The following is a 72089-nucleotide window of genomic DNA, read 5'->3' as shown; positions in this document are numbered from 1 at the left end:
ACCTTGCCATTCTAGGCTTTGGCAATGACATTATAAAGAACTCCTGTTTGAAAGTAGAGTACACAGTTGTAGGGTTAAGGTTTCTACGATGCATAGAGAAGCTCCTGTTTCATCAGGCAGTTTCGGCAGACTTGCTGCCAGATTATAGATTTGAAAAAAGTCCAGGATATCACAACTTAATAGCAATGGGAAATTCCCAGGAACTTCACATTGGTGTGAACTTGTTAGATTAATAGAAGTCCTCCAGGAAAATGGGACTAATAATACTAGTCCTGTAAAACTTAATGGTTTAATAACCCGTTTCCCCCCAAGAATGCCCACATACATGCTGTGGTACAGAGCACTTATTTGCAGCTTGAGTTGTATGTGTTCTGAGGTCTGAAAGGTGAGACCCATCACTGCCAGCACCATGATATTTTACCCCATACTTGGCCATCATTTTAAAGGGATATGCCTTGTTCTTTAGTGGTTTGGGGGGGGTGGGGGGGTGGGTTTATTTGGCTTTAAAAAAAAAATTATTAGAGAGAGAAAGACTTAAGTACCCTGGAGCTCCAATGCCACTGTAGTTGTACATCTCAAAGGCAGTGGTTATTTAGGTGAGATGAGGAAAGAGGCAGTTCTTGCTTAGTTCCCAAGTTCCAAACCTTGAATCCTGGTCAGCTAAATCCCACCTAGAAATGCTGTGCTGGGGAAGAGGGGTCTCTGTGGATCTAACCAGTATTTTTTCTTCTCAGATTTTTTTTTTTTTTTACATATGGGAAAAAAGCTAATTCTATAGTGGGTTTTGCCCATGCAGCCCAGAAGAACTGATTTCAGGTGTTATGTACAAGATTAACAATGCTAAATCTCATTTAAACACGCACATACCATATAGGCACTGTCACACATCTCACATATTCACTAAACTCACACCACTTTTACCACCTCTCTTGAAAAAGCTGTGAAATCCAGGCAACTTGCATTATTTTTTTCTTTTTTGTTTTGTTATTCAGCCCATTGTTTTTCTTTTAGAATTAACATGGAAAAATCAATTTTCCTCCCTTGTTAGATCTCTGGAGATTTTTGTTTTGTTTGTTTGGGATTTATTTTTTTATTTTTTTTTAATTAAGAGGTACAGTAAAGGAGATCCTTCACTGCTGTAAGCCAGGATAGTGCCAGCAATGTAGAGCCTTTTGAGACTGACTTAGGATCTGTTGTTTAGGGCATGTTTTCTCTTTCAGTTGGATATAGGATAACACAACTAGATTTCTGCAATTGCTTAACCTCACAGAAAGATAATGGAATAGGCTGAGAAAGAATAGATCTCTCTCTCTCTAAGAAGATCTATATACATATATATGATGTAAATGTTATCTATAGGTAATAATTATATTTGTTTTAAATAAATGTAATAAATAATAGTATAAATACATTATTAATACATCTATGTTTATGTTTGAACTAAGTTATATTAATATTTACATTTATTAGTATCCGTATTCAAAGTATTTACATTAAGAAAGTCGCTTATTTGCTGGGATTTTTAGGACTTAAAAAATAATAATAATAATTTAGGTCAACTTTGTAGTTTTATAGCTGGGAGAAGCTAGCCAGAAGAACACAGATCCAAAAGTGGAAACCCCCATGGGCACAACAGGCTGACCATGAACAACCTTGGACTGCCTTTTGTCAAACTTTCCTTGGGCAAGATCTGTGATCAAGTAATGAAACGGAAAAAAGGTATGTGTTGTCAATGAGAAGTCTTTGCTTAGAGAGAAACAAGTCTTCCGTAATGGCTAACTTGGATCCTTCTTCCTAAGGGAAAAACTGGTGGGGACTCACCCTCCAATGCAACACAGCCCCAGGATCAGGGCCCCTGCAGATGTGTGGCTGGGACAGCCGCTTCTTTGCAAGCAAGAGGAACAAGTTGCCTGAAGCATCCACGGAGAAACTCAGTCCATTTCCCATACGGTTTCTTTGTTCCTATGCTATCTTCAACCTTAGACTGTCACAGACATCTCGCAGTCCCTCCAGGGAGGGTTGAGCTCTCCTCTCAGTTATGCTGGTAAAAATCCAGAGGCTGTTTTGGAAGTATCGTGGGTTTTAATCTTTGTTTGGCTTTGACTACCATGGGAGCTGATCTCGTCAGACTCTGAGTCCTGCTATTAAAATTAAAGGTCTTGGTTGTGATTTTACACGTGCTACTTCTTTACTACTGCAAACCCACTGGTTTCACTGGGGTTGTTCCTGATTTACATGTGCAAGGGACCTTCACACGGCTGGAGTGGCAGCTGAACGAAGTGACCTCGGTGGAGGACTAGGCCTGCTGTTTGTTGATGAGAAACCGATACGGGGATGCAAGTCAGAGCGGCGATTACACCAGTGGCTCGCCTGCTTCAGCTCTGTCCCCTGTGCCAACAACAACAGTATAACGCTCTGGCGGAGTCAAACCTGCTCATGAAAGCTGGGGGTGAAGGAGGCAGCAGTCAATGAGCAGGACTCCTGCCAGCTCCCAGCCAGCGCCGGGGGTTGTTCCTTTTTCATTCATTCAGGAGCCGGATTACACTTGTCTGGTGTTGGGTGCAACTCCGAGGTGCTGCAGGAAACCAGCGGGGATGTTCTGAGAGCTTTGGCACTGTCCCCACTGGCAGCAGAAACCACTAGGTGTTACCTCTGTCCTTTGCTCACCCCCGTGACATTTCCCAGATCCTTCCAGTTCCTAATTTAATTTTACCACTGAATAATGTATTGCAGCTTATTGAACTATGTCTTCACTTTTAACATTGAAATGGTTGAATTTCTTTATCTATATCAATTAATGAACTTGAGACACAGTTATTGTAGGGGGGAAGAGTCAAGAATACAAATAGTACAGACAGTAAAGATAGTATTAAGAATAGTTACCTTTAATATCTAAGTAATTTGTTTTAATATTGAGGGAGAGAGAGACACATATATAAGCTACCTGTAAGCACTGTCTAGAGAGATTAACATTTTAAAATACATAAATGCCTGTTGAGGACCATACAACGCTTAGTTCTTCATCAGTGAAATATGTGATAGAAATGGAAATGAACCTTTGAAAATCATTGGGTAATTTATATGCTATACAGCTCACCGTAAAAGAAGACAGAAATCATTACAGTAACAATGAAAAGGAGTTAAGAGGCCAGCATGCTGGAAAAGCAAAGATGATAAAGGCGGCATCCTCGCCTGCAATAAATCAATATGTCTTTGATTGAATCAACATTGCTGCTTTAATTCCATGCTCTTCCCTTGAAGTAAATAAGTGTTTCTTTGTAAAATTTTTCCAATACATCCAGGAAAAGGTTAGACAGTTTTTTATTTAGGGAACACAAACAAAAAGGTGTAAATTTTAATGCTATCAATTTTAGTAGGACCACTGAAGCAAAAGAAACAGCTGCTTACACCTGCTGTTGATCTAACACAGCTTAACACCTTTCTTAAACATCTTCTAATGTCTCCAAGCACTCACTTGAGGTTTTGTCATTTTGTTTTAATTAGATAAGGGGGGGAAACACTCTAGAAAGAGAAAGGGAAAGGTTTAAAGGAACGGAATGCAAAGATCTGTGGGTTAAGAGGAAAAAAGTAAATTAAATTGAGCTTTAAGCAAGGACAAAAAGGCATATACTAAAATCTAACTTGCGATTATACTAAAACTATTCAGAAATTGCAAAACTCTTTAAGTGTAAAACTCCCTAAATCTTTGAAGTAATCCTGAAAGGGGATAAAAATAAATATATGTGGAGAAATGCATCAGAATTACAACTATTTGTAACATTTTAAGAGAGCATATGATTCTGTAAATGGTATTAATAAGATTTGCTTTACATTTTTGTAAAGGAAAACACTACTCACCATCTCTCATAAATAGAAAACAAAGGCAGATAAATAGCATTTATTATGCTTCAGAGACTATTCAAAACTGAAATTCATGTGCTAATGTTGTGAAAAATGTTTGACCTACATTGAGATAAAAAGCCAAAATGTGACTTTTCCATATATATTTGTCATTTAACTTTCTGACCAAATAGAAATATTTGCAAGCAAATTATTTGGGAACATATTTCTTTTCAGCTTTGCTCAACACAATCTCCCTTCATTCATGATCTCCTTAGGATTCCTAGGAACTGTGTTTTAAAGTCTTCCTGTCATCATTCTTTTGCAGTCTTGGGTTAAACATCCATTTCCTGAGACACACTTTGCTCCTCTGATGTCTGTGACTGACATCTTTTAGACCCTGGGGCTAAACGTGATCCATCATGCAATGAGTTTGGCCTGCACAGGGAACTAGTACTGTGAGATAACCTGAGCTGCAGCTCCCAGGAATATTCTAGAAAAAAAGAGAGAGTCTGGTTAGTGTGAAACTACCCCAAAAGAAATGAATATGCTTCAAAAATATCTCAGCATAACTAATATCAACCCAAAAAGTGTTTCTTACGTTTATGTTTCCCCCCTCCCCCCCCCTCCAGTGCAAAACCAAAAAGTTCAGGGAAAAGTAACGTCCTGCCTAAAAGAAATACAGTAGTTTTCATAGAAACTCAGACAAGTAGTCCAAGGCAGGAGTCCAATTGATACTGCAGTCACGCCTGTATCACTCTGGTAATGAAGAGGAGGTATAACATGAGCAAGAAATTACTTCAGGTTCACCAGGTTTAGTCATTTTCTTTTCAGCTGGATGTAAAGCAATTTTATTCTTAGTGGGTTTTAAACACTTTGACATTACCTTTAGAGGATAAAGAGAGTTTTTGAACTGCCTAAAACCTGATAAAGGGACCATTTTACCTCCCTGCTGGTCACAAAGCAGTTAAAGGATCTGTATACATACTCTGCTTACAAAGCTGGAAGACTTTCATAATCATATCTAGTGGAAGAAAAAGGCCTTTCTGCTTCATGTCTTTCTTCCAACAACACAGACCAAAAGCAAGGACATTTCTCAACAGAACAGCCACCAGCCAGCAAGGGATCACAATGTTTATTAGCCTCCCTGGGGGCTGAAGTGTGCTTTTCTACTCTTGTTATGTTAACCCCTAACAGCAAATGTTAGTCTTGTACTCTTGCCTGCCTTGTGTATGACATTGGCAGGCACAGGGGAGTTAGTTGAAGAAAAAAAATATAATATTTTGGCACTTGACAGCAAAACAACAAAAACAGACTATTTGTGCATACTGTCAGATGCTGTCCTGCAATTGCTAAATATTTTCTGGCTGTGTTGTCTCAGTCATATCCATCCGTAATACAGGAGGTCCAGAACGCAATCTGTGTTTGCAAGGTTGTGGACATTTTGTTTGAATCCTAGCTGTGGAGCATCCCAGAGGAGACTTGTCATTACCATTCTGCTCTTCTACAAGGGGCTGAGGTCAGAACAATCACTGCATAATCCAGCAACCGCCAACTTGACTTTGGTAGAAGTCATTAACAAAATATTCAGGATTTCCAGATTTGTACTGCACTATGCCAGAACAGAGTCATCAAAGGGTGTTAGCAGTTTAATGCAAGCTGGGTGAAAATATATTAATCAAAATATATTTTTTGCAATAAATATATAAAAATAAGGTAAATATTGCAGTAACATGTTGTTCTCATTTATTTTTTCCAATTCTTCAGCTTAAAATACTCACTGATCATTTTTGATTATCTGATCCAGATTGTTCTTACTGATAACTTGGTTTATAAGTGGACTTTGAAAATTGAAACCTTTCAAGTACCAATGTTTCAAACCCAAATAATCTTTTAAGTAGAGATTTGCATGTTTTTTTCTAATCAGACATAAACCTATATTTTTTCCTCTGATAAAATGTTAATAGAATGTTTTGGGGAGTTGTTTTTGGTTTTGTTTTTCTTTTCCCCAAAGAAACAAAACTTGTATATTTTTGTTACAATACAGTGATGTAGTGAACATCTCATTTGAAGTCTTGGAAACATTCAGTACCAGCACCAACTGTTCATAATAATCTGGGACCAGTGGTAAAGGACTCTGTTTTCATGTCAGAGCTAGACTCTGGGTGCATTTTTGAGTGTAGAGGATAACTATTCAATGGTAGCTTTTAATAACTGGCCTGAGTAGGCGGCATCGTGAAATAATTGCAAAAGTAATTGTGCCTCAGGCCATTGCAGAAGGAGCAAAGTAATTTCTTACCACCTTCCTCTGCCTGTTGACATGCTTTTGTAGCTTCAATGTGCACAAAGTACTACATTTGTTTCTTTAAATTCCTCTAACCGCAGTTATTCATGTGATTTTCAGTACTATTTATTTTTCCAACTAACTATTCCCTTCTCTTGCCTTCTGGTTTGCCTCCCACTTCCTACACACTACCACTATACTTTGCTTTTTTCATGTAAACCCCAGAATCAGTCTCATGAAAGGGTAGGTGATGTGTTAAGCACTTGGCTGGAACAACAGAGCGCGTGTTATACACACAATCCCACACGTGCAGAGCACAAGGAGGTGAAATTGTCTATAAATAGGCATCAGTGATAGCAGCCTGCACGCTGAACAGCAGTTGCGATGGTAGACCAGCACTCCAGAAAGAAGACACGTTAGGTCGCACAGTATTGGCATATCCAACTCTCCTCTGTTGAGATGTGAAAAAGAGTTCTGAACTGCAAAACAATGAGGAAAATTTAGCCCAAGGCACCAATTATGTGCAGGCTGAAATTCCTAAGTACAGAGTTGCCCCGTACAGACACCTAGATAGACAGACCGTACAACCCCACAGGCATCTGGGCAGTGAGGATCTCTGTTGGCACACAGTAGTACAACTTCTTAATAAATTCACACTTAAGTGCAAACCCCAATCTCTGAATGGTTTTTGTATTTCCCTTTCACAGGACCAGCTTCACTATCTCCTATTTTCCTGTCTTCCCTCCATCACTCTGTGCATCCCACAGAGCAATACACAAGACTGTGACACAAGCATTAATTGCTAACCAAGCTCCACAACAGTAGGGGGTGTTTCAACAGTGTTAGCCATTTATGTGTGAGCAGGGCCTTGTCTACTGCTTTTTAATAAGTAACCCAAGGATAATTCCACAGAGGTTTTGAATGTTCTTCATTTTATTAAGCTGATTCAGAGTATCATCCCTGGGAAAAACACAGTGGAGCATGGAAATTGCCTTAAAGAACTTGAGACGTGACTGCAAGAGAAATGACATGTGGCATTTCTCTCAGTGCAGCATAAGGCATGCTGCATGGTTATTTTTTTCCAAGTGAAACAATTACAACTTGCTGTAGGTATCACATCACAGGACAAAAGCCTGTGTGTGGGGGTAGGGCTTAGAACTGTGTTGCGTGCTAAGAAATGTGTTGGTTCTAGCTGGGCATTTTTAGGAGGATTTTCTGAAATTTACTGACTTGCTCAGTCAGATCCAAAATCTCTTACCTTTTTAGATACAAGGTTTGTTTCTTTCTTGAGATATTACAAAAAAAAAAAAAAAAGAAGTTTTCCATGGAAAAATGGACAAGGTTGCATGAAATGAGCTAATCACGGAGGATGTGGAGTTTGGTATGGACAAATTTAAACATGTGATTATTTAACATTCTGGGCCTAGCCCAGTATAGTCAAGTATCCATAAAGTAATCATGGATTCCTAGAGTTTTGCTTTACTGGGGGTTGATGTGAGACAAAATATTTGTCTTTATCAGCATGTTCTGACTGCAACACTGACTAGTGCCTTGCTGCAAGAATTAGCTCTAATTTCAGAGGAACTAGCCATGTAAAAAAGTTGTATTTGCTCTCAGGATGAAAATTTCATCTTATTCACCTCATAATGTTTAGGCAGAGACCATGATAATTAAGGGAAAGCCAAGATGCCTACTTAGACCATAAAGAGTGTCATTAAAATTGTCCTTAATACCATTAGATTGCAACTACATACACACATTTCAAGCCATTGTACAACATAATGATTATATTGAAATCAAAGCCTGCAGGGATAGAGCCTGTCTTTAACAAACACTGCTGGCTACTGAGAGAAGCCACCCATACTGGGGTATTACCTTCAGCAGGAACTTCTCAGCAAAGGAGAAAAAGCACTGAATTAAGTACTAAAGCAAAGACGAAAATCAAACACAGCATGTGTGTTAGAGAACATACATGCAATAACCTCATAACAGTTGTAAAGCTCCATAAAGTTTCCTATTGTTACTTGTGTGATGAAGCTTGCATGACTCATGCTTTAGGCTTTGCCAGTCATGGACGATTGTGTGACCATGCCCATCTTGCTGTAATAAACATTCTCTGTTGTCCTTTGCTCAACACATGGTTTCTTCATTTTCCTTCCTTGCAGGACATTAACCTCAGTTGCTATTCTGGTCCTCGTGCTGCTTGATAAAGAAGTGGCTCAGCTACAGAACTGGAACGAGCCACATGACAGACAACCACCACAGGCATGGGTTAAACATTGATGATATTTGGGAACAGAGATTTGCCATGTAGTAGACCATGTAGTAGAACAATATTTGGTATGAACTGCCTTAGAGGCTAGAGAGAAGACTTAGTTATAAATCAGGAACTTAACTAACTTAACGTCAGCCATAGACAGCCTGAAGCAGTATTAACCTCAACCGTCAGTAGTACTATTCAATCAAAAGAACATGCTGGATTTTTCTATTCAGCCTCTTTTTTTCTTCACCTCTCCTCCTCTGATGAGAGATGGGGTCAAAAGCCTAGCAACGCCATGCCATAAAGTCTTCAGACTGGGAACAAATTATAATTTTAAAACCCTTTGTGCCTTTGCTTCTTTCCTTATTCCACTTGATTCCTTACAGGCTGAATTCCTCCTTCCTGTCCTACCAAATAAAAGTGGGGAAGGATGGATTCTGGGCCAAAAAAAAAAATGTCCAGTTACTTAGTCAAAAAAGAGACACATGACAATGAAAAAAAGGGATTCTCTTTCTTTGAATTGAGGTAAAAAAAAGCTCTGAGTGAGCAAAAAACCCTGCTGCCTGTTCACACTGTTCCTAAGGAGTGCTCTTGACTATAAGTGCAGTGCATCCTTGATCCGCTGTCTTCACAGATGTCTCTCAAGCTGCATGCAGACCACCAGCACATACCTTGCCTAAGCTCAGCACTGCACGATGCCTTCAGGCTCTGGTCCTTGGAGCCCCACGTGTTCCAGGGAGTAACCTGTGGCTGCAAGCTTGCTTTCCATGCAGAGAGCCAGTCTGAGTTTGAAAGCAGGCACTGGACTTGTGTGCTCCCACCGCATCCGTGCCACTCGCTCAGTCAGGACTCACCCAATAGTGCACCTTAATGAACTCACATTGGGGTCCTGCTCCTACAGTACATAGAAGACCCTGTCGAAATCACTGCTTACATTTAGTAGTGATAAACTAAGCATTTCTGGGCACTGAGGCCAATGGGCAAGGAGCAGCCCATGTCCATGCTAACAACCTGCCTAAAGAGGGTAGAGGCGCACAGCCTGCCTGCTGGGCACTGGGAACAGGCTGGGAAGGGCTCAGCTGCCAGGCCTGCCTGGCAGCTGCTGGGGACACCAGCATTTGAAACACTCCCAGTTCAAGATGGAGACTTCCTAACAGTTCACTAATTCACAGACAATCACACTGAGGTTAAACGTAATACTATAGACAGATGCATTAAATGTTTTGTCTATAGACCCCGAGAGACTACTTAGGCAGCTAGATGATGTACTGCCTAAGGTTGGGAAATATTTTGTTTTTTTAAGAATGATAGCTTAAGATTGACAGCCTATTTAGCCAGAACTGTTTAAACCCCCTGCCTGTACATCTGCGTTACCTCAAACGGGACCCGCAGTTTCAGGCTGCCTGAAAGCTGAGCCATGCCATGTTTGCTGCCCTGCCCCTCCTCTAGCAGATGTGATTTCCCACTAAGCTTTTAGAGAATTAAAATGTAGAAGCTCAGCCAAATGGGCATCAGCATCCATCAGATAAAAAATGTGAATAAAAATTGCTTTCATACAAATAAAAGTGCCATGTAAGGTCAGAACACACAAATACTAACTACAGGGTATACAAGCTAGTGCTGAGAAATGTCCCACTGACTTCAAAAGCCAACTTCTGCTATTAAACCCACCTCATTGGCTGTATTTTGAATCAATAATTTTTCTGTTCTACAAAACATAATCCCAGAATAAAAAAAAAAGAATCTTAACTAAATTAGTTTATGAAAAAAGTCATTGTCCAATTGTATTCCCATCGTTACCCTAACTTTCATTGTTGCTCGCAAGTGACCGAGCAAGGCTGTGGAGCATTTCTTTTCACAGTGTTTTATTACTTCACTTTCCTTTCTTTGCCTTATTTTCTATTTCTTTCAGTAGCGGAAAATGACAAATGAGGACAGGACCTATATTTGACACCATGACTAGGAATGTAAACACGGAAGTCAGGACATATTTCCCTATGGCTGGAGTATTATCAGATGTATTGCGCGGAACCGTGCCTTTCATTTCAGTGATAGGTTACCTGCTTGAATTTAAAAGACACAGCTGGTGCCATGCTGGAAAACCACCAGCGCTCTGAGGCCCTTCACTTTGGAACTCCTTGACTCGGTGGCAGATTTTTATTTTGTAAAAATTGTGATTGTCTTCTCCTTTTCCTTCATTCCCTTTCAACTTGCTTCAGATATTATAGTTCCACTGGACCTCAAAGATACAGATGCATCAGCTCAGGAGAGAAAAACACTACTGAGGTTTACCTCCCTGCTGGGGAAATGTCGGTGTGTTAGTGAGCAGCTCTGATGTCTGTAGCAGTTGATTCCCCCAGTGATTAAGTCCCTTAGTGTCCCAAACCAAGGCATATGGATATCTAAAATTTCACTGGGGGGTTTTCTTCTGAAGCTAGTCAGATTTAAAAGTACATGACGTTGCAGAAAATATTTGTTATCAAAGATGATGTAAGACATACAGTCATGGAAAAGATGGGCTGAGAGAGATTACCTAGCCCTTCCCTTGCCCCCGTGCAGGATCAATTAAAGCCTTGTGGGTCCTGACAGATTTCTCTACCCTGTTGATGCAGGCTTTCAAGGAAGCAGATATCACAGCAGCCCCAGGCAACCAGTTCTGGAGCTTGGGCTCTCCAGTTTTTCCTAATGCCTAATCTGAACTCGTCTTGCTGCAATTTATCGGTTCTTGTCCCAGTTAGTCAGGATGTGAGCTGGCCTCTTCTATGCAAGAGCTTTTCATGAGCTTGAAGTATTCGATTATAAAACCTCACAAATTCTCTCTTCTTTGGTAAGCAATTCCAATTTTTCATTTTTCATCATATGTTATATTTTAAACTATATTACACATTTAATCATTGCTTCTGTCATTTTCCAGGTCTTCTCTGGCTTGAACTTGGTCAGAACTGGATCCTACATCCCAGCTGATGCCTTACCAGAGTATCTTATGTGTCTGACAGGTGAGGCACCTCTTTATATGTCCCAGTGTGGAGTTCATCTTCCTTGCAAAAGAATGGCTCTGTGATTCCAGATAGCTTCTTCCTCATCTAGGATCATTAAAAAATGAAGGTTCCTCTTCCCAGTTCCAGCATAAGTACTGGAACCAAACTTCTTAGCATTTATGTAAGTAAGAAATGATTTTATTTTTTTTTTAAATAGTCATGCAAAGTCTCTTCAACTAGTTTGGTAATCATAAGAAATGAGTAGCAGATGAAAGTATGCCTATTGTTTACAAGGAAGGTCTTGTTTGTTTCCCAAAATGGTGCCTATCATCAACTAACCTTGTTCTGCTGCAACCGTTCTTCATTATTCCTGCAATAAAGGGTGTATCTGGCAAAACTGGATACCACCAGAAAAAGTCAAACATACATAACTCCAAAATATATGCTAAACTGGTGACATGTCAGTGTAGTAGAGAGATTTGTAATGATCCATAACTCTATTGCCAAAACATATTTGCAAGTGTAAGTCACCTCTTGTATATTACTTATTATATAGCTTTATTTTTATATAGGAGTACAGATCTCTACATTTCACTAAACAGGGAAACTTTGAAATGTAAAATATTTGTAAAACATTTAAAATTTTTTGGCTGAATACTGCTATATTGTGTGTGTGTGAAATATTTCACGAGCAAGTGCTAGTAGTTGTACTCAGAAGGTAAAAAATAGTCTGTTACTGCTTTCATTAATACTCTATTTATAATCCCATTTAATCTCACTTTGCTAATTCTCAGTCAAGACAATAGGTTTACAGGGGGAACTACATAAAAGCTAACTCTGTAAAGTGCATTGCTCTGAAGAACAATGGCTTTCGGGGTGTGACCCTAATTCATGGTTATGGCCCTGCATTTTTTCCATCCTACCTCTTGGCATGTCTGAGGCTCTAGGTACATATTTTTCATCTTTGATCTACCATGTTAAATGTTACGAGCTGTTGTAATTATTTCAGGAATTTATCAGGTTATTTTTTAATGAAAGAGGAAAAGCTGCAGAAGACAACTTTCCAAGAAATGTGTATCAGAACCAATTTTGACCTATTTTGTGATTCTTGTTTGGAATTTCTTCTTAATACTTCTCATTTCTCTAGCCTGGGTGCAAGAATGTAAGGAAAACTCAAATGTGACCGTACACGATGGCTTGAGCTCAGCACTACTGCAAATGTATGGAAGGCCAATGTCAATGATGTTTCAGCAATTCTTTCAGCTCTGAAATAGTACCACTAGTACCCTTAAAATAATATTTAAATAACTTCTGAAATATTTTTTTTTCCAACACCATTCCCAGCAATTAAAGAAAACCATGCCTGAATTCATTTTCATTTTTAACAAAACATTTACAACACATGCCAAGGGAAAAAACATTTACTAGAAATGTTGTCAGATCCTTTATCAAATTTTGGAAATTTGAATAAAAGTGATTTTTTCATTTCAAAGGCGAACAGCCTTGTGAATCGAAGATCTTAGACAGACAAAATGTTCAGAGCTAATCTGCTTCCAGCTCTTCTTTGCCTTCAAAATTATCATCTCATAAATGGAGGACCATACGGATGAAAGCTCTTTCCATCACAGGTAGGTGTGTTTGTGGATGTCTATCAAAACCACCATGGGAACAGCGCGGACTTGCTGAAGTGCACGTGGTGTCCCCACCGACGTTCCCCTTCCAGTATCTGTTCAGGACTTCAACCACAAAGTGGTGCTGTTGCAAAAGTTAACGGTTAATGGGGAACACCAACTCCCTGCTTTGATAGTGACCCAAGGCATGCATTAAACCAAATCAAATTTTCATCTGTTTACTTACTCACTTGCATATCTTCTCTATAAATATTCAATTTTTTAACATCAAACGCAATTACAGTGGCATCTGTTAATATGTAGAGAGAAACACACATCTTCAAAGTATATAAAATGTTACGTATTTTGAAGTCTGATAAAAGTGCCTAATTAATCAGATCAATGCCTAGTAATTATTCAAATTAAAATCCCAAGAATTTAAGGATGCCTTTCTACAGCACGCTTTGAGCAACTTTTAAAATTCTTCAAGACAGAACAGAGACTTGTTAAAAGTTGCAGTTTTATTTTTTTTCCCCCCGATCAGAACCTCAGATCTGAAGGTGGCACATAAAATAAGGTGACCATTTAGGAGCTTTATTGTTCCTCATCAAAAATTCAGAAATATGTTTGAAGTGTAAAATAAATCCACTTGTGCTAAGGGTTAGGATTAAAAATAACAATAATAATAAAATCAAAACCAAACCACCTCCAGAGTAACAGATGAAGATGTAAAAATACCTAGAAAAAAAGAGCTTCACAACAACAGAAATGCCTTTAGAGGAAAGGTTGGAAAACTGCAAGGACCCAACACGTCTCCATTTTCTATAGCTGCAAAAACACCCTGTCTACAATGCTTTTTACAGGGCACACATATTTGGCAAGATTAAGGTGTCCCATCTCAAATTACAAGGCTGATTGCCCACAGACCCAGACACAAGCACACAGCAAAACCCCTCAACTGGTGCAAAGGGCCTGGCTGGGACAGCTTTGCCTTCCATCAGCCAGGCAGCCCCTCTGCCTGGGACGCTTACTTGCAGCCCACATTCTTCCATCTTTTTCTGCTGGGCTAGCTGCAAATGCAAAGTTCCCGGGCTAGGGCTGCCTTCAGATGCTTAACCCTTTTCCTACCTCTGGAAAAGCGTTCACCAACCACAGGAAAATTTTCTATTCCTAGCACTGTTTGTCTACTTCAGGAGATTAAAAGCTGAGTCACATTTTAGGCATTTCTCAGATCTGACTACAGGGCTGGGGCTGCATGGGGGACAGGATTTAATTCCGAATCTCGCCTCAGCTGAAAAAGCTCTAAAAAGGATGGAAACTGCATTTAGCCAAATGGTGAAGACAAAAAGGCTCTAGAGTTATTAAAGGTTTGAGTGGTTTTTTTGATTGGCAGAGCAGCAAGTTTTAGTAGAGAATTCTTAGGAGGCAACGGTGGAAGATGACTTTCCTTCTCCATGTGGACAGTTAGAGGGAATAAGTGACTAAATCAGAATTTATGAGACTGATATGATTTGTAGAGTTCTAGGTTCCCTAAATAAGGTTTTTTTTATGGTTGAAAAAAAGTCGGATAAAGGACAATGACAACAAATGACACCAGCCTTCAATTTCAACTACTATTTCAATTCATGATGGAAAATACTTCAGTAAAACTGTCACAACTATCTAGGTAGATTAAAATGTCCTATAGGAGATGGTACAATGCTTTGACAGCATGAGAGGTCTAATCATCCTCACACAGGGAGGGGAAAGAGGAAAAATTCCTTGGTTAAATAACAAAAGAAAACAACTTCATAAGCTAGAAAAGGAAGTGCTCTTTAAGGAAACAATCTGGCGACTCTTAAGATTCAGAGTGGTGTGTCCTATCTTACATGACCATGTTCTTATGGTTATGACTTTCTCAATCATGCTTGAATCAAATAGAAAAGAAAGATGACTTAAGCATGTAAATTTAGAGGGAGACTTAGAGGCATGCAGCTAAATTTATCAGCCATCTCTGTGAGCAATCACTCTAAATAAAAAGTTTGGAAACTAGTCGCTGCGGGTTGCTGATGAACTTTCCATGTTTTTGGCACTCGCCATCCTTTCCTTAATGGACTAATCTGCAAATCAAAACAGGAGGGATATCTGGACACAAATCCATCCTAAGGTCTGTTCTTAAGCAGTGGATATTTCTCCCAACACTTATTTTTGTGTCATGGAGGGTGATTTGGTTGACAGAAATGCTGGCCGAAGAACTAAATTTGTCTAAGATTTGGAAGGAATAAAAAAAAGGAAAGGGGGAAAAAAAAAAAAAAAAAAGAAAAAAAGGAGCCAGAGCACGAGGGAGCAGAGGCTTATGGCATTCTAGTTCTGTGTCTCTATTTCACCTGTTTTACATGTCCTATAATGACTTCTGAATATGGGTAAGAATAGCAACACATGCTGGCAGTTTGACCAAAGGGTGCGCGTGTGCATGTGTGTGAGTGTGCATGTGGGAGACAGAGAGAGTATGGGGGGAAGGCGGGGGACGGCGGCTGGGGCGGGGGGGGGGTGGGGGGTAGATGGACCATTAGAGTGCAAACACAGAGACATTCCTGCAATAAAATACTTGTCTTCTGAGAATCGCGGTCCGGAAGAGATGGTTATGATTTAACAAAAGAATTCTCTAAAATGTTCCCTGGTGCTAATACTGTTCTTAATAATATGAAAAGATTTTGCCAGGAAGTGGAATAAAACCGTCAATTGGATTAAAAAAACGAAAATAGGCACGTGATGGTTTTTTTTAGAGCACACGGGGGGAAAATGACCTTTATGACAGTTTTGTCGTTTTCAAAAAAATGCCTTGTTCTCTGAAATTCCCCAACGAGGCAAGGTTATTATAAATGGTAGGTAGGGAAAGCAGAGCATGGCAATAAAGGGGTTAATGTGCAGAGCACAGAGCCATCTGGCTGAGCTGGTTTGTTATAATCGAGCAGATTATGTTCACGGGACTCAGAGTTTAAGGCTCCTCTCCCATAGAGCAACTCTGCACAACCCAAGCAGACCAACTTTGGGACTTTGAATGAACATATTTACATCCACCTTTCTCTTCATGTCGACTTTTCTGGAAACATTCACACGGATGCCATGGTTACTCCTACCACGGTAAGGGAAATTTGACGTTTTCTAATAGGGTCCTAAGAGGGCGGGGAGGAGGGGGGGGGGAGAGGGGTCCTTTAAAGAAGTATAATGGGGGGGGGGTGTCTTGTAAGCAGTAGATCTGTCCCAAATGTTGCCTTTCCTATTGTGCCTCCTCCTTCCCCCCCCCCCCCCCCCACTTGCCCTATAGCTTGCTTTAGTCCTGAGGTTCCTCTCTCCTCCTGCTCTGCACACTGTTGTTCAGGTCCCTGGCAAGAAAACAGCGGAGGAGAAATATGAGGTGCTAAAAGAATCTGATTTAAGAGGCAAAAGTAAAAGAGACTCTTGGTTTTATTTTAAGAGCGAAACCAGCAACTTCAGATATAACAAAAGGGGTTGCAAATCTTGAGAGTGGATTGCAAGAGCCAGCCTCAGCATACATAGCATGCTTGCCCTCAGGGAAAGTTAGAGCCCATGACAAGCGAAGTCAGAATTCCCAATTTCTAGATCTTGCCTGTCTCAGGTAACTAACTCCACTGGAGCTTTCTTTCCTTTTTTTTTCTTTTTTTTTTTTTTTTTTTTTTTCATGTATCAGACACTGGAAACCCTATTCATGAGCTTTGAATCAATCCTCATTCTCCTTAGACCCAAACACTAAATCCTCTGGGAGGAACTGCAGATCAAAGGGTTCCCTGCACATCTGTGTCTAGGTGAAAAAGATACACTCACTCTGTGCTGGGATGGCAGGAAAACTATTCTTACGCTGCAGTTTCCAGCGTTTGGTAAGTGCCTTCTAGGAACGCAGCACACAACTAATCAACACAGATGCACGTATAGAGAGCAAAATAGAAAGCTGTTTCTCATCTAAACAGCTGAAATGCAGCTTAAAGCGTCAGTTACTGGCGAGTCCTTATGGAGACACCAAACTGCTATTAGCCAAGAGGGGAAAAAGTCCTTGAATGGTTTAGATAGTTTTCTGATCAGTTCTTAATCCTTCATTAAAATAAACGGGAAAGCTCTGTGTTGGTTCTATCTCTTGAACTATAAATATGCAGTATCCGGAGAGATGGATATTTTGGATTGAATAAGGCTGCTATGTGCACATTCTCTGGTTCCTATATTGCAAAACCAGTTATTTAGAGATGACTGTGTGTGTGAGGAGGGTTGACTCCCCCCCCCCCCCCCCCTTTTTAAATAGACAGAGATATGTGCTACATGGTCCAGTCAATTGTTATGAGCTACAACCTTTCAGAAAGCACTCTTTGCTCTTAGGCTCATGTGATTTGTTGCATGAGGAGTGCAAATGGTATGTAAAGTTTGCCTTTACATTGTGCCTTCAGGAAAATACTCAGACAAATAGGAGAGACATTCTCAGGCATGGAAATACCTGATCTGTGCAAGCCTGTAAGTGGAGAAGGAGTGCAAGAAACATGTATAAATAATAGGAAAATCTAATAATAAAAAAAAAAAAAAGGAAAAAAGAAAAACTCACTTTGTGGCAAGGCAGACAAAAGCAGTACAGAGTGGAAGAGAATTCAGCTACAAGTAAGAGTCCTGGTCTTAGATACACGTGTTAGTACCAGGAGCTCTGTGTGTGAGCATGGCGGGGGAAGGAAAACTAGACAAGATTGCAGGTGGTGGACCCAAAATATGGAGGGAAGAGGATGTACCAGCAAAGTCAAGAGCAGAATGCTTTGTATAAAAGGGTGCTTATATGTTGAAGTATGTAACACGTGTAGGTTTAGGATTTCCAGCCCACCCCCCACCCCCCAGAAAGCTAAACTAAATGGTACATAGAAAGACAGATATAAGGAGTTCGGAGGGAAAGTGTTATATAGTGAAAGTAAACTGCTATGTATTAAGTGTTGTGTATTGGGGTAAATAAGGGCAGGTGAGCCATGCAAAGGTGGTCAGCTTAAAAGGGGAGCTGCTGCAGGTCAACTGGAAAAAGAGGATCTTTGTGGGCGGAAAAAGGTTTAGGAGCTCAGAAGGGGAAGTAACACTTCAGAGGGATGCGGCAAAGGTGCAGACTGGGGGCTGGGTAAGGATGTGAAAGGGATATACAAGGATGTTAGGGTCTGCAAGGGGGAGGCAGGGTATCGAGTGGGAGTGGAGGGAGAAAGGTGAAAGCACAGGGCACAAAGGATGTTTGGAGGAGGAAGAAAAATGTGAACTATTGTCTATTTGGAGAAAGGTATGGAAAATAATCAGCTACATGATGCTTGTGGGAGGCGTCTAAAGGAGACACCTTTGATTCTGTCAAGAAATAGATATGAGGATGTGTTTGCAAGGAAGGTGTTATGAAAGGGAAGGCTTGCATGGTGATGGAAACACATGCCAAGCAGAGGAATGCAGAGGAAAAAATGAGCTGGATGGAAATAGGGTGTGTTGATGGGAAAAGGGTATAGGGACCCATAAAGGTATGTCAGGGGGTAGTCGCTTAGCAAAATTTCAGAGAAGGTTGGAAGCTTGCTGGAGTGTTCTGCCTGGTTTCAAGGGAGAGACAGAACTGGGGGAAAAGCCGTGTGAAGGTGCTGTGAGGAAATGCAAGGTAGTGGAAATCATGGGGGCATAGTGAACTGTGACAGGAATATAAAGATGTTACAAGTCTTGAGGAGCTTGAGAATGGGGGGAAAGTGAGGAACATAGGAAGCATGAGGATGAAATTAAGAGCTAGGTTTTCTCTAAAGATGCCTAGGAAAAAGATGGTTTAGAGGAGCTATAGGGCAAGAGAGCACAGGGTGAGAGGAAATTGGTTTTGTGTTGCTTTGTAGGCAAACAGAGAATGTAATGCAAAGGTGCAGGAGTGGCTTGGCCAGCAGAAAGAGAGGTTTCCTCCTCACTAGGTAGTTGCAATAACATAGGGGAAGAACAGGCAATATGTTAAAGGGGAAGCAATCAAGGAAAATAGTGGAAAGTAAGGAATAATGTGAGGGGTGTGGGAGGAGGAGAACACATACATAAAAAAAAAAAAAAGGATTGATTTTCTGTTAAGAGAGATGTAACAAATGTGCTTGTATCTCTGTGGTAGGTACTGGCTAAGTGAAGCAGCAAGAGGCAATGGAACAAATGTGCTAGTGGAGAAAAGACTAAAGACGTAAAGCTTTGGGTGGGAGGAGAAGGAATGGGAAGGGTAACTACCTGGAGAGCCGTATAAGCCACATGCCTGTACTAAGGTCGAAAGTAAAGTGTGAAGTGTGTGGGGAGGCAAGTGGAGTTAGGAGCTGTAGGGCATGAAGTGGAAGTGAATGGGAATGACAGTTCGCGTTACGAGGGGTGAGAAGCTTAGCGTAGGCTGACACACGATGGTGTGTAAGCAAGGAAGGTACCTGCCAGTTTGTGCCTGCTTGTAAGGGCTGTGGAAGGGCAGGTGAAAGGAGTGACAAGTTGTGCCTGATAAGAGAGATTTGTGTACACAGCATGCTCTAAGTAAACGAGGGAAGTACAGGTAAGGATTGCAGACCTGGGTGTGGGGCCTGGGAGAAGGAAAACAGCTTGTGGGGGAGGCAAGAGTGATGAGGAGTGAGAAAAAGTTTATGACGGCTTAAGCGATCTGTAGTTATCTGCCCCTTAGTTTAAGGAAGGCTGGCTAAGTGTGCAATGGGCCGCACATGCTTGCAGAGCAGCATGAGAGCAGGCTGGGAGTGAAGTACAAGGGGGAGCAGGTAGAAGGCACAGGTAAATGCATATGGTCAGTGATGATAGGTGCATGGATATATGAGATACTGGTTTTGTGTGTGGGACAGAGACAGATGTGTGCAGTGAATGTTGTGCTTACGTGCCTGAGAGTTACAGAGGGAGGCGTGTGATGAGAACGATCCAGCCAGTCTGCAGGAAGAAGCTGAAATCCTTGAGGGGTATGAAAGAGCCCTGGGTTGCTGCTGTAAGGGACGTATGCCCGTGTGGCAGTTACAAACAGGCACTCAGGAAACCATGCTGATACGTAAGATGGCTATTGGAGGCCAACTGGAGAATCACGTGTCCACTGCACTGGTGACACAACGGTCTGTGTCGAAATAAATTATGTAAGACACACAACAGAGGTGAGTTTCGTGAGTGCTAAGGAGCAGTGTTTGCATTGAGAAGGAGGGTAGGGAAAGATGACTAACTGAGAAAATGGTTTGCTGCGTGGGCAGCAATAGTACCAAACATGCACTAGATGTGCCTGCCTTCTGCGTGACATGCACAGCAGGCAGGCTTTCCCTTTGAGATTTTGCAGGCTTTTTCTAAAGAACTACTGAATAATCCTGAGAAAATCCCAGGACGTCTAATTAAAAATACTTAGACCGTCTTTATTTGGAGGCATAGAAATGCACCTTATTTCCATACTTTAAAACTTCAGCATAGTACTTCTGGCACAATATGGCAGAGAGATTTCTCTACAAGTAGTTGACAGGGCTGTTGGATGAACAACCATTGGGTTGAAGTATACACAGGGAGTACAGATGTCAGTCAAAGGAAACAAGAAAGTACTAGCTTTCTCCATGGCTTAGAGGAGTACTGGAGTAATGTGCAGGTGGCGAAAGGCTGAAAACATAGGATACATCTCGGGTGTGAGAGAGAAACACTAAGAATGTCTTTCCCTTCAAAACAATCATAATGTTGTCAACATCTGTTCTTCAAATCTGTTCTATAAACAAATTCAGATTTTCTGGCTTGCTTACGGCTTCGGTGTCTTCTTAAGCGCTGTCCTGCACTGTGTAGAATAGTGCTCATCTCCGTCCGTAAGACTGATGGATCGGAAGACTGAATAATCTCGCAAGGCTTGCACTGGGAGAAGAAAGTCTGATCACACTGACCTGCTGGGCTCAAAGGCTGCAGCCTCTGGGCCTAGACCTTACGTAGCATGAGTCACATGGAAGTTGATGGATCCCTTTCCAGTTTACTCCAGGGATTAATTCCTGCCAAAAAGATAAGTAGCCTGTAAAATACTTAGCTAATAGGCAGTTAGTGCTCATGCAGCCATGGGCTGTGTTAGGAACCTGTTGTCCTACTTGATGCACTGGTTTCCCACTGCAGAATCCACTTGGAGCTCCCCAGCTGGATATTTTTTCCTGACAGTGCTTGGAGCCGCTTGCAGTCATCAGAAAACCCCTTTCTCCTCTGATGGCAGTGAACTCCCCACCATGGCAAGTCGCAGGCCGTGGGGACAGTGAAGCGGTTGTCCATGAGGGGGAGACGCTTGACCGCAGCCAGTGGTCCCAGCCACTGGGATTCAGATGGGCTGAAACCACAGACAGCATCCTTCTCAGCCCACTGCCACCAGTGCTGCCCGGGATTATGCCCTGGTCTCTGACACCTCCCCTTCCTCCCCACAGAGCCGCTGAAAAAACAGAAAGCAAATGTTGGCATCAACCTGTCAGCTGGCCAGAAAAAGAGAAAGGAGATGATGGGTACAATTAGTGCTAGATTGTTGCAGGAAGAGGATCAAACATGGGGTATTTGTGCCTGCCTGGACTCCTTTTCAGCAATGACACAGCCAGAGAAATGTGTTTGCAAAGGCTGGAACATCTGCATGTCCCTGCAGATGTTTGCCTGTGCAGGGCCATGTGTGTGTCTTCTCGTGGTGACTAGGAGCACACAGTGGAAAGAAACAGCCTGTGGGTAGGGATGACAGAGGTGGCTGGCAGCTGTTTCTGTGTGGGAGACGATCATCCCTGTTCATGCATCTGTTGGTGGGGGAGGTGGGGATAAGTTGCTTTCTGAGTGGACAGATGGGATGTGTGTGCAAAGGCAGAAGCAGTAAGCGTGGATATGGAGTAGCTGCAAGATTGTAAAATGAGTCCTATAGGGAATATACAGAGCTATGTTCCTGATTGTATCATGAGCCTTAAGTCCATAGGGGAAGAGGATTCCTCCACAGAAAGCCTCAAGGAAGACTATACTTCCTGAGGAATTAAAAGAAAAACATATCCAAGCATCCAGCTCAGTTAAGACTCTCCTCCTCTCCTTCACATGGTACAAGCATCTTGCTGCATGAGCAAGCTAAGCAAGGTAGCCCATTCCTTCAGGGCAGCAAGTATTTGGAAAGATCAGAACAGTCCATATACTCCTCCGTCTCTTACCTTTCTCTACCTCTCGCTGCTCTCCGCCTCTTCACACATGCACACAAAAGGGTCTTTCCCAGTTTGGCTTCTAAGTTTGTGTCTGCAGATATGTGTGATAAATGTATGTGTGAATGAGGACCGTGGTGTGTCGGGGAAGGTTGTGGGCCTGAAACAAAGTTCGTTGGTAGTCAGCTGGAGCTCAGTGAAGTAACATGTTGGTTGCATTTCAATGCACATGGAAAGGACAGCAGGTAATTCCACATTTCCATCAGGCAGTGCCAGGAAGCCAGCCTGCGTAACTCATCGCCACTCTGCCTGCACTTTAGAGGAAGCCATCACCTACCTAACCAGCTTCCATAGAACAAGCTCCCTTTGTATTATCTATTACAAACCTGTGCCAGAGGTGATGGAAACATTTGTGGAGGGTTGCGTCCTACAGGGTAAGATTTGCAGCACTCCTCCAACATTTTCTGTGCTTCAGCTATGCGTGTTACTCATAATGGAACCACAGCAATAAATGTGCTGCTTCTCAGTTGCTCTTTCACACCCTCCAGCAATAAATTCCTTTATTTTAGATTTGTCCCTGCTATAGATTTTACTTGTTTTGTCCTATATTAGCTGAGTTAGCATGTGAGAAAGTGTTAATCTAGTTAACTCAGAAATATATATTTCTGGGCTATGCCCTAAAAAATTTACCCACATTTGCCAGAAGTCTAAATTGATATCATCAGAGGTAACTGTCAGTTAATTGGAGAATTACAGAAAGAAGTACATTGCTCTCTACATGAATGTTTAAAGGCTCGTCTACACGTAGAAGTGAATTCAGGTTGTGAGTGTGAAATTGAAATCCAACAGCTGCTTCTGAATAGCTCTGTGCTTAGACAAGTTCTAAGATAGCATCCTCTCCTGTGGCTTCTGCTTCAGCCAGGAGGTGGACAAGCACACTCACAAGACGAAAGCAGCCTTTGTCCCCTTGAGAGATGGGATTTGGATAGTATTTGGTTTCTGCTCAAACCAAGATCAGATGTTATCAAATACAGACCTCATAAATCTGATGGAGATATTTGACCAGTTTGCCCAGTACGCTGTATTTGAGTTAACCTTCAAGTATCTAGATGCTATGATCCGTTATGAGCTTGGTTTCAAAAATACTAAATGATAATGATAAAACAAATGCCTTAGGGGAATATAATAGATAATGTACAGTCAGCTGAGTAAAAAAATTGTTCCTTACATGCAAAGGCTACAGTAGAAATACTTAAGAAATGGTTTTGAAGAATGTGGAAACATGACTCTGTGTGTCCTCTCTTTACAATTCCGCATGCTTTTCTACCCACTTCTAGCACATAAGCAGTATGCATAAAACCAAACTGCAAGGTAGCAGCAAAAATAAATGTCCAGTGACACCATCTTAGAAAAAAAGAAACTTTATTCTCCTCTGGATTAGGTAACAAAACCATGGTCACTAAGGGTCATGTGCTGGGGCCTTTGCTGGATTTGTATATTCAAAAGTTTGAAACGATTTATGCAGGATCTTGTTTTCAGCACCTGAGATAAGTACACAGCTATTTCCTCCACTCATTTCTCACACAATTTGCATGGTCTTCTTTTACATGACCAGCTTTCCAAACAGATGATGCAGACATCTCCTTAAAAATCTTCTGAAAAATCTTCCTGAAAGGATATGGTTGGTTTTGGGGGTTTTGGGGGTTTTTTTAGCTCTTTATTGATATTTGCATGTTCTTCCACTTAGATCCCCCAACATCTTGAGCAATTTTCCTTCCTTGTTACTGTTTCTAAATATACTCTTCCAATACTTGACATGAGCTGTTGTCGCTTAAACCCATTCTTTGTTTTACAGAGTGTATAAGATTCTTTTTTTCTTTAAGCTTTTTTTCCCCACTTTTTTAATTATGATTTTTTCAGTTTTGTAACTTCCCTCAGTTTCATCTACATCTTTGTGGCACCAGAACATCCACAAATAAAGGTGATACTCCTAAAACAGGAGACCTCTTTCATCTCTGTCTGCCTTCTGTAATTATACTGACTTTCTACACTCTCTGTTTTTTTCTTCTCTTTCTCTATTCCACTATGAAAGAACTTCTATGTAATAAATCCAGCATTATTTTATTGTTTAAATTGTGGCTAGCTCATTTGCAGTATTATGCCTTTCCAACTTCCTCCCTGGCGTTTAATATAGGTGCTTTGAATTGATGTTCCTTAGACCTATTAACTTAGGCTTTCCCCCTCTGCCCATTTTCCCAACCCCTTTCTGTCCTTCTATATAACCTTTTTTTTTTTTTTTTTTTTTTTTTTTGTCATTTCTATCCTTTCTATCTAGTTTCTGTCCATTCCTTCTCTCCTGTTCTATCTTTCCGCAGCTTTACCCCTTATGCTTTCAGACTGCTCAATGACACAACTGAAAACAGTGTTAGGTCACCAAACACTACCCCAGCCTGGACAGTCATCATTTACCAGTATCGTGTTTTATGGACTGCATCCAGTTTTCAGGCCAGGGGTATTTTGCAGAGGAGATGGGAGACACATATAAGCCGAATGTACATATGTGTGGGGATGGTGCGTGCATGCTTTTGTGCCAATGGAAGAGGAAAGGTCAATGTGTGACCGCACTGCCAGAACACTGCATCCTATTTCTTTGTCCTCCTCCTTCTGGCCTTCCTAGCACTGTCCTTGCCCTCCCTCCAGGCCATGTAATACTGCCATATAATCGCTCTTTGTTGCATTGACCAAGTCATTGTCCCTCTTGGAATTTCTCTACAAACTTGTGCTCGCTTTCCTGTCAGGGAGTCAGGCCTCTTGTCATCACATCGGCGTGCTGAGTAACTCCTTCTCCTCCCCAGCACTGCCACTCACACAAGCAGTATCTGTTCATGGGCTGGGCACCCTCAGGGTGCTCCCACCTCGTCCTTCCTGACCCCCGTGGACACCACCCGCTCACCCTCTACTCTCAATTCTCTTTTTAGCACCAACATCTTTTGTAACACAGGGAAAACAGCTGGAAGAAATGAGATCCCTCTACTTTAGACAAAATAAACTTTTTTTTTTAAAAAAAAAAGGAAAATAGATTTTCATCTGATGAGCAATGCATGTTATTTAAATATCTCCTGTGCACAGGGGTCTACCTAGCAGCTTCTTCAGATGTATATGAAGTTGAAAGCAGCTGTAGTTAAAAACTCCTTGACATTAGTCTCAATGATGGCAATTGCATTTTTAAACTAGCTGGCCCTAAGGCTCAGAAAGCAGGATTTTCAAGAACAGAGTTGACACTTCTTTTCACAAGTGAATAGGAGTTTTAGCACCGATAGTAATAGAAGCACAATTAATCCAATATTATGAGGGTCTGAAAGTCCTACAAACTAGAACACTTAAATATTCTCAGTCTTGTAAACAAGATTATGAATACTTATACTTTACGAGTCTGTGTGTTAAAGAAGAGTCACAGTTTCTGCTCAGGTGTGTGTGGCGAGTACCATATCTGCCAAACAGATCCCTCTGTGTGGCAACTGCACATGAAGCAGCCTACGCGACATGGGCTTTGCACGCCAGTGTTGGACACCGTATCCTGGCCCTGCTTTGTTTGTTAGTACAGGTGCCACCTGAGAGACTGTCTGCTGGTGGTGTAGAGTGGCTGGTGTAGTCTGGCTGCTTCTGTTAGTGGGCGTGATTTGCAACAGACAATTTTATGGAGTAAAACTCTAAGAGGGATGGCAAACAAACCGCTCACCACATTGGAACACCTTTAGGAGGTATTGCCTTAATATGCTTTTCTTCCTGGATGGGCTCTATATGTAATTGGAAAAAATGTTCTATCAATTTAGTAATACCAAAACTAGTCATGAAGCCATCTGTACAGAGACTATTTTTCTGCTGAGGGGCTGAATTTTCTGTATGCAAACTGCCTTTACAGGTTTGAAACACTCAAGAACAATGTCTAGCTTTTATGGTGAAAGAGTAATAATTACAGGCTCTGAAAAAAAAGCAAAACAATTTAAACACTACTACAAAATTAGTTTCTGTTTCTGGTTTGCCGTTTTGGGTTTGTTGGTTTTTTGTTGATTTTTTGTTTGTTTGTTTGTTTGTTTGTTTTTTTTGTAACAAACCAAACCAAAAACTAACAAAAGATTCATGGAGTTAAATCCTACCCTGGGAAGCTAAAGCTGCTTTTCACATCTGTTAGGATAGGGAGTGGTCTCCCTTGGAAGAGTTAGCGTTTTGGGGAAATATGTTTCTAAAGGCCAGTGAAATACTTTGATTTCTCTCATTTTTTCTGTCCTTACTAGGAAATCTTCCTGTTAATTTTACTTTTTTTCTCATAGCTTGTTCTCATTACCTCATTCCTCTGAAATAAAAGCTGGTGACTTTTCAGTGTTCACTATCCTCTGAACTACCTTTAACAAACCTGAGTGGCTTAGTTGCTCTTTGGTGAGTTTGTTTACCATAATGTTTCTCTGGTTCTTTGGTTCACATCATGCCTTTACTGACTCAGCCTCTGACGACAGGTTTGATACAAGCACCTCCACTGAATTCAATGCATTTATTTCTGATTTACACAGAAGCAGGAGTCCCCAGTTGAGCAAACGTGGAAATCTACCTGATTGCAGGCCAAATTTTGACCTCAGTTTCACCCAGGAGATCCTGCTAAAATTAGTGTGACTGTAACCAGACCTTAAATTTGTGTCTTGGTGTTTGTTTTTTTTTTAAAAAAACATGGATGCACATCCAAAACATTTTAGTATGTTGAATCAGAGAAGTCTGAGAGAGAAAGAGAATATGCCTATACTAGATAACTGGTATACTTGTTTGGAAAAAAAATATAGCACATCCATTTCTTTGATAGAATTTGCCAGTTCCTCAGAAACAAACCATTCCCGTTTGTTCTACTAAATCTCAAGTAAATTCCACTGGACACCAAAGCTGTTTAAAAACCTGGCAGGTTTCCCCCTTGCACAAAACCCTGTCTCCTTGCTGACCCATCTGTTCACTGCCAGAGACACCAGCCATCCACAGAGCAGGGAACTTGGACTTGCAGCTACAAGGAGAAAGCCAGTGAAGCCTGTTGACAGGGCATGATACTGTCCCCTCACAGAGGACTCTGAAAGCTGCTGAGCTTGGGAGGTCAAGTGGAATTCCTCAGAAATGAAGAAATAAAACCAACAAAATCCATCTCCCATTGAAGTCTAATATCTCCTAATATGGTTTGTGGTCCTAAGATTCTAGCCAGCCAGATAGCATATTCTTCAAAGCTCTGTCATGTCTAATTTTAAATTCATGATGTGATTGGGCTTCCATCACTCCAGTTCAAGTCTTCCTCCCCCATACCACTCGAGTGCCACTCATTACTGCAGTAGTGAGTGCTTTTTCCATGTAAAAGTTGTTCACAACAACACAGTTCTGGGTGGCAGCAGGACAGCTGGCAAATTTAAACTAGAGGTTGGTTTAAATTTTTCTTTTTCATTAGTTAACTTCTAGTGGTCATTTTTTATGATGTTATTCTTTGAGGAAGAAGTAAAAGGTGTCATTGCTGAAAATAACAGAAATAATTTGATAAATAATCTGTCCTTGGAGAACAACTTAGCAGCATCTCCCAAAGATAATTGAGGTATGTATACAGCTTGGCAGCAAGCTGGACAGAGGTCCAGAAATAAACTTTATACAAATTGGCATGCCTACCTAATACAGCATCTTGGTTAAGGAGAGTCTCCTGATCCTCCAATCAATGAACAAAACTGCACCAGGATAACTAGCCTTATTTCTGCCTGGATAGCATTGCAAAGCTCTCCAGAAACAAATTGCCCAAACACACTCTGTATATCGGTGTTAAGACATCCCGATGTGTAAAAAGACTCACCTGGAGTGGAAGAGACAGTACTTTATGAGCCAGCACCCTACAGTGCCTGCAGCATCAGCACAGGCTGTGCCATGCAGGAGATTGCTCTACCATGTCCCTGCAAAGATGCTGAGGCTCCTTTCAGGCATTCAGACTGTTTGATGGGGCACATGAACTAAGCTATAGCCTTTTTCCAGTTCCCTCAGGACAACATCCTCTTTTAGGATGACTGGAGTCAGGAATCTTCTTGGTCTTCTAAGGGAACTGTGCCAAATCAGTGGCAAGAGAAAGGTATGGACAGCTTCTTGCTATTAAAGATATTCAAATGTGTGCACGCATGGGTACTACAGCCTTCCTTCATCCAGGTCCATAAATTCGATTTTTTTAATTTTTATCCATAAATATCCCTAGAAACTTGTTTATTCCTATTGCTTTCTGAATTTTCCTCAGATTAACTGGTATTTTTTAGTAACACATGGAAACTTATAGACTAACAAGTAGCATCCAAAATGATTTCCTGGTTAGCTGGCAGATTTCCATTGATGGATTTCACTTTGGTTTTTTTTCTGTCTATTCCCATCCATCAGCTTCTATCATCCTCCTGCTGAATATTCTTGAATAGTCAGTTGCTAGCTTTGCAGATAACTAGCTTAACAGAGGCTTAATTGTGACCCCTCTTACATGGAAGAAGCCCAATGGAACCCCAGGGAATAAGTTCATCTTGAGGCAGTGAAAATTTAGACCTGAGAATTCAACAGAGAAACGGTTGCAAATAACCAGGGAAATGGGAGTGACTGTTTCTGCACAAAACCTTTTCTTAATGTAGAAACAGTTTCCCGAATCTGAACTACCATAATTTCATCTGAAATTCTGCTCTGGCCTGTCTGCTGCTAGATGGCATCAAATGTTATCTGATCACAAGTCTGATACCACTTTGGTTTGTTTGCTGGCTTGCTTGCTTGTTTTGTTTACTCTTTTTTGCAAGTATGTGCTGATGTGATGACTCCAGCACTTGCAGTTTTTCCATCTGTGAATTCCATCCAGATGAATTGTCTCAGGCAGACCTGAAAAATGAAACCTGGCTTTATACCTTTGAACTGAGGCAAATAATTGTAGGTGCCATCACGAGCCTTCCACAGGAATGTGGTCCAGAATAAAGGACTTGAAAAGAATCTCAAAGATCCTTTCTAAAAGCCATGAAATGTTTTAGCAATTTCATTTTTTTCCTTCCTTTTTCTGACTGAAAAGGAACAGATGGGAACAGAAGTAAACTTTGCCATCTGGAAAGACGGAAAGATTAGTATGAAAAGGGCCAGGTGTCAAGTTTGTTCAGCACAAGCCCATCTTTGCCAGTTATCAACAACAAAACCTAGTCTTAAAAAGGGCTAAATTATGCTAAAGATAAATGATTTTTGAAGGCCATTTTTAAAAGTATCTTTTTGTTATCAGTTTGTGCAGCTATCTCGAATACTACACAGTCATGCACAGAAACAAAAAAGAAATTCATCTGAAGTTTTGCTTCTCATATCACAGGAAATTCTCTGCCTTGGTCTTTCCTACTCTACCTTTCACACTGCAGCCTGGATTCCAGTTAAAGACCATTAGCTGTGTCATAATCTTTCAGTATTATGATAATTAAAATTTATTTATGGGTAATTTCAACCTTGCTCTTATAATTTGAAATAGAAATGTAGCACCTGTAAATCTTCTCTGAGTGGGAAATCAGAAGCCTAAAATCTATTATGAGTCTCTAGATAGCATCTGATCTACTGACTTTTCCGCTTTAGATATTGGTATTTACATCTGTACATGTAATATATATATATATTTGTGTGTGTGTTATACATATACACGTCGACATGTGTATATATATATGTGTGTGTGTGTGTGCACTGGCTGTACATAAAACAAGTTGGAAGATGACCTGTTCCTTATTTATATAGATTTTCTATTTGTGTTTTTTTACATTTCAATTATGAGAATTCACAGATACTTTGATTTTAGTCTTTTGATTACATAAGCAGGTATTCTTGCTTTAAACTATCTACTGGACATTTGAGCAAATAATATAACTTCTGCATACTAATGAAATGGGTAATAGAGACCCCAAAAAATACAAAGAAACTACCTATGTCAGCCTAGGTCCAGATCTAAGCTCTGGGAAACCACCATCATTTGAGATGTGAATTCGATTTTTTAAAGCTTTTTTTTGATTGTGTTTCGGTCTCCCTACACTCTTTTTGAGGTAAACATATTGCATTTCTATCTCAATGTTTTCCACTTGTGTATACCTAATTATCTTTAAAAAAATACATACAGTATCTCTTAACTTAAATTTAAGGACAACCTTGGAATAAAACATTGTCACATAACACCATAACATTCTTGATGATTTCCCACTATTCCAAGTTTCTCTTTAACTTGGGTACAACAGGAAAATCTCTAAGTCAGAAAGTTTTAATTTGGTTTGAAGGTAATGTTCCATTTAATAGATGTAGAAAGCTACTCAATAGTTCCAACCAATACTTATTTTCTTCAACCATGCAAAATGCATACACACTGAGTTTCTTGGTAAATACCCTCAGCTCTGTTGTGGCATAATTTGCAGAACAGTCTTGCTTCTTCGTTGCAAAACAATTCTTTACAAAAGCTGGAGCTGCATAAGCTGGTGCTTTTTTCCATGCATAATGCAATCCTTTATGCTTCCTTCACAAGTTGGCTCTGATTGTCTTTTGTAAATTTGTGCTTGTAGTCCTTAATTTTCTCCTGTGTTTGCATGTTCCTATGGGTTCGTGGTTTGGTAACTCAGATGTGGCCTTCTCTTGCTTTCCCTCCAAAACATGCAATTTGTTTTGTTTCTGCTGTGAAACCTGGTACTTTTTCATAGATTTTTTTCTTTTTCTCCCCTAAACCTATATCAGGAGCTGGTAATACTTTGTTTTCTCAGTTTGACACAGTTGTTCCCCATCACCATCTAGGCAGATAGGGTCCACAAGCTCCCCTGAAATTACTTACTTGATTGAAAAAAATTAAAATATGTTTTGTAAAAAGGTTTTATCCCCATTTTTTCTTTCTTTATATGATGCTGATACCTTTCAAAATTTGTCACAGTCGGGTGACTGCCTCCTTCTTCCGAATGCCATGGTATGAAGCAAATCTAGGACCTCTGACCAAGCCCCCAAGACATAATTATTGTTGCTCATGTTCTTTTTCAATAGCTTTCCTTATCTTTGTAAAAAGAAAAATTCTTGTTTGAATCTCTTCTGCTTGACTTCAGGAAAGGTTAGGCTCTTTGAGGACCTTTGGCATCTCTAGTTTTTCATCATCTTCTTTCTGCTCTTGATATTCTGCACATACTCTTCTTTTCCTCATTTTTCTCCTGCTACAATGCACTGTGCCTTGATCATGGTTAGACAGAACTTGAGCAGAAAAAGGAATTAAGGGAAAAGCTATCTCTGCATCCCTCTCTCAGAAAGATAGAAACTAAAAATATCTTTTAATGGTTAAAATGAGTTTTTTAAAAAACTGTTTAGAGACACAGAAAAAGAAAAAAAGAAAAAAGAAAAAGAAAATGAGAAAAAGAAAAAGGCTGTATCAGGCTTCTGGACTACATGTCCACCAATTTCATCTGATGATGACTTAAGTGTTTTGTTTACTTGCCACCCCATTTCCTGAAAGGCTTTTAGTAACTCTGACACTTGCTGTGTTCCCTCCTAGATGTTATTGCTATGCAAATTTAGTGTAATAGTTATGTCTTCACTATAGAATTAGAACAATTATCCACAATCAAAATTTTGCCAGCTTTTCTTCAAACTTGTTCTTGGCAATACCTTTTCCCATAGGGTCAAAGTTCTTGTTTACAAAAAAAAAAAAAAAAAAAAAAAAAAAAAGAGAGAGAGAAGCAATCTTTATTGTAAAGCCTGAAGTGTGAATTTAAAGCAAGTTACGAATTTACCAGCATATCTATATGTGCATAATCTGAGTCTGGTATAACAGTGTCTGGTTTTGAATTTAACATAACTTATTTTCCAAGTAATAATGACTAAACCAAAACAAGTTGTTTGTTGGCAGTTACGTGAACGAAACCTGTTTTTTTACGCACTTGTGTCCTGTGCCTATACTCCTTCCCTGAGCTTCACTCCTTTGCAGTCTGCAATACCTCAGCTTCCTCCTACTCCTGCTCTCACCTCCCTATCCTGTAAGCACCTACACAGTTTTTTATCTCTTTTCCATGTTCTGTGACTACTAGCTTGGCAGGAGTCAGTGTGTGCTTTAGCAATTTGAGAGCACAGCCTGTGCTCATGCACAGCCTAAAAGCTACTGAACTTGCAACACTTTGCTCTTTGAATGAGACAGTCAGTAACCTAAGTGTCCTGTTCCACCAGTTATCACAAAAATTGTAGGAACTTAGTGCTTTTGAGGATTTTGCACCTCTAGTATATTTGGTTAATATAAACTTGCAAATTTAGAAATTACTTGAAAGGATTAGCAGGTCATGTGATCATGCAAATTTTTTTCCTAAATAAAACAGGCTAAAAAACCACAGTAGGAGTGCATAGGGAAAGCTGCAGCGCAAAACAATACCTATATTGCTAAAGAATATTTCTGTTCCACTAAATATTTTTATGTTTATTTTGTGATCCAACATAATTTTTAACAATTATTTAGGAGCAACTCAGGGTCAGTCCAGACTGTCTCTGTGTTGGGAAATTCTGAAAAGCAGTCACTTCAATATTTTTTTATGTTTTCTGATGGTTACTGACCCCAAAATAATCAAAAAATGGCTTCCTGATGCTGGGTACTGACAGCCCAGTTTGTACAGTTATCTTATTTAGTGTCCCTGTAAACATAGTGAATTCAAGTGTTTATACTGGTGCTGGGTGTTGTTCTGGGTCCTGGTACTGGAAAAGAAATGTAGTTGTCTGGCTTCCTGATCAGTACAGCCCTTTCAGAGGGATCAGCAGTCCCCAGGAGATCATAATCATGCTACTGGAGAAAACTAGGGCCAAAGCTTTCAGGCTTTTTCACTCCCAATAGGTAGGGATTTGCACTAGCACTCAGCTAGAAGTTGGTAAATTCCTTGTATCATGTGACTGTAGAGGGGCATGCACCTGACAAACATCTCACAGGGATGGGTATGCATTTTTTCCCAAATTTGTGCATCCCAAAGAAAAATGTGCTATCTGAGAGGCAGCACAGTGTATATTATAGTGTGAGAACTTGTCATAGGACTTTATCAGTCAAACAAGTGCCAGCCAAGAATCCCTTACAACTGGGTGAGAGGCTTCAGGTCATGGGCTGAAGACACCAGGTTTTTTTTCATGTGTTTTTAACTCCCTAAGTTCTACTTGTATCAGTTCACTGGGATATGTACTTTCATGTTGAACTCTTGCATTACAAATATTTTGGGGTGGGAATTTGTCAGGCAGTGGTCTGCCAATGTCCTATCCATACATATGCATTCACATCCAGCCCAATTTGAATTAATGCTTTAAGGAAGATTTCATGAGCTGTGATTAGTAATATGTTGCTAGAGCATAGGTACTGCATGTTTTAGTGCTCTTCCATTGGCTTTTACTAGTAACACATTAGTAAAACCTAGCACAGACTTCCATCAGTCAGTCATTCTTGTTTCTTTGGGTCAGGTTGATCTCTCTTTTTTTTTTTTAATATACTTTTCCATTATTTTATTATATACTCAGTCTCTGGGGTATAAGCTGATTCACTCAGCTGAACAAAAAAATTTGAGAGATTTCAATTGGAACAGACTTCATCTTTCATATATCAGTCACAATATGCTCTTTGGCCTCCATCCACAAAGTGCCATGAATATAATTTTTGTGGACTTACTGATATGACTCTTTTTGCTTTTTAGATATAAAAATGTCATTTACATTGACCTGTGTAGTTTCAGGTTATAGGTGATGCACCTACTAAATAAATATTTAAATAAATAAATAGATAAGCTAACAAGTACAGTCTGAGGGAATGGAAATATTTTTCTTCTTTACAGAAGAAAAAAAAAGTGTATCAAAATAATTTTGCCAGTGTTCAGTACCCCTTTTTCTTGTGCCTTCCATAATCATTCCTACATAATCATCACTTCTAAAGGAATTTTGGACTTTGAACCCAGAATAGTTATTGCAAATTTGTGAAAATCTGCATGGGGACTTCTTGAAAGTGGCGTGTCTGTTGGGACAAACCCATTCCATATGTGAGTGATGCATCTAGCAGCACAGTTTGACATTTAAGCTGTATATATACAGCCAAATCAAGGGATATGGTCAGCAGGGGCATCACTTCAGAGAGGACCAGAAGGGACATGCTAGAGCTGTTGTCCTTCTCCAAAAGAAGGGCCTGCAGATCTCTGGGGATGCAGGAGTCTTTGCTGGTAGCAGCTGGAAGGAGCCCAAAGAAGAGGGCAGGGAGGGTGAAGTGTTGTCAAAACAGGCTCTGAGGTATCTTGCTGAGACTCTGACCACATGCTTACAACAAACTGTCCAGGAGTGAGTTCCAGCTCAAAAAAAGCAGTCATTTAGTGGAGGTTATTTGGCGTGCCTGCCTGAATAACAAATACACTGGGGTGGGGGCAGGGGTCTCATCATCCACTTAAAACTGATTCTTAAAAGCTGAAGCTCACCTCTTACAGAGAGCCAGCAATGGGCATTTCCACCATATTGATCACATTTATGGTCTGTTCCAAGAGCCAAGCCTGAGCCCAGCCTCCTTACTAGTCCTCTAAAAGTCAGTTTCAGTCAGAAGGAAGAAGGGAAACTCATGGAATATATTCCTTTTTTTGGAATTATTCATTCCATTGTCTACACCTTAACGTTCCGCAATCCCAGTGATATCTGGGCCATGTGTGGTGGTGCCACGAGTATCCAAATTTGTGCAAATAACCATGAAACATGGCTTGTTATGCATAGTTTGGCAGTTCAATGTAGGTAGTCTGCCAAAAGGAGACAGGAGCCTTATCAAGGAGACAGGAAATTCTCAAATAAATTTGGGAGTTGACTTTTGAGTTAGGAGTGTTGACAGGCACAGATCTCTCTGTCTGGCAATTATCAATTCTTCTGCTTATAGCTGCAGAGCAAATCCAAGTGTCTTCAGATTTTGGCTGGGCAGGAGGTGTGTTCAAGTCTTGGTTGTCCAGAGCTGTTGTAGTCCTGCAGTTCTGGTTCTGACTTTGGTCCAAAGGTGCAAGGGTCACATTTCCATGCTCCAGAAGTCTCAAAGCAGCATCTGTTGCTCATGAAAGATTTCCACCCAACATGGTAAAAATTTCAAAGCATATCTGACAAAATTGTGACATTGTCAAACCACAATATAAATTCAACACTAGACTACATTTAATCCAGATCCAGAACGCTGCCTAGGAAGTATTAGAGGTGCTGCTGTAAGTCAGTAGGCTCTTCTTCCTCTCAGGTATCTGTGGGGAGTTTTTTTCTCATCCACGCATCACTTTCACATAACTAAGTAGCTGTGATCAACTCTAGTTGTGAGGATCCTCATATCTTTGTGTTGGTATCTTGAATGTTTGCTTCAGCATCAGACAATACCTGGAGATGCTGGCAGGAGTATGATCAGACACAAGGTAAATGACAGCTTTTCTTGAAGTGGAAAACTTACTCCATTTCCCACTAAATTATTCTGTCCCTATCGGCAGTTTGTTATTTCCACAGACTTGGCTCATAAATATTGGATGTCTGCCTAGCTGGGAAATTGCATTTCCATTTTCAACACCTGCTATGCGCTAGACTTATATGAGAGGTCTAGCTAGTTTTCTGCAAGGATGGGATGCTTACAGTTAGTATTGTTACACATGACTATTGTTAAAAAGTGGTAAATGCTCATGTCAGTTTTACCCTTTCTTGCAAGATTACTTCAGCCTGCTAGCTATTAATTTTGAAATCTGTATGGTATTCTTACTTGACTTTTGCTGTTCTTACAGTGTAACCACGTAACCATATCTCATGCAGACATAAAAGATTCTACGTTCTTCCTTATAAACCCAGGCTATGATTTTTTGGCTGATATCTCCCTCCACACCCAGTCTTTCACAGTGTGTTTGTTAGGGGCTGCTTAGCAAGATGCAAGCATTTGCATTTCATGGCACTGTATGTATAGAGGCTGCAGAGAATTTGGCAGATCTGCTAAAGTGTTGTGTAAACAGATGACATTTTTGATAATTGTCTTATACAGGGTTGTACACAATTCTTCATGGAATCTGAAACCGTTGCTATATATTTTGTTTACCAGGTCTCAATAACCTTTTTAGTTTTAGTAAGACGGGCAGATCCAGGGCTAAATCTATTATCTGTCAGGCTGGCAAACCTGGATTTCTGCCCATACACAGCATGGGTACAGAATCAGTATGATATCTTGGGTTTTTCTTACACAATGATGCATAAATATGTAAATGCTGAACAATTTTCCCCCATCCTTGCCAGAGCACACAGAAGTACAGTGTCCCCTTAGTGCTATACACCACGGACATATCCTTCCCTGCCTCCTACTTACCTTTACCCTAAGGCTGAGACCTGCAATGGCAACAGAGGGTCATTCCTTTACAGTCTCAGTAGCCTCATCTCAATAAACAGATGGACACAGGCAGGTGTTATATCATTAACATGGCAGATAAGTGCATGCCTTGTAGCCTAATGCAGCCCAAGATGCTGTTTTCATTTCCTGTAGTTCAGGAAATCAAGCAAACTTAATCTGGTTATTTTGGTTGTTAGGATTGGTTTGGTGGGGTGTTTGTTTTTTGTTGGGTTTTTTTTGTGTATGTTACCTTTTGCTTCACGGTGAGTTTACAAAGACAATGAATTCAGAAATAGACAATTATGCCTAACTTGGAATAACGTATCATAACATATCAACTGTGCAAGTTGTGTCATCTATTAGCCTTAAATTTGCAAACATCTTCTCATACATGAGACACACTCCCCTTGCAGCAGCCGTGGAGTTCTTAAAAATAAAAAGATCCAGTCAAGAAAATCACACAAGTTCATAAACGGACATGAAGAGATCACCATTCTCTTGCTCTTCCCTGTAAATAAATACCTTTATCTATCATGTTCTTGGTGGCCTTTAGTGATGAAAACTGTACATATTTTCTAAGCAATCTACTGCTGTGCTGTAGCATTCACAGCTGTTAGAAGGACATCATGTGCCTGCCTGATCCTTCAGCCCAGCAATACTGACCTTGCTTCACGGTCACGTAAGAGGGTAAAAAATCTGTTCTGGCAATTTCATCTTAGCATCAGTGGGGGGAACCTACATGGCAAGATCTAGAAAACATGAACTATGAGTTCTCTCATGTAAAATACTTTTTCAGTGTCATATACAAATGCCATCGAACCATAAAGCAAGAAGATTAGATATAGGCTGCTCGTTGCAACCTCACTAGGATTCCTTTGCATGGACAGGCAGGAACAAATTAATTTTTCTGAATGTCTTAAGAGCCGCTTGAGATGGCTGAAACATCCATGCAAAGCTTGTCCAAGTTTACAAAGACCCATGCCCTCCTAGAGCAGTGCGCCTTATTGGAGTCTATGCAGAATTCTTTTGGGCATGTCAAATGGAAATAGACACCTGTGGCCAAACACCTTCTCTCCCTGTGGCAGTTACAAGGCAAATGGTCTTTACTAAACTGTCCTCTGTGTTGAGAGCCTTCTGGAAGTATCTATGCTTATTATCATGTTTTCTTGGCTTATATCTTACTTTTTTCCTCATGAAACAGCCACTTAGAAATACAGGTATAAATACAACTCTTAGCTTGAAGCCAGGTTATATTAGTAACAGAATTTGGCTGGAAAGATATTAAAAAGTTTTCTGGCCAGGTCGTTAATATCTTTTTCTGCATCTTATGAGCTCTTATTCTTAATTGCAACATTCATCTTCATCTTCAGGTATGCACTTGAGGTTCTTCTCCATTTCTCAACACCGTGGTAGTGTTAGTACGAACAGCACTGTGCAAAGCCTCACCTGCTAATTCTCACAGTTGCATCATGTAGGCAAGTCTCCTCATCCATACGGTACAATGGTGGAAAGTAGAGGCACAGAGCTAAAATGACCAACGAGCACAGTGGCAGGAGGTTCCTGTACTTAATCGATTTGTTGCTACAGCCTTCAAGTATGGGTTTAACTTACAGCTGGCAGTAGAATAAAGATGAAAATGCAATTTCCTGCCTCCCAGACTGACTGAAATACACCTGGGAATGAACAGGACTAAAGAACACAATTGTTTGGAGTCCTTGAAACGGAGGCTGGGTGGCACATAAGTCTTGCTGTGGCACTTTCCATAGACCACGTTTATCTGCTGTGTTCATTCCTCTGGACTATGCTAAAGGTTATCACTGTTCTGGCTTTTATACTAGTTTCAAACATTTATGCATTAATCAGAAGAGATATGGCACTGAACTTTTCCTTGGAACTTCTGCATATTTACTGTCTTGCATGACATATGTATATATCATTACTGGATGTTGATAAGAACAAACGAGAAGGAAATATTTAACAGACTCAAACAAGCACTATACTTAGCATATGATTTATAAGTTTGAAATGGAGTCCAAATGCTAGTGGTGAGAGCCTTGTAAACTGCATATGCAGTATTATGTTCTGCATCACCACTTAAAAATGAAAAATTAAACATTGCTTCCATTTAGTTAGGCTACAATGAATATCTTCAGTGCTTTATGAATTACTGAGATGTGCTTTCATGCCAAGCTAAAAGCAATAAATAAAAAATCCAAACACCTACAAGAAAATTCAAGTCTCTCCCCTTCACAAGACTTTTTGAGTCGGAGACCAACATGTGTTTATGCCATCACAGTGTAGTCTGGCCCAAGACAAGACCAAACAAAGCATTGCAGAGTACATGGAAGCAAATTAATTCACTGGGAAAGTCCTTTGCAAGTCACTCCTGGAAGGCAATTTTTTCTATTTTCAGCTGTCTCCAAAATAATCACCTAGGAGCATTTCAGAAGGTCAAGTCAAGTAGTCTCAGTAGGAGATGGAACCAACACTTTCCAATGTCAGATTTCGCTCTATGACAACTAAAAATGGGGGGGTTAATGCAGAATAACAGTGAAGGAGAGGAAAAGTTTTCACATAAAAGGAAAACATAAACAGAAAGAACGTCCTTTCAAAGAAGGCAAAGGAATATTTTTTTTCTTCCCGCCCTTGAAGTGAAAACATCAAAACCCCATAGACCAATCCAAATGAACTTAACGGAGAGATTCCTAATTACTTTGGTGGATCTTGGAGTTATACTGAAATTCTGTGTTTTGCAGACAGGCTGCTGGCATGTGGGTAGGAGGGATCCAGTCCTGCCTGCCTTATTCCAGAAATAATGCGTGCAGTTGATTAGAGACCTATGGGGTCATGCTCTGCTTGTCCCATGGAAAAAAAGAACTAGATAGGCTTTTGTGGTGGTGACAGTTTTCTTCCTCCCTCCCCTTCGCAATGACTGGGAACTGAAAAGCAGGCATGCAAAGCAAGACAACACTGTTGAAGCAGATAGAAATCAAGAGGTAGAACAAGCTACACTAGCTGGTGAAGTTATGGCGCTTGGGGAGACATGAAGCATTGCTGAGATGGAGTGTTTACAGAAAAAATCCCACAGCTCATATTTGTATTATGTATTTATAAATTCCTGGAACTCAATTTTATAGGGCTTTTGATTAATGGCTGTACTGCAGTTCAGCTCCAAGCCTATTGAACTTACTGTACTGGAACTGAGCAAAACATACACTAGCCAAATACAAACACTACTACTGGACTGTGATTTTAAGGTGGTTCATTACTCAAAGGCATTGCTGTGGAAGCTCTGCTTATTGAACATGTAGTGATCAAAGCTAAAGGAAGGCCTCTCAAGAAGCGGCCTTAAAATCAGAATCAGATATCTGTTTGTCTTGGATACCTCCATGGCAGAAGAGGTGAAGAACAACGAAAAATGCTGTGGCGATTTCCCCATCACTTCTATAATAAAGTGGGTACAGCTCTTGTTGATGTACGGATTTTCCTAATTATATATTTATGTCACTTCAATCACAGTATCTTCCAGGAGCGTGGCCAAATGCTCGATTTTTTTACGCTAGTGGTGTATGCCAAGTGTTCCCACACTGTGGTATTTGACATTAGTGCTGTTTCTCCCACACTTCAAAGAAGACATCTGTGGTTATGGCTGGCAAATGCCGACTTAATTGTTGATTATCATAATAATATAGTAAAAGCAGTCTCATTCGGTTGAGGTGGGAGTCACTTCATTAAATACAGTCCTTATGGCTATTAAGATTTGTGAGGCGAAATCTGATGCCTGTAATCTTTTGGTGTGCCAAGTGGAGTCAAATGAATGCAATGTAAAAAAAAAAAAACCAACAAAAAAACAAAAACCAACAAAAGAACACCAAAAAAAAATAACCTGGATGAGAAATCTGAAGATCTGCCAATATTGAGAGACAATTCTACAGTCCCTTGGGTTTTGGTCTTCCCAGACAATGCAGCCTTCAACTGTAAGCTGGAATCACTTTGTAAGGTGCAAACTCTACAAACCCAGAGCTGGTATGTGAGAACAGGATCACTGGGATATTTCACCTACTCGCTTACAATCACTTCTTATGAAAAATAAAACAAAAAAAATTTGATAATCATTGTTGATAATACGAATCTTTAGAAAACAGATGGAACATTTGTACATCCTTTAAAAATGTAGGAGTTAAAACAACTAAATATGTTTCATCTCACATCTTTCTAAGTACAGCACAAAGGTGAAGCTGCACATGAAATTTGGAAACGCTCACACTCTCTCTGCTAAGATAATAGTCTCTTCTTCATACACTCTGTTAAAACAACAGCAAACAAGCAGCTCACACCTCTACACACAGAGTAAATCCTAGAAAACTGAATTGGCAGGCAAAAATTATTACTGAAGAATTGTTTCTAAGAAATATTTTATCTTCTAGTAGTTTGGCTTTGTGTTTTTAAAAACATTGAACAGTCGCAATGATGCTGGCTTATTAAATAACCCCAGTCCAAAAAATAAAGAGGTATAGAGTTGTCAAAATACATTTAATTACACTTTTGCAGCGTATTGGGCTTGACATGAAGGCAAAGCTTAGTCTGTTTTTAATGAAAATGTTACTAGTTGTTATGATTGCTTGCATTTGGATGAATGTCCTTTATTTTTAAATCTAAAATATTATACATAGGTAATTAGCATGATCTCTTTGTGGCAGAATTATATCTTTTTTTTTTTTTTGTCTTGTTTGTACTGGGTTTCTTCAGTACTCATCTTCAATTAACTTCATCTTTACTTAGCTTTTATTTCCTTTGAGCTTTGCAAGGCATAGTGGCTGTCTTTTCTTACCTAGGGCACTATTTTGAAAGATAACTATTTAGACTGACTTGCATGTTTCTTTTTAAAGAAAACTTTCATGCATGTCTGTTGAAAAGTCCTTGTTTTCCAGATGGTTCAATTACAAGGTAGCATTTTTCTTGCTGTGCCACACTGCCTTTTGCACTGCTGTGATGGTTTAGTCAAAACTAATGGCTGTCAAGCACATGAGACGCTGATTTATTATTTCAGAAGTCCCTGCTGCACGATTTAAGGGTGTGAAGTGGGTCAGCCACCAGTCAGACATTGCAGCAGACAGTCAAGCTCTGATAGGAGTGATAGCCAGTCATTAAGGTGCCATTTTAATGGGAGAATACTGGAACAAAAAGTTACAGTCTGAGTATGTTAACTGTGGAGAGGGAAAAAAAAAAAAAAAAAAAAAAAGGAAAAAAAAGTGGTGCTTTAAAAAGGAAAAGCAAAGACATTAAGAGTGTGTTCATGTATCTATAGACCATCAAGATTTTAGATTCGTATACGTTCCCAGGCGTCCCAGGATTTCAGAGTAGGAATGATGTGAGGTAGTGTCAGTGTATTTGAAAGTACCAGAAATTAGAGCCGAGCCTAAGGATTTCGATGCAGAAGACCATTCACACTGGTTAGTCAACTTATTTACAAACTGGTGGTCCATGCCATCTTGGATGCAGTCATGTCTGGGAGTTTCAGGGACCAAAAGGGTGGCGGAGCCATGAGTGACCTCACTCTTGATCTCCCAGAACTAACATCTCTTCGACACAGTACTTAGATGAATGATATAGAGGTGACAGCTCCCTCTGTTTGGTATAGCTGTGAGTATAGTGGATTTAGAGGATAAACTCTGGTCTCCAGTATCCTGACATACTGTATTACTGAAAATACGAAGGATTAGGGAACACCAGAGAGATCATGTATTTTCATCCTGACTCATTAGATAATTTTGAGTAAGTATTCCCAAAGTGTTTCTCACAGCTTTATCAGTCCAATTCCATCTCACCAAAAGGAGACAGACAGACTCCCACTGACTTCTTCTGGAGCTAGATTGGTGCTGAAATGTGCTGCATGCAGTATAGACAGCTATTTGCTTAGAAACCCCAAAATAGCTAAAAGCATATTAACAAAGTGCATGGATGCTCATTAATTAGAATTCTATTTGCATAAATCGTATTCATTTTATGGTTCATGTTTTTGGTCATCAGATTATAAACAAATCACCGATACAAAAGTCATAAAAGATAAAAAAAAGCACAGGATCACAGCCTCTGTTAATGTCACATGACCCACTGAAAGGAGAACAAGGATAGTCTGCCTTTGGGATCAGTGAAACTGTGGCCACTTAACACTACTTGTAATCCACTTTTGTATGTCCATTTTTAAGGTGATACCTTTCCTTTTTTTCATACTTTACATAACATACTTTAGCAACTAGACACCACTTCTATACTTTCTCGTGAATTTAGTGTGAAATTTGGTAGAAAAGGGCTTTCTGAAACATATTCTACACACTAACAAAAATTTGTTTTTTGCAGAACAAAATTATGAGCAGAATGTAGCTCTACACAAACTTCATGTGCTAAATCTCCTAGTGCTACAGTTTATCTCCATAGGGAATATCATACTGGGTTCTAGTTTTTAATCAATTCCACATTCCAGGAAAGATGCATCTTTGTCAGGCAGATTATCAGGACTTACCCAGATGAAGATGCAGAGCATAGAGGCAGATCACTCATCTCATTAATAGTCCCCAAATATCTGTACTGTTTAATAACATTGAGCCATTTTTCAAAAGCCATCAAAGGGCCAGGGTGGGTCTAAAGTTATTGTCACTTCCCAGAGTGTTACAGAGCACTTTGGTAATCTGTTCTGAGATCTGCAAAAAAACCCAAAACACTTGGCAACTGAAGGAGTGAGACCTTTAAATAGGTTTGAAAATCCTACTAATGATGCTGGGTTTTCCTCTTTGTTTCCAGAGGCAATGACTCTCTGAAAGGAACTGAACATGTTTGTGCTCTTTCTTGAACTCCTATTTCAGCTAAGTCACCACTGTGAGATTTTACTATGTATAAGAGGTGCAGATCCACCAGAAAACTTCAACGATATTGTGACCACCACAAACATTTTCTTATCAATAACAAAAAGGAGTCAATAAACATTGTTCCCAGTGCTTATACAGAGTCATGTAAACACTGAGAATTAAAACGGACACATATTGATTTAGCTGAACTGGATTCTACATGGCTTTATGTAAAACTGAGTGTCTGGATAACTTTTATAAGCAAAATCAGTGTCATGGTTAACAAACAAGCACAAGGATGTGATCTACCACACCATTAGCAAAAGCCACTGTTAGTATCCTCCCTGGAGGAGGCGAGTGAGTAGGTTCACACCTTTCCTAAGCACTGTTCAGGCTACTCACAGACCATTTGATCACTGTTTACATCAATCATGAGTCTACCAGGTCTGCATCTAGCAATACCATTTACAGCTATATTCATATAAACTTTTATTACAGATATTCTGCAGCTAGGAAAATAGTGGCATGTCACAGCCCTCTCCAAAGTATCAAGCTGCAACAAGGTCTTTTACCATCTCATACCAACACACTCTTCATGCCAGTCCCTCTGCTACCTTCTCATCAACTCATCCAGGGCCTGCTCTTTCTTCTCTTGCTTGTTCCTCAGCTGCTCTCTCTTCATTGGCTCTCAACCACTTAACAGAACCAGCCACAGCTGCACCTTATCTACATTGGCCAACCTGATGCCCCTGAAGCCAGCCCACAGTTGTATATCATCAATGCTAATTAACCCAGCTTCATTCCTCTACAGTGGCAAGCAATAACCTAGCTTTCCCTGAGTTTTATTTTTAGTGTTTGTGACACAGATGAGTGAAATGCGCAGTTGAGAAATAGCTAAATATATTTTTGCCCATACATGATTAAATCCAAGAATCCTTGGCAACAAGAGCTGTCTTCCTCTCCCACAGCAGCTCCTACAACAACTACAGTCAGTTTTTACAGTGCATTCAACGGTATCATTGAGACAAAGCTAATTAGTAGTATCATGCTCCTTTCACAGGTAGAAAAGTAGCTTGAGAAAGTGGCATTCTTCTTTTGCTTTAGGACAACTAAATGCACTCTAGCTACTCAAGGTCAAAGCTACAGTGAAGGTGAAACAAACAAAATAGTTCAGCTGTGCTGCTACAAGTCAACTTCAACAAGTACATCTCAGACTAAAACTAGTATGTTTTGTCTTTGTTGGTATAATATTGCGGCAGCTACATGCTCATCAGTAATGCTACAGTGAAAAAATGAAGTTAATTTTAGCGGTGTAAACAAGTCCTTAATGTCTTTCCCAAACTTATAAAGGCAATTCCCTAGGGAGTTAGGAACTGAACAAAGGTTAGGGACCTTAACCACTGGACACTCCTTTCTGACTAGTTGAACACTGAGAAGAAATCCTGCAAAATTTCTGTGAACCATCAGCTTGCAGTTGGCCTCCGACGTACTTGAAAAGTCACGAGCATTTGGAAAGCCACAAATATAGTCTGCACAATGTTGAAACCCTGTTCTGATAAGACCGTAGATGTTCGTTAGCATTTTTCTAAAGCTGTATGAAAAGCCACATTTTTAATTTGTTGTACACTATTCAGTTAGTCATGATAGGGTTTTAATCATTATCGCTATTGCAATAACATCTGGAGGCCTTCATCACAATCTGGCCTCACTGCCCCAAGAATGTGTAAGACGCAACTTTTCTGAGTTGTAGTGAATGAGACCCCGCAGACTTCATCGTGTAAGGGGAGAGGAAGTGGGGACATGCTTCTGGCATCTGGGGCTGGCAGGCAACCAAGATGCTCTGGGATTGTCCGATGGGCACATGTCCAGTCAGGAGAAGGGCCATAGCACGAGGCTGCAGCTGAAAATAAAATCTTGTAAGGCTGCTTTCACACACAACCCCATGAGGTGAAATACTCAGCTGCAACACAGGCACATGACATTTCTCCTGCTCCATGACCTCAGTTAATCTAGTGTGTAGGTTCACAGAGCAGGAGAGAGGCCACGGTGGTGGTTGATAAAGACAAGAGGTTTGGCCTTCCCTGCTTGGGAGCAATGGGAGCCTCATGCTTAGTGCTCAGGATCTGACAGAGCTCACATACAGGCACGGAGTAAGATGTCCACCTCCATCCCACAAAGCTCAGGATTTGACAGAAAAGATTTAACGCATAGCTTAAGAAAACAAGGCGGGGAGGGGAAAGGCTGATGAGAAGAGGTATATTTATGTAGGTAGCTGTGTGCTCAATTCACAGACATGCCCTCAGGCACTCTATACCAGCAAACACAACAGTAAGCTGTAGTTGTAAATATATGTTTTTGCTTACTCAAACTGTAAACAGTGATGACAGCTGGGAGAAGAGCAAAAATGGATAGGAGGGAGGAGAGGAGACTTTATATATATATATATATATTTCTTATGAAGAAATAAATTTGTCAATCTCAGAACTAGTGAAAAAGTGCATTGGCATCAAACCATAAAACAGTTCCTGCATGACACATGCTGACAGTCCAGGTTTGTTGTTTTTTTTTTTTTTTTCACTGAATGATATCGTTTCACAAAGCATTGGAACGTATTTAGTTAAGGCCCAGATCCTCAAAGTCATGCAAACCACAGCAATGACACTAGTCAGTGATACTATACTACAGAAGGTCTGGCCATCTAGGCAAAATTCAGATGCCTGTATTGTCAGGCAAAAAGGACTTCCAAGGCTTTTAAATACTTGTCCCTCAGATCCTTTGGACAATATTGTTAGTTCTTATGAATCCACTGTAATGATATTAACCTTCAGGTCACTGACTTGCTAGTTTCTAGCCATCAGATGGGATTCTCACTTTGTAACAACTACATCATACATCTCAGTCTTCCCAAATTCCTGAAAAGGTTTTGAATCAGAAAAGTCCAATCAATTAAATTTAATCCTTGTGGAAGGAAAGCCTATTCACTTCAAACAATTAAACAATTTGTGTTTCTAAACATATTTTTTGTTTATTTCTTTTAAAGTTCAAGTCAAGCAAACTGTTTTGATCTGTTGAACCCAAAACATTTTCAGGTGGTCAACTTGTAAACTTTTGGACATTGAGTCATGTTTTTTCTTGCCAAATTAATGACTTTTAACTCTTTGAGATTCCCTTAGCTTTTGGGATTCCTCTTCTCAATGTTAAGTCATTCTTCAAGCCTCATTTCATTTCATCTTCGTAACTGAAACATGCTCCAGTGATTTAAAGTATTTTTGCTTTTTGAAATCCCAAGATTTAGCTTTAAGAAGTTAACACTTGCTTTGTTTGTCTGTTTTATGTGTTTAATCTTGTTTCTTTCCATAAGTACAGTTCCACTCAATGTAAGTTCCTACATTCTTCCCATCAGCAGAGTATGCGACTGCACTTTGATTCAGTGGGATTTTTTTTAATTTTCTTGTATTTCTACTCTTCTTGCATATTCTGCTTTTCTTCATATTAAAGAATACTGGTCAGTGAAATAAACTTTTTTTCTGGGTTGAAACAGGCTGACAGGGTGCTGCAGTCTACACAGAAAAGTTAGCATTGCAGTAGATGTTTCCACTGAATGTAAAGAGAGGATTTCTCAGTCCTTCATGAAGGGCTTTGAATTGAATGTCCTATAGAAATGAATCAATATAATGATAAAGAACAGAAAGACCAAAGAAGTAATTTGTGCAGGCTGTGATTATTACATAATTCAAGCTGGAATGAAAGTGCTAAATCAAAGCACAGGGTCTCCATTCCCTGCCATGCTGAGTTCAAAACTGAGATCCTGACATAAACTTTGGCTTTTTGATCTTTATTTATGCCAGACAGCCAATTTGCATTCAAATGCAAGACATACACTATTCCTGAACACTACAGAAGTGGTGCATCTGAAATCACGTTTGAAAGGATGTCTCACTGCCCTCTCATGACCAGAAAAATTCCAATACAAGTAACTAAGAACCTAACAGCAATTTCTTCTGTACACTTTAAATAACACCATCTCAGCTTTGCAGGCTCTAAGTGACTATAGAGCAGCTCAAGAACTGGAGTAGAGGTGTAAACCTCAATTGTTCCCTGCTAATTTGCTTAATTTTCTGCATTCAAAGCCTGGTCTCCTTTTCTCACCTAGGCTAAAGTTTTCAGGAACTTCTCTGGAGTCGGCAAGTACTGGCTTAATAACATGGGAAGGAGGGCCTATGTTTTGCAGCGCCTACCCCTCCCTCTGGAAGCCATTTGCAGGGGTGGCAGAGATGAACGTTTTCTACTCTTGCTCAGGACTGTTGGTGGAATAGACATCAGGAGGTTCTGCAGACGCAGCAGAGAGAATGAAATAATAGTTTTGTGCTATAGACACCCAGAGGCTATGGCAATGGTAGTGGGGCAAAACCCAGAAGTGTTTCTCTATGTCTTAGCAACATATAGCCCATCTCACTGAATTTCCAGTGAGCTCTGTAATACAAGAGGCTTATGTAGTGATACAGTCTGTGTGTCTGTTCAGAAAACCCCTTCAATAAGTTTTGAACTTAGTGATTGTTGGGAGAGGATCTTAAGGTGTTTGGCTTTTATAAATTTTGTGGAAACAGGTGGCCAGAAAGAAAAGATGGGAGTGCTGTATTAGTGCTCCCACTGAGGGAAGTCTGGCCAAGAGAGAGAAACTTGGAGTCTTTGGTACCAGAGAATCCACACAGCACAAGAAGTTAAGAACACCCCAACTGCTGCAGGAGTTTCAGTTGCAGTTTGATTTTTTAGGAAACCAAAGAATCTAACCACAACACACTAAGCTACACTAAAACAAACTTCATTACCAGTACTACTGCAGACTGATTATAGCCAGCAAGAGTCCAGTGTGCAGTATCTCAGTAGGTTCAGACCCAGAAGCTGCTCTGGCTACTGCTTATGTTGGCTTGTTTCAGTCCAGCTCTCTCACACCACAGACCTCCTGTGGGCCTCGGGCAGGTCAGCATGTCTCTTTGTCAGGCAGTTTTTCACCTGCAAAACAGGAATAATCAGAGCACAGTTCAGCTTCATGGGAATATTATGAAAATAAATACTATAAAGATACCAAATGACAAGTTTTATGAAGTTGAAGAGAACAGAAGGGGTTGTCTAGAGCCACAGTCCTGCCAGTTGCCTCTGCCAGCAAAGCTCTCTAACGGGATGACAGCACATGACAAGAAAAGGGATTTAGCTACCAACAGGGCCATGCCCTTCCCCAGGCATAAGCTACACAACACTGGGACTTTGTAGCAGCATGTCTGTGTCAGTGCTATACAGGTAGAGCTAGTCTGACAGAGATTTTTATTTTTAAAAACAAAAGGAAAAACTCTGGTGTAGATCCAGTCTGGGCCTACAGGTGAGTGTTTGCCAGGTTGACTCCATCAGCCCAGTCCTCCTCGTAGGCAACAATCACCAGAGGCATAGCCATGTGTAGCTCTAGCTGCCTTCCACAAGCAAAGCAGACTAAAGGAGTAAAAATCCTTTTTTACCAGGACAGGTTCAGAGAGTCTTCTGCCCATATGGTTGTGTCAAAGGCAAGAAAAGAAGTAGTCAGGCCCTGACTGATCCCGCTATAAAACAGTACGTCTCTGAGATAGGCTCTGTCAAAATTTTGTAGCTGACCTGGTGCAACTTTTCTATGAGGTCCATTTTAAAACCGTTTCTTTGATCCTTTTTCCACCAGTAGAACTAGCGCAAGCTAAACTCATAGCAAGCAGATTAACCCACTGAAAAGATATTGCATCAGGATTATAGATTTGAATATTTGAAGAATATGAATATCAGGAGAAGAGAATCAGAAGGAGAGGGGTCTCCTCCTTTGTCACTCTTGTTTGATTTGCGCAAGTTTAATTGTATCAGCTGCAATGGAGTTTCCCCCAGTCTAAACTAGTGTTAGAGAAAGAAACAAGGCACAGGGAACATCAAGAGTCCACAGTGAGAATTTTTGAATTAACTAGTGAATTGAACAATCTGGACAATTTTTAAGTGTGTACATCTTTTACACAGAAGCCTGATGGGAAAACATAAAGAAAATAATGCTTGTGAAGATGCTAAATGCAATTTATTCTAAGAAAAAATTTCAAAGGAAGTATTTGACCAGGAAGACATTTGTGTTGTATGCAAAACATAGAAAAATACTTGGGAAGCCACTGTTAACAAAATAAATAAATAAATAAATATCCTGTTTGGCATCTACACCAGAGAATAGCAACCAAGAAAAAAGAAGATAATAAGCTTCTGTGTTGCATTACTTTAAAAATTCACTTGAATGAACTCAAGGAGTATAATAATGACCTGAGTCAGAGAGCACTGTTCAATTAGATGTAGAATTTAAGGGAGTTTATAATAGCAACACTTACAAAGAAAGACTTGGTTGGGATTATTGTTATGGAAAAGGGAAAAAAGTTGTGGTGAGTTAAATGACATTTATAAAATAGAAGAGTCTGATCAAACTGATCCAGATTAGTCCTCCACAGCAGTAAGACCTTAAAATTAGGTCACAGGGATGAAAGGAGAATTTAGTCTAAACCATTTCATACAAAGGCTATGTGACATATGGAACATGTTACCCTAAAGAGTAACTAAAGCAAGGAGCACGAATGCTTTCAAGTATGAAAACGACAGGGAACAGCATAAGGAAATTTCCAACCATGGAAAGAATACAATTCCTATTTATGTATTTATTTAGTGCAGTCAACCATTATCTGTGTTCTGAAGGGCAATTATGATAAGCATTACTTCTCCTTCATTCCTCTTTCCTAACTGCGGTGTTTGTGGGATTCTGTTTGTTTTGTTTTCATTAGAAGGACTGCAATTTTGCCTTCCCAGAACACAAAGGAAAAGAGCTAATAAAATGTTAATGGCTATGTATCTTTTTTCAATGCATAATGGTTTAAAATCTTCATTTTTTTGTATTCTCCTTTGCTTTCACTAGGAGTTTTATGACAGAAGATTTTTTTTAGTACAAAATGAGCACTTCACTTCTTTTTACATATCTGGAAAAACTTCATGTACTGAAAATGTTCTCATGGATTAGTCTGTCTAGAATTAGACACCAGCCAGCAATCACCAGAACAAGCCATGGGACAATTTGTGGTAGTGCTGCTGGTCCTATCCTGTTATACTTCAGTTTCTTGAACAAGCTCTTACTCAGCCTCCCTGCTAGGTATCTCAGATACTGTCTCCTGTATTACACATTAGGCTGAAGGGGTACAGTGGTTTTTTGATTACTGTACATCGAGCACCAACCTGTTATGCAATGTTTTAAGACAGATGCAAGGACTAAACTAAACAGAAAAAGAGAAAAGCCAAAAAAAGGCCAAAATTGCAGCCTCTCACCTGAACCCTTTCAGCCTGTAGGAGAAACCAGATTTCAATCACAGCCTCAGGATGGACAGTTCATAGTTGTGCACCTCATCTAATAATTTAGATTATCTATAAATCTGATAATTTAGACATCTCAGCACAGATAAGCAGGATGGGTACTTTCCTTCAGTGTGCACACTGGAAAGATTTAAAGTTAACCCACAGTGATGCAAGGGGTTTAAATCCCTTAACACAACTTAGGGGTTTTGGAACCGAAATAGAAGGAAAATGTTGAAAATTAAGCCAGAACTTAGATTTCAGACTTCAACCTAAAATGTTATTGTAATATGAAAATTTCTTTTCAGTTAGAAACAAATAAAAGAAACCTGAGAGACCGTTGTCTTTATACTGTGAATAAAACTCTCTTTTCCACTGCCAAAAAAATCAGGCTAGGAAGAAGGCAGTGAAATTACAATATACTTTTGTGGAATGATACTTGCATTTTAAGGTATTTCTTTCATTTTAGAGTGTAGACAAACTAGCCTTCTTTCTTGCAGTAATGTTATTTTCTAACTTTCACATAGCTGTAGACTATCTGAACCAGTAAAACAGATGACTCCAAGTTTCACAGCATAGACTGATATTTTCTTTGAATTTGAGGGAAAGAAAAGAATTCAGAGAAATTATGATCTTAGTTTCAGTTTGTTCACAGAACACAGAAAAAAGGACAAGATAGTTTGTTTTACCATCTTGTTGTTCAGAAATTTCCATGTACTTCCTTTCTTCACTTTTGTTAGAGATCTGACATGGAAAGATCTAAACAGAGAGTTGCATTTTCTTCTAACTTGTACCAAGGTAAATCTGAGTAGCAGGACTCAAGTCAATAGAGTTATTTTAAGTCTAAACAAGCAACTTAACAGGAAGAAGCAACATAATTTCTTAAATTCCTCCAATTTATTTGGAATCATGTTGATTGCGTGCATTAACACCTGACCCATTCCCTATTGGATTTCCTCATAACAACTTACCAGTACTGACATTAGCTTAATAGAAAACTGAGCCAGCTCAGACATTATGCCAGATTATGACCTCAGTTACATGCAACTCAGTCTACAGTCACCTGCCTTCTGCATGACCAAAAGCAGAATTTGGCCTCAAGCTTTAATTTTTAAGAGTTGCATATACACAATTGTCTCCAAGCATAATACCATTTAATAATTTAAAATGGAAATAAATGTTCTTTGTAATTTTCCTTCATTTTAACAGTCCCAAAATATGTGTCTTATCTTTTCTAAATAACTCTAGCACAGTATTTTGCTTGAAAATCCAACCTCTGCACATTGAGTCCCATAGCCCAAATCCCCTGGTCAACACCTGCCATGTTCTCTTCTGCTTTCAACTCACCTATATTTTAATTGAAGCTACACTTAAAGTTTGAAATCACAAACTGTACCCCCATATGTATGCTAACAAGAAAAAGGCCTTCGTGACATGGTCAAGGAAGACCTTTCTAAGGCTTGATGTGCTTTCAGCCCAGAGATGTAGGTTTAGGGTGAGATGATGGGAGCATGGGACAGAAAAGAGGTATGTGTGTGCTTTTGCCTTTTTCTGGGATGACACAGGAGATACTTTCTGAGTATGTGTTGTCTTCCCATCAGTACCAGGCACAGGAAAAGTTGCCTTCAACTGGAAAAGCCCTTTACTCCCGCTTGTAGCGCAGTAAAGCTCTTGGTGTTCCTATTGTCAAAAAGGCCTGAGAACTTATCCCCTTTACATCCAATTGTCCCAAGATGTTGACTGACCTCTCACATTCAGTAAAGTTTCCCCATGTGTTTTTCTCCCCAAAGTTCCTAAGGATGTGATTGCTTTGTTTTGCTTTTTTGCAGTGGGCTTCCTTCCATATTTTCTAGTAACAGAGATCAGGTTATGAAGATGCTGGTCTTTCACAGGTTTCAGGGAACATACACCCCCATTTTCCAGTGCTGCTAAATGTCCTGTATCATTTTAACATGGGTCTGTATCTCAGAATCTGTACAGAATACACTTGCTAGGTTAAACTCACCACACATTGCCAGGGCCAGTACCTAGTCAGACAGGAGCATAGTAGGGAGAAGTGTCCTCCCCTCTCACACCAGCTTTGCTCCCACAACTGTTCAAGTTCAGCTTGCTCAATGCCTCTGCCTGCAGCAAGGAGAGTACGGGCTGCTCACCCAATACTCCCTGCTGAGGGGAAGTGGGTGGAGAGAGGGTGTTAAGATGACAGAAGTGCAGAGACCCCAAGCTTCACCCCGCTCCACTTCCTTGCTAGCCAAAGTAGCTGGCTGGGAGCATGGGAGAGTAAACTGCTCCACGAAAAAAAAAATGAAAAGAAAAAAAGAAAAAAAGAAAAAAAATGAAGTAATTGACTCATGTAGCAGAGCAAAGGGAGTGTGTGGTGGTGGAGGGAAGATGGGGAGGAACTGTGACTGACTCACAATATATTTGTACTCTGCTCCTGGGGAGATGCAGCTGTGCATCTCCCCTTCTATAGGCTACACTGTAAAGTTACACTGTCGTCCAAAGTAAGCATCCCTAATTCTCCCACTTCCTGAAGCACAACAACATTTGGCTCCTTTTTAATCAGGGATTTCTACTGTGTAAATTGAAGTCTAGGACCAGGCTTTTCCTATGTGCAGAATTAAAAATCTCTCCCTTGATTGCTTTGTTAGTTCCTGGGGAAAACTACTGAACTGTTACAGCCGATTTACATTGGCCTGCTCCTTTTATAAGGCTGATTCCAAGTTATTCTTAATTCCTCAAGGCACCTGAGATCTTCTGCCTGAGCCAGCTATGGACACCTTTGGCAATGTTTTCCACATCCTTTTCCCTCCCTCTGCTTGCTTCCCAGTTACTTCTGACTTCACTAAAGTAAGGACTGTTTCCCTTTTCTACCACTTCAAAAAGAAGAAATAGGGCATGGAAGTACTTCTGATTTTGGCCAGCTGACTCAATAGACTATGGTTGGGGCCGACAGAGTGAAGAACCTGAAGGAAAAGGCTGGTCCAGTGGGTAGAACCAACCACAGCCTAGACCTCATGAGAGGAAGGTCTGAATGCCCACTTGACATTGGGCTTGCGTAACCTTGGAAAAGTTGCATAACCTTGGAAAAGTCACATAACCTGTCTGGGCTTTAGTTTCCAAACTGCAAAACAACACCAAAATCACTTGGTCACCAAAGCTATTTTTAATTATGAAAAAAAGCTTAATGCTACAGCATTGCCGTGCCTGCAGCAAGACTGCCAGCAGCCTTCCCTCACTCTCTGCTAGCTCTCATGCACTCACAGCATTGGCTCTTCCAGTGAGGGCTGTGTGTTTAAACATGATTTCTTGCTTCTAATAGCAATGAACACCTGATCTCTTACAAAAGGAGTAAACTCCTGCTGCATCATCTCCATAGCTTGTGTCTAGCCTGTGAGTGAATTATCCAATGATGTAACTAACATTTGTGGTGATCAGATATCTCAGATATCGGTAGGGCTCTTCCATGAAATGCATAAAGTCTGCATATGACAAGAGGTGAACAAAAGTCTGTTAAAAAAACCCTACTGTTTCTATTCGTAGCTCCCATAACAAGACAGTTACTTTATTCCTGCCCTTCTATAGATAAAATTTTCCATAACTAGAATTTCTTCAGTAAGAACAAATTTTCTAAAAAGACATACTAGTTATTGACTGTATAAGGAGACTCACAGCCAGCTGCTGTACATGTCTTTTGTTTCCTTCCAATGACCAGTTTAAAACTTGCTTTTCTATCAAATATCTGAGGATCATATGCCTGGCGAGAGACAGCATGTGTTAAAGTACTCCCAGTTCTAAAGTTCTTCTTTCAAAGATTTTTGGCAAGGTGGAGGGGGAAGGCATTGTGTAACAACAGCAAAATGGCATCTGGATAGAAAGATAAGAAAAAACACCGTGGTTTCCAAAAAACTTGGCAGTTTTCAGATGAGGTTTGGACCTGGCAGAGGTGCAGAGCCTGCATTAGCGCGATAGTAGAACAGAGATCGTGCTTTGACTTTGGAAGGGAAGGCTCAATTCTGCAAATTAGCAGACAATTTGGATGCAGTTTAGCAGAGCACTCAGCCATGAGCTTCATGTGTGAGCAATCTACATTGCAGTGAGGCAAGTCACAAGCATGAAAATCATACAGTCTGCTAGGCTGGGACCAGAATACTCTCACCATCCTCGAGCATTAACCCCTAAATATAGTTGAACTCACAGAAAAGTGTTAATGAAAGTTAAAATTAGAAAACTTCCACGTTTCAAGAACTGCATACTGGAAATTTTAGCCACATGAACATTGATGAACTAGGGGACTCACAAACAAAGTTCCACTTCAGGCAAATTTTTACAAGGAAAAAAAATGCAGAGTAGCTAGATTTACTGGAACAGCCTTTACCCTCAGGACAGGCCTGCATGTAAACAATTTGCTATAAAGTAATGTCAATTAGTAGAATTACTTTTTTCTCTAAATGGGCAATGGCTCTTTTAAAGATTCAGATGCCATGGGAAAAAGCACAAGTCTTTCATGGGCACACATTGCATTTGTGAGCTCTTCTCCAGGAGAAGGGTTGAGAGAACTCACTGTGCGACTGGGAGCAGTTCTAGGAGAGCCGTCACGGTTTCACAGTGCAAAACTGAGCAAGGTTGGTGGGAGAGGTGATGTTTGATATTAGGCCAGATTATTTAGCTTGTCAGAATATACAAATTTTTAGGCATAAAAGCTCTTTTTAATCTAAAAGCTTACATTTTTTGCAAGGAAATTAACTTCTAACCTTACATTTCCCCAAAAAAAACATTTACCTGTATTTTATCAGAAATACAAGACTCATTTTCTCTGAGAATGACTTTAAAAATACAATTTTATGCTGGTTGTGAGCAAGCTACTGCACCTGTGCAAAGACCGTGGGAAAGGTATTAATTACACACTGCAATGGTATCACTGTGTTCCTGATGAAAACAATTCAGTTGCATGCTACATGTACGAGAAAATAATGATCAAACATCGACTGTCTTTAATCACATTGTCATTCCTCCGCACCCTTTACTGTGCAAAAGTTTTGTCCAATTCATGCTGAATTCAGGGAGGTCCTACTGGTGGTTTTAAGGTATTTGGATCAGTCCTGGAGTCCTGCTCAAGAACTCTACATCAGATACTTTGCACTTGCAAGTCTAACAAGGCTTTTCTATGTGGAGGCCCATGAACCTTTGAGGAACAGGGAGAGGCAATTCAGAAAGCAAACTTTGATTCATGAAGTGGCCAGGGATGTGTTTCTGTAGAGCTTTAAAGAAACCCGGAGTCATGGGCTTTTACAAAGCAAACACAGGTGCAGTTTTGGATGGAATGAAACGGGGCTTGCCCACCAAGCCTCTTGCGCCATGTCTCGCCACAGCCCCAGTCCCCTGGAGCACGGCCGGGGTGGCAGTGTGCTGTGTGTGGAGGGACAGCAAGGCTCCTACCCATCGCTTGGGAGAAACTCTCAAGCCGCAGTGCTGTTCCTTCTAAGTAAATGGTACCCTGAAAATTTGACTGAGCTTTGTCAGAGGCATGGAGCTGACCACCATTTCTGCTCTCAAGGCAAATATCCGTATTCAGTGCTGACAACAGAGCTGTCAGAAAATCAATCAAAGAAATGTTTTTTCCCCCAACAGAAATATCTCAGGTTAACTTCAGGATTTTTTTTTTTATTCTAACCAAACAAAAGCTCATTTCATTTTGACCTAGAATTCCCTATTGCTGTATCTCTGTTTCCTTGTGGGTCTGTGTTCTGTCTGTAGCCATAAACTAGGTTTAAGAATTTTTCATGCTGAGACTAACATTTTTGACACTATAACTCTTATTTTCTTCTGTTGGCTTGCTTGATTTCATAAAAGAAAAAAGAAATTGGAAAGTATTAAAAAATATGGAAGAAGAAATTTTCAGTTTCTAAACTAAAACAAAACAGAAAGCTTTTTGTTTGCAATTTAAAATCCAGCAAAAGAATGATCTTGAAATTCACCATTTGAAACAGCTTTTCTCTTGAGTTTCCTAACATCAGAAAACCCAAAAAATATCAGTTTAAAATTATTATTTTTTTTTACATTTTTTTTTCCTACAAAATGAGTTCTCCTGTGGGAGTGTAAGTATAAAACCATGTCAGACAGTCCCACATTACAGGGTTTTTAGAAGGCTGCTCTATCTCTGCCTAGCAGGTTAGGGACAAAATTCTGATAATCTGAGAGGTGCTTTCCTTTCTCCTCCTGCTACCAAGCTAAACAAAACCCACCCCTGGCATTTAAACATAGAAAGATGAGAGCAGTCTGTTATAAATGTAGACCACTTCACCTTAACCATTTTCAAGGCTTCCCTTGCTCTTTCTAGAAGGTTACACCGAATATAGTCATGCCTTTAATATATCCAGAGACCTGGCTTGACCTCCCCCCCAGAATTGTGGGGAGGTGAAAGAAGTGAGTTTCATCTGGAAGACTGCTCTCAACTTTAATTATGGATAGCTTAAGCCCTTAAAGCATCTCTCTGACGAAAATAAGAGGAACTGCAACTATTGCCTGACTTTAATAGAAAACAAGTAATCTGCCCTGGCTGAGCCAAAGTAGGTCCAGGTTGACTTGAAAGGTTAATGGATCTTCAAACTGTTTTAAAAAAAGACTTAGATGGAGTTTCAGGGCTGCAAGGAAACATGAAACCAGGCTTCTTTGGTGTGGCTTTGGGTTTGTTACAAACATCTTGCAGAACTTGAGAACTGCTTTTGATGATCAGCCTAACTTCCCTTTCCTTAGTTTAATCTCATTTTTCCTGATTGCACTCCTTTGCCCCATCCTAAAGTGAATGCTCTCTTTCACCAATGCTTACGCTTTCCAGATCTTTGCACTGGGTTTTCTGCCATGCCCGTTCTGTCAGCTCATACCAAAGGCTTGCATATTCAAGGCAATTTCCTCAAAGCTCAGTTATACAACCTTTCTACTCATTTTTGTTGCTCTTTCCTAATTTTCTTTTCGTACAATACCTTCCAACTTTCAAGCAGCTCTCCCAATTTTTCTGCTGTGCTGCAAAAAGTGGCAGGTCCTTCCTAGCTCTGCAGTGTAATGCCTCAGCATTTGCATTTATTAAATACTGTGTTTTTCCAAAGTTCTAGATCTTTCCTGAGTCTGATCAGGTATTATTCCTTTCTGAATTCCTTTTCCTGTCTGTATATCATTGCACAATACCACTATTCCCCTAGCAGCTAGCTTGTAATTCCTACTTTGACTTTCATTTTGTAATATTCTGCCAATATTTTATGTCTCCATCTCCCCAGCAGAGACTGTATTTCTCTTTGCTCACTGCTGTTTGCATCCCCTCCAAATTCAGCTGCAAATTTAATTTGTTTGCTGCTTGGCCTTGCCGCTATTAACAAAGAGAAATGAAAAGATTAACTAACACACAAACAGTTTATCAGCTTAAATTATCCACTACCCTGAATTAGTTCCAGTGCTTTCTATTCTTCTGTTTGCAAATGACTTCTCAAAAAACAAAACAAAACAAGGCAAGTACAAAGCTTTGGGCAAATCTTCTGGTTTTGTACAGTTAGCACATGTCTAGTCAAGTCATTGGAATTCATTAATTTAGCTAAGGATATGACCTTTATATTTCTTGTTACTTTGGGCAGTTTTCAGAGCTAAACTGTAAATGATATGTAGAAATACTTCAGCTTTTGTGGAAATTGTTTACCCAACAACGGCTTTAATTCTTTGTCATGACTGAGATGTGGCTGATTGCTCATCTCAGATGGCATTGGTTTTATTTCCTTGCTCTTCATGCTTGTCATTCATCAGCCAGACTTCCATGCAGCATTACAGATAGACTTTCCTGATCTATTTCAACATGAAAACCCCAACTTGCAACAGAGTATCTGTATGACCTTGCAAACATATCTGACTTCGGTATTCCAGTTTCTGCTCTTTAAAATGGGAACAATGGCAGTCCTCCTACTTTGAAAGTATTAACTAAGAGAAAAGCTTATGGAGTGCTCAACTGTAAGTGACGTGAGAATGGTAAAAGAAAACAGAGGATGATTTACACCAAGAACATTTATGGAGATATATTTGTTATGATTCCTTGTTACTCTCAAAACAGACAGGCATCTCCCTTGCAGCATGCAGGGTATCATACTGGAATGCTATTGTGCCTTGTGTGGAGAGAGGAAATCTTTATTGTTGCTCTCAGTAGGGCTAAAACAACCAGATCTTTGAAGGAGAAAGCAAAGGATGTCAGGATATATATACAGGCTAATAAAACCCCAACGCCATTCCATCAAGTTCCTTACTTTGCGGATGTAGGAAGTAAAGAACAGATTTTTGGACCTGACCAAACTCTTCCAACAAATCAGAGAAATCGGAATCCTAGCCCCAAAGTCTTGTTCTGATCTTCTCAATACACAGATTAATTAGTCAACTGGTTAATGCAAAACTATACCATAGCAATTAGGGCAAAGACAAACAGGTGTAAATAACATGTCACAAAAATGTCAGTGAGGAGAGGAATCAAAACAGAACAAGATCTATCTGTGCCTGAGAAAAGCCTGCCTACTTCTGGAGTTGATTATAGACCTGGGGATGTAGCTAGTACAGTTGATAATGTACCAGACATTATTAATAGTCAGGTCCCTCGGTGGGATTGCTAGAGGATGCTGGGGAGTGTCAAACGCCTCCAGGGGGGTCTCGAGTGCCCTGAACTCCAGACGATGTCGGTGGCGGGGGAGGAAGGTGCAGGGCCAAAACCTAACAGAATTAACTTTGCACAAGGTGTGAGAAGCAGCTGCTGTTCCAAGTAGTGAGGTAAGCACTGAGGAACTGCTCCCGACCTTTCACTTGGAAATGGGCAGGTATATGTAAGGCGATCACATTTTGACCTCCGAAAAGATACATTTCTGGAAAGATCAAATATATACACACTTGCCCTTGCAATCAGCTGTGTCCAATATCGCTGCAGCTCTACACAGCACATTTAATTGATCAGAAAGCAGATAGCTCCTCGCAGCACATGTATTATCACAAAACTGTCCCTCAGAAAGATGTCACCAGTTGGGAAAGCTTTCCTCAATGGCTAGTAGGGTCATGGTCACAGTGATAATCAGAAATAGTATTGCAGATTGGTCCAAAGTGCAGATGAGCTTTTCATACTTGAGTGAACAGCTGCCTTGCTGTGCTTTGCTCAGCCAGTCATTTAAAGAGGAAAAGGAAATGTCAGTGGCTCCGTAGGTTGAACTCTATTTCCATAAGAGATTAGGTATATACCATTCACTGGAGGCTATTGGGGCTCAGCGCTCAGATGTGTCTTCTCTTTTGAAAATGACCTTGAGTAATGCATGACTAAAAGCAACTGACCTGCTGCAGAGATTAAGAAACTTTGGTGGCCTCATCCTCAGATACGGTGTGTAGCTGCGCTCCCCAGCCCATCTGCAAAAGGAATGCATTAGTTTCAAATTCCTTCACTCTGACTTAAAGTTTGCCTGGCCCTGAGGATGGGAGGGTTAACACTTAAATCTGCCACAACTCAGTCCCACTTGATTTTGTCTCTGAATTCTTCGGCTTCTTAGTGGGTCTGGCTCTTGTGAAAGCTTTAGTTTCAATCCGTATGTGTTGAAATTTCCATATCTTGAGAAGTGGAAATGTTCAGGAGGGTCATAGTGCCTCTTGGGGCATTCAGCACTCCACAGCAATCTACCTTAATAAATCCTTCTACAGGCACATATTGTACAGATAGTCAATTACTATTCTGAAATGCAGTGCAAATTTTCAAAGCCAGTTATTTCACACTCCCATCTTCCAGAATATTCAGTGTGCAGTGGTATTTTTCTTGTTCTGTACCTTTCCACTGTCCCACTAAGCACCGAGGAGAAGGGCTGAATTTCTTCTCAACATAGTTATTAGGATGAGGGAATCAACAGGGCATTCTGCTACTTGTTGCTTTCTGTGAGTTTGTGAAAACAATGCTTAGCAAGCCCTAAGAATAATTACACTGTCGTCTTTGGCAAAAGTCTGAATAAGCTGTCAGCCACCACAAGTGAACGTTCGTTGCTCAGTCTGAAGAACAAAAGCTGCTCTTAAATTTTTCAGAAAGTGCCAAATACTTCAGGCTGACTTACATAAATCATGTCGGGTATTACAATGCTGAATGTAAAATTCACCAGTCACTTTTCCCTCTATTCCAGTTCCTCTTAGCAATGACTTAAAAGTAAATACTTAAGCAGTATCTCACAGTACTAGGATTTCATTATTTTCACAGAACATATTAAATGACACTTCGCTCTTCAGCTGTGTAGGCTGTTCAGAGACTGATCAAAATAAAGCAATACTTTTTTTTTTTTTTTTTTTTTTTTAAGTCACCACAAACAAAATGAAACTAAACAAAAGATTTTGAACACTACGGAAAGTGTTGAGTCTGAAAAGAGCAGAAAGTGGTTTGCCAGAGTCTGTTGGGGATTTAATTTATTAATGGAAGCAATGGGTAACCTTATTTACTTCTCCTAACTGTAGGCCTTCACTGAGACACCTAGATTGGACAGCATTAATACCCTGCTAACATCACAGTGAAAGGCAAGAATAAAAATAATTCAGAGTAAAACTAAGATATAGTTGAAAGATCAAACAACTTTGCAGTGCATGAGCTTTTCTTTTTCTATTGTGTTTGCTTTTACCTGCTGTGCCACTAATGTCAGCAATCTCTAAGTCAAACATTTTTAGTGCAAATTAACAGTTGACTCTGTATTACCAGGATATGCTGGATTTCCTGCCGTGGTGTGATAACGTGCTCCCACAAACCCTCTGGACCATTCATAATGCCTAATTGTCAGTTCTACTCCTTGTTCCTTTAAGGGTCTTCTTTGCTTCTGTTGCCATGTTTGCAATCACTTTTGAAAGCCAGGGTAGTATCTCTGAATAATGGGGCAGGACTACTATGCAAAGGGATGAACTCAAAGAGACTAAAGGCTTCCTACCTTGATGTCCAGTACTTTTCCAAATTGCACACAGCAGTGTTTTCCAAGCACCATTAATGGCCGATTTGAGAGCCATGTGAGAGCACCCTTTTTAATTACCTCTAGCAAGAGCTCAAAATATCAAACATGTGTCCAGACATCACAAAGGGTACACAGAATAGCACAGCAAGCACACTAGCAGAGCTGGTCCAAAGCTTCTCAGCTGCTCAAGAAGAACAGCTTTCTGGAATATGTCAGCAGCTGTTGCTGAACTTCTAAGATAAGGAATAAAAAAAGGAATTGGGAGATACAGAAGGAAAGGCACAGAAAACAAGGTGGATATCCCAGCAGCAAGACCATGTGAGGCTGCTAATGCCCATCCTCCGTAGCTGCCTCCTGTCTTTGTGGCACAGTGCACAAAGTGAGACAAGTCGTCTACCATTATGTCCAGCCACTATTGTGTCCCCAGCCAATGATGGGTTTGCCATAAGCTGGTAGGTCAACAAGGGATACCTTTTCGTGTGAATCCAGATAAGGTGCTGGATCAGTTCTTCTGGATTCACACTATGTAAACTAACTGTGTTACAAACCACATGGCTTATAGGACAGGTATGTAGTAGGTACTGCACGGTAAGATGATTATAGGGGTTCAAATGGATGTGTCTATATCCAGTGCATACTGAAGACCTTATTTAAGTCATGTGCTGTCATACATCTGTCACAGCTGACCTGACAGCCCATGGAAATGGAAACCGAGCTCAAGTACCAGTGTTAATACTCATAGCACAATTAGTATCTAATTACTTCAGCTGATACTGGACTAGGGAGCATGCTACTGGGCTGTGCACTTATTCTGGGGTCACCAAGGAAATGCTTTCCTAAGCCTATTTGGGACCCAGACCCAGGCCCCAAATATAGAAATCTAGTCTGTACTGCCCATAGGAGTGTAAATGGTATTGTGTCCATTTCTAGGACCATTCACCACACTTACTTGACTGCAAACAGTCCACAAAGACAGCTAAAATGTAACATTTAAGGGGTTTACAGTTGGAAAATTTCAAGAAGAACCTTGAGGAACAACAAAAAGACCTCACAATCATCAGCTAACTAGAAAAAGGTTGGCTTGAACAAAATTATCTTTCTACCTGAAATGAATAAGTTTAATTTTAAGAATTTTTAATGAAAGAACAGAAAAAATCATGTGAAAGATTAAATTATTGGGTTTTTTTTATACTATTCTCCAAAAAGCTGAAGAAGGAGCTATTGCTACTTGTGCTGGAGTAACTTCTGCTAAGGGCCATACAAGCCTGTGCCCCAGGAGCCTGGAAGTTAGGTCAGTCTTCTCTTAGACAGAATACCTGTGTTGAAATCTTGCCCCTGAATGCAAGTTTCCTCTGTAGATAACTTACTCACTGAGCTATATGAGCAAGCATTTTTTCTGTTTTGTGAATTGCATTGTGTAACTTTTGAAGCATGTCCAGAAACATCAGAATGATTTACTTTGAAAATATGAAAATGTAAACATTTTAATGTTTTGCATTTTCTTCTCCTTTTTATTGATTTAACGACACACACAAAAAGGTACAAATTGAAAATTATCTTCAATTTAGACAGGCACAAAATTCCATTTTGGCAAAGAGCCATTTATCAAAAGCAATGTTGTCAACTCCTACAAACTAATACACATGTAAGGTGTCTCATACTCAAAATAGAGCCAAGGCCATAAATCAGCTGTGGCTTCCCAGTAACATCCCTTTCTCTTAGCTAGAATATTCTGAGGTGCTGGACTTCATGGACAGCTTGACAGTTTTAAGTCATGGACTGGAATTTCTGAACACACCACTTACGAACTTCCTAGGTGAAAATCTTGGAGAAACTCCCTGACAACTGTGATCTTACCAAGGGTTTTCATCTTCTTTCCAAATTTTGCACTCAGATACATTTCAGAAAAATGTAAAGATTGTTTCTGAAACATTTTTACTTTTGTAGCAAGTGATTTCCCAAGCAAACTACAAGTTAAGTTTCAGAGTAGTTAAACACCCTTCCTATCATATCCACAAGACGTTTCATGTTAGGTTCAGAAAAAATACTTTTTAACATTTTTTGCATTAGTGGGGTTCCTCCATGGGAAAGAAAAATAGCTTATTTGAACTGCTCTAATTCTGAGGTCCCTAGCCCTTCCTTTTTGTGTGCAGCATGACATTAAAGAGAATCTGCAGGAACTCCAGCCTTCCCACCTCATCACCTGCTCCAACTTGTGTGTTTTGCTAGTGCCACTTAGTTTTGAAACTAAGCAGACCAGTGATTACATGCAGCTGCATGTTGGCATGAATAATGCTTTCAGCTTCTGAGCTAAGCATTGTCAGAGTTTTGCTCACCATCCTATGGCCTTGTGTGTCATACTGCATGTGGGTTAGCTCTTCTGAGCGCTGCAAGAAATCAGCTGAATTACATCTGCTTTATAATATTTTTACTGGTTTTAAAAGCAAATAATTTACTGAGGGAAGACCAAATTGCACAGGAAGAGGTCTTTTTATACAGCATGGTCTGGGCTCTGAGAGCCATGTACATTAAGTTAGTATTTATTTAGGTATGACAGTAATTGTATGGTAACTGAAAATCTTAGATTTTTTTTTCCTTTTTTTTCCAAAGCATAACATTGCTGTAAGCAACAGTCTAGATTTAGGTGAACTCGTACTGTGACAAACTGAGAATGGAGAAAACACATTTCTTGTCCATAAAAGGGCAGATCACACATCCACAGAGGGTAGCTCTGATTTTGCTGCAGTTCCAAACTATGAAGTGGGGACTCACTGTTGCTAAAAGAAGTTTTACTTAGAGTGGGTAGAGGATTCTCCAGTAAAACTTTTTCCTTTTTTAAAATCCTTCTTAAACAGAAAATGTGACTTTTTTGAAGTAGGAAATTTTCTGTTCAAGAGGTATGATATTTCCACAATTTCTTCTGGGAAAAACAGAGTACCCAGAGTGTCACCAGAAGGTTGAGGGATGGGATACTTCCCCTCAGCTCAGCACTGGTGAGGCTCCATGGAGTGCTGTGTCCAGTTCTGGGCTCCCCAGTACAGAAGAGACATGGACCTACAGGGACAAGTCCATGAAGATGATTAAGGGAGTGGGGTGTTTGTCATATGTGGAGAGGCTGAGAGAGGTGGGGCTGTTCAGCTGGAGAAGAGAAGGATCAGGGAGATCTTATCAAAGTGTAGAAATACCTCATGGGAGAAAGTAAAAAAGATGGAACTAGGCTATTCTCAGGGGTGTCCCATGAAAGGACAAGAGGCAATGGGCACGAACTGAGATTTAGGTGATACTATCAAAACATGAGGGGCTTTTTTGGGTTTTTTGTTTGTTTGTTTGTTGGTTTGTTTGTTTTTTGGGGTTTTTTTTTTTTTTTTTTACTGTGAGGGTGGTTAAATACTGCAACAGGGTGCCTAGAGGGGTTGTGGAGTCTCCATCCGTGGAGATATTGAAACACTGACTGGGTGCAGCCCTGTGCAAGCTGCCCTAGCTGCCACTGCTTTGAGCAGTGAGATTGGACTAAGTGATCTCCAGAGGGTCCTTCCAACTCCATCCATTCCATGTCCTGTAACTGTGCCTTCATCCCAGAGTGCTAATGGTCTGACACATGGTGGACATGTTTGCAGTGCAGAAGAATCAAGTTCAAGACTTTTCTGAGTCACCTGGGGCAGTACTACAGCCAGGGCTTACCTCACGGTACGAGAGTGCTCTGACATGAGTTTAACATTTTCTCCTTCAATCCAGTACTTGTGCAACAGTTTTATAGAACAGGTGTGTTTTGAATTGTGTGGCTTGCTTCTTTGATTTTGTATTTTACATTGAAAATTATTTATTTATATATATATGTATATAAATGCGAGAGCAAAATATACAGATATCCACAAGGAAAAAAAAAACCCACACCTCCTTAGACGGATGCCCACACTTCTCAACTACACAAACAAGATGACAGAAAGATTTAAAAAGAAATGACAAATGAACTTCTAGAAGATGCTCAGAAGCTAGAATTACAAAGACACTACAGGAATCCATATAGAGCAGTGCATGGTAAAGTACAATAGAAAAAATAAACACACTTCTACATTTACTTTTCAAAATCTTGATCTTGAGTTCATTTTGATCTTTTTGAACAAGATTCTTCCATTTTTGGGGTGGTGGGGAGAGTGGGGGCATGTGGGAGGAGGAGTGTCCTCCATCTGTTTTTGAATATTTTTAACTACTGTCAGGTTTGTTTCACTTTATACAAATGTAATGAAGGCGCTTAATTAAAAGCAACAAAAAAACCCTAGGCCCTAACCCTGAAAACAAGTGGTACAAAATGATCTGTGGATCCATCTGAATTTCCCACTTGTAGTACAGAGGCCTCACCACTGCTTTCTAAAGTTCAAAATTTATTAAAAAAAACACTTTGCTGCTGGACTGCATCCTTTTCCTTCAAGAGTACTTTCCCTTATAGCACCAGAAAGAGAGTGAGCTATTGAAACACAGTATGTATTTCCCAGTGTATGATGACGCTTTTAGGGTACAGTTCAACACAAGCCATTTGATGGATCCAAGAAATCTCAACTCAAAAACTTGACAAGACTTAGCAAAGTCAGAATTTCATTTTATACCATTAGAGAGATGGCTATTCTGCATAATCTTGCAATTTTGAAACTAAACCACTCTAGAATAGACTCTGTGAAAGGAGCCTGGCCTCTCTCTGCTGCCAAGACCTGGACATGCTAACCCAAGAACTACCTACCTCTGTAGAGAAAGGACCTAAAATTGACATATGCATAAAACACTGTGCATGGTAAAAGGAAAAGTAAGGTCATCCTGAAAAGTGCATGAAATACAGATGAAACACTGGGGAAAAAAAAGTCAGAAAACAGTTGCACTCATTATAAAGTATAATGAAATAGTATCTTCAAAGAAACACATAGCCTATCTGCATCTATAAAGTGCAGATGCTTATAAAAGCAAACCCAAATTTTTGTGTTTACTGCTTCTAGTAATCTTCCTTATTTAATTGTTTTAATGTTAACTTTCTGTTTCTTTGCAGATCTTACAGGTGAACAAGGTGATGTCCATCTTGTTTTATGTGATATTTCTCACTTATCTTCGTGGCATCCAGTCTACCAACATGGATCAAAGGAGTTTGCCAGAAGATTCAATAAATTCTCTTATCATTAAACTCATTCAGGCAGACATTTTGAAAAACAAGCTTTCTAAGCAGATGGTAGATATTAAGGAAAACTATCAAAACACGGTGCAGAAAGCAGACACTCAGCAAGACATGGATGGAGATGAAAATGTGAAATCAGACTTCCAGCCAGTTATCTCAATGGATAGAGACCTCTTAAGGCAGCAGAGACGCTACAACTCTCCCCGCGTCCTCTTGAGTGACAACACGCCGCTGGAACCACCGCCGCTGTACCTCATGGAGGATTATATTGGAAATTCAGTGGTGGTGAACAGAACCTCTCGGCGGAAAAGGTATGCAGAGCACAAGAGCCACCGAGGGGAATATTCCGTTTGTGACAGTGAAAGTTTATGGGTCACGGACAAATCATCTGCGATCGACATTAGAGGACACCAGGTAACTGTTCTGGGAGAAATTAAAACAGGCAACTCTCCAGTTAAGCAATACTTTTATGAAACGAGGTGTAAAGAAGCCAAGCCTGTAAAAAACGGCTGCCGCGGAATCGACGACAAGCACTGGAACTCCCAATGCAAGACATCCCAAACTTATGTTAGAGCACTGACTTCAGAAAACAATAAACTGGTAGGCTGGAGATGGATAAGAATAGACACCTCCTGTGTGTGTGCGTTGTCAAGGAAAATAGGAAGAACATAAATCTGCATCTCTTTGCTATATAAATTATTACTTTAAATTATATGATATGCATGTAGCATATAAATGTTTATATTGTTTTATATATTATAAGTTGACCTTATTTATTAAACTTCAGCAAACCTACAGTATATAAGCTTTCTCTCTCAATAAACAAGAGCAAAGGGTGTGTGCCTCTGCTGTGGGCAACTTCGGGGTTTTTTAGACTATGTTTGTGACACTGCTTGTCGGCAGCATACCATAACCTTACTGTAAAATCTGTGTAAAATCAGTATTTTTCATTCAGTATTGTCAAGCCAGTGACTGTCATTTAGTAAACTTGTTAAAAATCAGATCAATGTCAAGAGTTGTGTACATATTTATATTCCCCATTCTATACATTCACATTTAATTGGATGCAGTGTTGACTCCTCACAGCCAAAAATATAATGGACCAAAATATGTGTTACAGCCTGCAAATGATGTAAGCAGGCATAAAATAACAATTTCTGTGTATTATGACAGCGTTGCCAGTGAAATGACCATTTTCCCTCTGTTAGCATTTCAGAATGACTGCTAATATTCCAGCAACTTTCGTTTATGTTTTTGAAGAACATTTGTTTTGCAACTGTTTTTAATGCTGCCAGTGCGTTGTAGAAAAAATATGAAAACAATCTGAAATATCTGTAGCAGAAACTTACTGAAGCCAAGAACCAATCTAAATGGATCGTTAATATAATACATAAAAGATGATTTATTCAGAATTTACTATTTATTGTGATCAGCCTCTTCCTCCTCACACAATCAATTATTTCTGCTTGCATTGTTGGATCATTCCTCTATGTCTGAGCTTTTAAATTAGAAACAAAGCTGATGGTGTCTTAACCTTTAAAGAGCCCTTGGCTTGCAAATTGTGGTAAAGAAAGATATGATATCCTGGCATGGACATCAAAGCCACACACCCATGTGAAGCCGTTCTTCTCCTCAGCAATCCATTCTTCATTTTTCACAGAAAGAAAAAATAATGTTGAACTGCTCAACAAACCTGGCACCTTTCATAGGCATGTGAAATAATAGAGCTTTTTGAGCAGTATGGTGACTAAAATCCTGGTAGTCCATAGTTATAATGAAGTTCTTCAGTTATACAGGTGAGTTGTTACTTAGGACAGACAAATGTACTAGCATATATATACCTCAAACTCTTCCTTGTATTGTCATGCAGCTCCACTGGGGACAGTAATAATTTCACTGCTTGAAGAGATGGTCTATTATATATTAGCCGTATGATGCCCTGGATGGGATCCCGCTTCCATAAAAGTAAACGAGAGTCTTGCCATGGCTATCAACAGAATTAAGGTTGGACTGCATATGTGTCTAGCTAGACCTTAACACAGTCAGGGATGAGAATCACCAGCCATTCAAAGAGCATTACAGCTGTAGTAGTCTTAGGTTTTTACACTACAGCTTTCACTGTTGTAGCATGTTCAGCATCACAAATGAAAATGAGATCACTCAAAACCATGGGTGCAGGATGCTTTTGTTCATACAGATTTCACTACTGGAGAACCAACCTCAAATCTGCAACAGGTCATCAAAGGCAGAAAATTGCATGGTGTCCCCTAGTCCCTTACAGAGAGTGTTACCATCATAAAACCACCGGAGAACTGGAGAGGTCACTCATGAGGCCAAGCACAGGAATAGCAGTGCCTCTGAGAGCCAGGCTGGAGCATATAGATATAATTCTGCAGGGGAGGCCACAAGCAAAAGTCTTGAGAACCCAGCCAGTTTTCAACATGAGGCCAAGGTATTTATCACACAAGATATACCATCACCTCACAGTACTAAATCCTGATTTTGTTTCAAGCAGTAATAACTTCAGAGGTTCAATACCAAGGCAACTGTTTAAAGGGAAGAAAAGATGTAATGTAGCAAGGAACTCAGTATCTGGTAGATCTGACTAGCATTTTTCCAGCATTCTCCTCCCTGGGCAAACATTTGTATTTTTTTTATCTTTACAGAGCTTTTGCTAGCTTTACTAGTAGGGAAATTTTTGTTTAAACTAAATTTTTCTGCTTGTGGGACAAGCATACTTTTTGGAACCCTGCCCCACTGAATTTTTTTGCAAGCTAAAAGCCTGCTTTAGCACCCTGAATTCACAAATAGAGATCATTTTCAGATACTGTGAGTAATTGAGAGCAGTATTGCCATGGATCATTAACTAGAGATCTCCGTGCTTCAGTATGGTGGATAGGTCTATCTCTGTACAAGAGGAAGTCAGTAAGAAGACTGACTCAGCTTGGTTAAATCACATTAATTGGGAACTACCTTGTTCCTACAGTGTGTATGCCACACTTGTTAACATCATTGTAAATCCAGAGGAATTCTATTGATGATGGCTGAGAAAACGTAGGTTTACAGTAATGTGAACAACATCAGAGTTGATCCTAATGTCTTTGTTTCTGCTCACTGAAGACCAAGGGAGGTTCATTCCTTATAGGTTCAAAGAAAACAAATTTGGTATTTTCCACTGTAAATTCAGCAGAGGAACTGGCCTTTGACTTTCAACTTTACCAATGCAGCAGGTACTTTATAATCAGCCAGCAAAAAAGTATCAGAGTAAGTACAACGCCTGTCATCTGAAACACATTAAATGAGAAAGAAGCATGGTGCATAAGGTTATTAGATTGGCTGCCTCTTTCCCACCCCAGTATAACAATGAACGGAAGTGTTACCCTCTGGATCTGATCCACTTTCCACTAAAGTCAATGGAAAAATTCTCACCTTCTCCAGTGGAAGCTGGATTGGGCCCTGGGCGAAGAAAAACCTGCAGATCTCAACCAGAGAGCGGAGCAATTGCACACATCAGTTACGCGTTCTTGTAAATCCTGTGTACACATTAGATGCTGTATAATTTTGTAACAAGTTTGTAAACAAAGCCTGTAATAAATTTGTTAAGGCCTAATTCTGTTTTCACTGTAGCTGGGGGTGGTTTTATTGTCAACTTTGGTCATAGCACAATGAATTCATAGTTCCTATCCAACTTCTTTGTATGTGTGTTAAGTAATTTAGCAAAATATTCAGCTCGCAACACTAGTTTAATTTAAACATTCTAAAACTCACTCCCATTAGGCAGCTTAGATGCTCTGTCAATATTGTTTTGCCAATAGATCATTATAAACACACATTTTATTTAGCTTTTCTCCCAAACGACCAAATGCTATTCTGAAACTGCCTGTCTCTGTCAAACTGTATTTTCTCCACTTTTTCCCTAGTTTTTTTACAGTCCATTTAGTAACAGTAAAAAATGCTCCACTGAGGTTTTGGGAAACCATCTGCATTTATTTTATCACCTTTGAACATGTGTTCAGGAATGAAGTCTGTGCAGCGAGTTTACTGCTACCAAGAGATTTGTGTGGCTGCACCAGGAAGAAACTTTGACTGGACTATACAGAGTGTGTGCTCAAAACCACTCTGCTCGTACTCTGTTATTTCGATGATTTAGCAATCAGAGTCTTTCTCTCGGCTATACATTGTGTATCTGCAGACAATACCAAACAGAAAACAAATCTGATTGGGAGTTCCAAAATTAAAAATTTTATGATAATGACCTGCTATTTCTGACCTTTCAGCAAACAGATTTGCACAGAGAAGTAAAGCACATAGCCATTCATTTCATTTAATAGAAACATTGTGGCAAAATCAATGGGATTCTGTATTCTCCACGCTTGGTACGAGTATATAATTCATCATGCATGTGGTAGGGGGGCTGAGGAAGGAGGAGGAGGAGGAGGAGGAAGAGGAGGAGGAGAGGATAATAAGCACTACAGCTTGTGAGAAGTAAAAGGCTGTGCTCTGGATTGGAGCATTTTAAAGTGTGGAGGGGTTGTTTTCTGAAATGCTTTGCCTGTATTTTGTTACAGCAGATGGCAGAATGACAAAGCAAGCACAGATGTGGTGTAAAAAAATCAAGCAATATAAGGATAACAGAAAATTTCCTGGGAAAGTCAGCCATTCACTGCCGCTGTAGGTCCATGCAGTTCTATGCAGGTTATTGCAGAGCTCAGCAATGACATTCCTAGCTTAATTATTTTAACTAACCTCTGTAGCAAAAAATTTATTTTTCCTGAAACTTATTACATTCATGAGCTGGATAATTTATTATATATATATATATATAAAAAATCATTAACTGCTTTGGTACCTCTGATGAACAGCAAATGGTAATGCTTTCCATGAAGGTCCCCAAATACAGATTTCGCCTTTATTTTACTGCTGAGCTTTGAAGCCAACGGCACCTGAAAGCCATACTTTCACTATCGACCTGGCCTTTTGATGTCATGACCTCATGTTTCCAGACATTTTGATCACAAGGACCTATTCTGGAGCCATTAGCCACACAATTAGGTGAGATCATGACCAGGCTGCTTTAAATCACACTTGAGAAGTGGCTGTGTACACAGCAGCCAAGGAGCAAAGAGTGAGGCAGCCCTACACCATCTTTACATCCACCTTCTCAGATCGCCTGCTCTGCTTTTGGTCTTGAGCTGCAAGTTGCATGAGCAAGGGCTGCAGAAT

The 72089-nt window shown here is 40.0% G+C and overlaps 1 protein-coding gene across 1 annotated transcript; it reads left to right on the top strand.

Moving 5' to 3' along the window:
* Positions 1 to 15615: 15615 nt before the first annotated feature.
* Positions 15616 to 70476, top strand: NTF3 (neurotrophin 3). Its single transcript, XM_056341592.1, has 2 exons — positions 15616 to 16095; positions 66744 to 70476. Exons 1-2 carry the CDS (start codon positions 16078 to 16080, stop codon positions 67536 to 67538), a joined length of 813 nt encoding a protein of 270 aa, XP_056197567.1. The 5' UTR covers positions 15616 to 16077; the 3' UTR covers positions 67539 to 70476.
* The last annotated feature ends 1613 nt before the right edge of the window (positions 70477 to 72089 follow it).

This window comes from Falco biarmicus, chromosome 5 (assembly GCF_023638135.1).
Source record: "Falco biarmicus isolate bFalBia1 chromosome 5, bFalBia1.pri, whole genome shotgun sequence".
In the NCBI taxonomy this organism is placed as follows: Eukaryota; Metazoa; Chordata; class Aves; order Falconiformes; family Falconidae; genus Falco; species Falco biarmicus.
The sequence above is the reverse complement of the archived record's forward strand: the minus strand, read 5'-3'. Positions and strand labels throughout refer to the sequence as shown.